Below are 62,624 nucleotides of genomic sequence, written 5' to 3' on the forward strand. Positions count from 1 at the left end.
TGGCCCGAGGTGGAGGATACGATAGCACCTCTTGTTCTGTGTACAGAAGCTGACTGGACCGACAGTTCAATCTGACACAGGGATTGGCATGGCACGCACCTGAGGGCAGCAGACTAGCTTTGGGAACACCAGGCAGGTTGTGTGGCACACGTAGCTCTGTCCTACAGCAGTTCATTTTAACACTTTATGCTACAGGTTGTACGATGTTTTCTCAAGTCATTGTTATCCTACGCTGTCTAGGGAATCTGACCATCCCTTTCCTTATCCTCAAAATGTCTGATTAAAAAAGGAAATAAACCACCACTGATTTGTTGCTCAAAAGTACTAAATCAACTTTAGGTGTGTGATCTGAATTTTCAGGTAAGTGATTGAATCCCACCCACAAAGTAGCAACAGTTTGGAAGCACCCTCAGACAGCACAGTACCAATTCTAGAGCCATTCTGGACAACTGGAAAGTTAAACCATTACATATGTCAGTTTGCATTTCTTAGTGCAGAAAGTATTGATCTGATGTGTATATATCTTTCCTATTCTACTTAATTCAAGAGGGTTCTGGAAGCTTCTGGAAGCGTCTCTGTGTGAAAGAAACAAGCAGAAGGCTCATGATGTTTGGGTTATACCTTCAGGGAAGCTGAGTATAGCTGATTTAAACGGGTTCTCTTATCTCTGTCAAGGTCATGCTGACTATAAAAGTAATGCCAGAAGGAGTCAGGCTTTCTCTTTCTCTTTCTATCTCTTTTTCTTCTGGTGTGGTGTTCTGTACATAGTATGCTTAGTGTTAAGGTTTAGACTTATTACTGTATAAGTTATTGTAAGTTTAAGTTGAGTCTGACGCAACTGGATTTCTTCAGGACAGTACGAATCCTGAATGTATTGGATTTGTGACCATTTTGCTCATTTGCCTTCAGTAGCAGTAAAGCTCTGCTGGATGAAATTTTATTACCTCTGGTTTATTTTTGGGGAATCCTGCAATGTGTTTTAAGTTTTTACTCTGCTAACTATACATTGGAATCTGCTCTGGATCAACATTGAGTAGAATTCCATGACAGCATATGCATGTATAAGAATGTAGAGCAGGGGTCAGCAAACTTTTTCAGCAGGGGGCCGGTCCACTGTCCCTAAGAGCTTGTGGGGGGCTGGACCAAATTTTGGAAAAAAAACATATGAATGAATTCCTCTGCCCCACAAATAACCCAGAGATGCATTTTAAATAAAAGGACACATTCTACTCATGTAAAAACATGCTGATTCCTGGACCATCTGCGGGCTGGATTTAGAAGATGATTGGGCCAGATCCAGCCCCCGGGCCTTAGTTTGCCTACCCATGATGGTAGTATGACTCATGCAACACATTGGTGACTAATATACACACAATAATTACCAAAATGATTATACACTCTTTATCAATCTTCTGAGAAAAATACAAAACCTTATTCAAAGCCACAGAGACCCAACCTAAGATGAACTTATAATGTCTGATTTCAATGGATTTTCCAAGTGCTTAACTCAGTCTTTTGTTTTCTTTATCTTTTTAGGTAAGTTCGGTGTTGTTCACAATACCGAGAGATGCTAGTGAAGTTGTAGATGGATGGTAGTGAAGTTGTAGACAGAGTGCCGGCGTTTTGCACCTGTTTCGCCCTGGCAGTCCAAGCAATCAAGAGGCCGCTGTTCGCCCCCAATGGGGCCCTTTTACTGGGGTGTGCAGGTAGCACACTCCCAAGGTAGTTTTCCAGGCTTCTTCAGGGATCTAATCTCAAAGCCTTGATACGTATATTGATATTCAGTTTCATAGAGAATACTGTTTCTTGGCTTAAGCTTAAGAGACTGATTTGCTTAGCCTACCCATGATGGTAGGCTGCTGCTTCACAATTTCTGAATATAAGAACATGTAGCATTTTCATATAGGAAACCATATGCTGACCTTCAGAGCCACTTCCCAAGAGCCTTTTCTATTAGCAAGAGCTCCAGGGGGGGCATCAAGAAGAAATACATATTGCATCATGCCCCAATGGAGCAATAATCCAGGCATAGCTTCAAAGATTTTAGGGCTTTGCACATGATTAAGACACATTTACATATCCAAATCATTTTGACCATTTGGTGCTTTCCCTCTCCCCCACTGCAACAAATCACGAGCATTTGCAAATTACTTAAAAGACTGGATCCAAATGAAACCAAATACTGAGTGTGGGGTAGGATGTAGCCGAAATACTGTAGGCAAAACAGCTGCCCATTAAATCACAGTAGAAATTAGAATTTTATCCCATAATAATGCTCTCAGCAGCTAACATTGCTGAAACCCCATTAAAAAGAGCCCCTGTCATCCCGCCACCTGGACCTGTATAAATGCTAAACTTATTGTAGGCTCTGACCCCAAACGTATTTATGCAACAGCAACATGCAAATTCTTGTTTGGTTCTTCTTAACGGGCAGAGTTTCACACCAGTATCTTATGAACCTGCCTCTTCACTGTCCAAATCTAAAATGCAGAACTGGTTTAAGACAAAGGTAGGCAGCCATGTTGGTTCTGCCGTAGTCGAAACAAGATAAAAAAATTCCTTCCAGTAGCACCTTAAAGGTAAAGGGACCCCTGACCATTAGGTCCAGTCGTGGCTGACTTTGGGGTTGTGGCGCTCATCTCGCTTTACTGGCCGAGGGAGCCGGTGTACAGCTTCCGGGTCATGTGGCCAGCATGACTTAGCCGCTTCTGGCGAACCAGAACAGTGCACGGAAATGCCGTTTACCTTCCCACCGGAGCGGTACCTATTTATCTACTTGCACTTTGATGTGCTTTCAAACTGCTAGGTGGGCAGGAGCAGGGACCGAGCAACGGGAGCTCACCCCATTGCAGGGATTCAAACGGCCAACCTTCCGATCAGCAAGCCCTGGGTTCAGTGGTTTAACTTACAGCGCCACCCGTGTCCAGTAGCACCTAAGAGACCAACTAAGTTTGTTATTGGTATGAGCTTTCATGTGCATGCACACTTCTTCAGAATCTGCATTTAAGACAGTTGATGTGAACTTTTCTTTTTACCAGATCTAGAGTGTGGTGATGGCAAAAGGAGATGAATTGCCCCCTTGTGACCTTGTTAGGATTTTTGCATCTGTTTTTTTAAAAAAATAAATAGCAATGTGGGGGTGATCTGGACTGAATCCAAGGCGTGTGAAGAGTTGAATAAAGCTTTCCCCCTACCATGTGGTCCCAATAAAACTGTTTCTCTCTCCCAATCCTTTCTAAGTACCTTTCCAGACTATTTTCAAGAACATGCTTTGTTTTTGTGTGCGTGCGATTTACAGTGGCTCTAAACTAGCACATGTGGTGTAATATCCAGCCATCTAATGGATTTGGCGAATCCTTGCTGGAGGGGGACTAGGCTTGATTTAAGGCAGCCTACGCCAAAGAAGTGCCTTTCAGATGCTTTGGGAGACAACTTTCATCGCTCCTACATCTGTGCTGGAGCTGATGGGAGTTGTTTTAGAGTGTCCTGAAGCAAAAATACATGGATTTTGATTTATTATTTGTGTGGCAAGTGCACTGTGGTCTCCTCCTCCTGGGACAAACAGGGAGGGTTATCAAAATTCAGGACACTGAAGTGAGTTAAACATGGTTGACATAGGAGGTTGACATAGGGTTGAACCTGTTCAACCCTACAACATCCGATCTGAAGACCAATGCACCTTGCAGCGTACCTGCTGAGTAACACCATGGGAGTTGACCAGTGTAGAAGGGCCTAGGGTGGTACATGCAAAGCAGCTGGAATCTGGCTGGTAACTTGAGATAAGTGGTGCCATGTCCAGCCCACCACCTCGGGCCAGGAAATTTGCACCTTCTCAACACCCCTTATGAGGTTCCACCTTGTGTTTTGATCCCACCCAGTGCTGTTTCTGCCCAAATAGTTATACACATGTGCTACCCACTGGGAGAAAGGCAAAAAACCTCTCAGCCAGTTGTGGTTAACAACAACAACTACTACTACTACTACTAATAATAATAATCCCTTTCTGGCCTTGAAAACCATCAGCCACTCAAAGCCTCAGTTGTTGTTGTTTAGTCATGTCCGACTCTTCATGACCCCATGGACCAGAGCACTCCAGGCACTCCTGTCTTCCACTACCTCCTGCAGTTTGGTCTAATTCATGTTAGTAGCTTCAAGAACACTGTCCAACCATCTCGTCCTCTGTCATCCACTTCTCCTTGTGCCCTCAATCTTTCCCAACATCAGGGTCTTTTCCAGGGAGTCTTCTCTTCTCATGAGGTGGTCAAAGTATTGGAGCCTCAGCTTCAGGATCTGTCCTTCCAGTGAGCACGCAGGGCTGATTTCCTTCAGAATAGATAGGTTTGATCTTCTTGCAGTCCACAGGACTCTCAAGAGTCTCCTCCAGCACCATAATTCAAAAGCATCAAAAAACCTTGGTAGAAGACTCTAAAACAGAAGGGAAACCAGAGACCACAAGGTGAGGGACAGACCAATGGCAGATCTGGCCAGCCCATTTAATGCTGTTCTGCCCCCTCCTGAGATCTCACCAGACTTTACGAGATACAGAAGCACCAAAATATCTCTCTCGTTTCTGACCGTGGTGGCATCTGCACTGGACTACAATCCAAATCCTGTCTAGTCAATTGGCCAGGGCATTCTTTGTATCGTTTATTTATTTATATACCACTTAACTCCGAAATGGACTTTTAAGAGGATTGCAGAGCACAGAGCTAGTTACACAAGCATTAGACTATAACCATCCAGAATTGAAATACTCAATAAAACAATCCCATTTAAACATCAAGATATAAACACCCATCTGTTTATAACCTGGCCAGATCCCATACAAACACATTTCTCACTATGTATTTCTGCTTTTTTTTAAAAAAAAAGATTCGGGGAAAGCCTTGAATGTTAAAATAATCCCTTTCCAAATTCAATTATGCACATTAAATTGACAGGTACATCCCTTATCATTTTAATCTTGTCAGCATCATGACAATGAAATCAGCATTTTCAATTTCTCCCCGCCATTCATGAACCCTAAACACATTTGTGAAGTGTTGTGTGGTTAAAATACTCCCTCTGACCAGCAGTTTGCAAATCCCGTTTTCCTGTATTCCCTTCAGATTAGCATTCTGTCAAGGTTCACTGCCTCTGCCGTTCAACGACCATCGGCAGGAATAAAGTGGCATTATCTATTAAACAGACATATTTTGAGGTGAATTGCATCATGCTGAGTAGAGTTATAAAACACACAATATATTTTATGTCAGCAACTTTTAATATTGTGGCATTATGAAAGGCCATCAATCACAGATACTGAACTGTGCAGGGAGAAAACCCTGAAGGAGTGTAACAGCTAACTGTGATAAAGCTAACTGGGAACCGAATTGTTCCTCTCTTCATTGTTCCATGGATTTCTTTTAAAGTAAAAGTGACTCTCAACTTATGCTGAGGTTACATTCTGGGGATAGCAAAAATCGCATATAGTCAAAACATACTGGGTTCAATGGTGGGTGAGATTGCCCAAGTCTCTCTCTCTCTCTCCCCATTGCCCCAAATACCTGCTCTTTTCACTCCCAATTTATTTTATTTTATTTATTTTATTTTTTATTGCCAAGTGGTTAAAGCATAATAAGCTGTCCAGAGAACTTTGTGTTATGGGGCAGCATGGAAATAAAAGCAAAGAAATAAATGAAAAATAGAGTTTAAATACTTTATTGTGGCAGGTTAATAATAATAATAATAATAATAATAATAATAATAATAATAATAATAATAATAATTTATTATTTTTACCCCGCCCATCTGGCTGGGTCTCCCCAGCCACTCTGAGCGGCTCCCAACAGAATATTAAAATACAATAGTCTATTAAGCATTAAAAGCTTCCCTAAACAGGACTGCCTTAAGATGTCTTTTAAAAGTCTGGTAGTTGTTTTTCTCTTTGACATCTGCTGGAAGGGCGTTCCACAGGGTGGGTGCCACTACGGAGAAGGCCCTCTGCCTGGTTTCCTGTAACTTGGCTTCTCGCATTGAGGGAACCACCAAAAGGCCCTCAGCGCTGGACCTAAGTGTCCGGGCAGAACAATGGGGGTAGAGACGCTCCTTCAGGTCTACTGGGCCGAGGCCATTTAGGGATTTAATGGTCAGCACCAACACTTTGAATTGTGCTCGAAAACGTACTGGGAGCCAATGTAGGTCTTTCAAGGCCAGTGTTATGTGGTCTTGGCGGCTGAGAGGTTCACATTGGCAGGACAGAAGGGAGGTCATTTTGCAGGGAGGAACTGAGATCGTTTTGGGAACAAGGGGAGAGAAAGAAGAGTGAGAGATTAGAGGGCCTAAGTCTGCCTGGTTTGAGGGCATCTGGGACACCTTTTCATGCTTCGTATCCTCTCTCTCTCTCTCTCTCTCTCTCTCTCTCTCTCTCACACACACACACACACACACAAACACTCATTTTTTACCCAAATCACCCCAACATGCCCACCCTTTTTTTACATTACCCATGTCAGAACTTTGATATCAATTGGGACAGGGCACCAGAGGTTTCTGTAACCATGGAAAAGGAGGAATCTGACAAAAAGAAAGAAGAATATTCAATATGGCCACTAGGACACGCTCTAGATTTCAGCCTTAGATTTCTTGGGGGGTCAATATTTCCCATTAGTCTCTTGTACAAAGAACACGAAGAAACAAGCAGTGTATCTGGTCGTCTTGATTTTCCCAGCCCAGTGGATCAGATATTTATTTGCAGTGAACTATCCTGGCCACATGCCCCGGAAGCTGTACGTCGGCTCCCTCAGCCAGTAAGTGAGATGAGCGCCGCAACCCCAGGTTGGTCACGACTCGACCTAATAGTCAGGGGTCCCTTTACCTTTTATCCTATCAATGCCCATCAGGTATCAGCCCATACAAAGTTCAATTCAAGGAACCAAGTGACCATTTGTGTGGTTGGGATTAAACAGGATATAGGTTCCATTGCATACAGGTGTCAAGAATGGCACTGCTTTCCACAGCTTATTTATGACACCTGTAGTCTCTTGTGTTTTCTACTCATTTCTGCTTTCTCTTTGCTTTCAAATCTGCCAGCTAAGAGGTTATCTGCAGTCGTTTCCATTTGCTATTCAGTTTCGCTGTGTGTTTCCTTCTGTGGAAGCAGTGGGCAATGATATTTGCTCGTTTGACCTAACAAAACACTAAGCCACTTGGCAAACACAAAGGGGATTTTGTGTAACTAACAGCTTGTTATAATTTATGATGTACAATAATCTTCTAGCAGAAGGTATTAGTACTACCACCCCTTTAAACTGAGGGTCAGTTTAATTAAGTCAGAGTCGGAAAAGAAAGATGTTTTTAAAATTGTTCTCACAAGATACAAGAGCATGGGGAGAGGGCATGAGTTTTTAAAATTTGCTGTGCCATTGTGTACAGCTATCACATTAACAAATTTCACCAAGTCATCCCGTTGTTGTTGTTTTTGTTGTTGTTGTTTATTGTGTGGCGTGTTCCAGCATCCCCCCTCGGAAATAAAGACACGAGACACAAGAATTTTAGGTTAATGGGTCAAATTAGGCCACAACTTTATTGATTACAGGAATTGAGCGGTATTGGCTTAGGCATTGGTCCTATCGACTAACCAGCTTCAGCCCGCTTGCTTGAAGACCGGCAAGGGTTAACCACCAGACGGGGGAGTCCTGCTGATGCACATCAACTAGGAGCTCCCCCGGGGTCACCTATTGGGGGCGTGCCGTAGGCCCACACCTCCAGCATTTACAAGAGTAAATGGCTTAGGACAAGGCGACGCCCCCCGGAATCCTTTACCGGACTACCCTTCACTTTGGGGGGAAGATGATGGTGCTTCCTCCCCCCTCTTTCATCTGCATGACTGACAATACCCCTACCAATGCCGAGGAAGTTGTGACGGTTGCTACGAGGTAGGCAAAAAACCCAATGGCTGGTGCCAATTGGCCAAGTGGAAAAAAAATTCCTACCAGGCCCCTTGACGGCGACCAACCGAAGTCCATAGCAATGTCAGAGAGCCTAACCTAACTTAACGGGTGGGAGGAGTGGGAAAACCCGATCAGCTGGAGCGCGGAAAGAGGGCGGTCCTCAGCCGCGCTGGCCCTAAATAGGGCGGGCCACGCCTCCCGGACCAGCCGATTGAGCCAGCCCCCGCGTGTGTGGGGAGGGGCGTGAAGCCCGCAACCCCACCTCCTCTCCAGCTCGGTAGTAGCTTTCTTACATTTTCCTCCAAAGATCTCAAGATGGCATACGTGGCTCTCCTTTTCCTAATTTCATCCTCACAACAATCCTGCAAAATAGGCCAGCCTTGGAGGCAGTGACTGGCCCAAGTTAGCCTTGTTTGTTTGTTTGGTATGCCACCCTTCATCAAGCAATCTCAGGGCTGCTCACAATATAAAAATACAAGCTAAAAGCACAAATAAATAGTTAAAACAGAAACAAATAAGCAAAAAACTCCTCTCCCTCCCACAAACACATTTGAAAGGCTGTGCAGAATATTAATTAGCCAAAGACTTGGTTGAAAAGGCATGTTTTCGCCTGGTGCCTAAAATATATATAATGAAGGTGCCAGGCAAACCTCCCTAGGGGGAGCATTCCGCAAATGGGGAGCCACTGCAGAAAAGGCCCCGTTCTCGTGTTGCCACCCTCCAGATCTCACTTGGAGGAAGAATCTCAGATGATGAACGCAGAGTTTGGGTTGGTTTATGAGCTTCATGGCTGACCAGGGATTCATACTTGGATCTCTCATATCCTAGGTTTGCACTCTCTTAGAACAATAAACCATGATTAATGGATCTTGTTGCTTGGATTATTCTTTTTTTAATGTCAGGAATTGACTGTGATTTGGACAAACATTTCCCCATATTGCCTCAATTAAAGCCTGCCTTGCTCATCATTGTTAACAACATTTATCAGGAAAGAGATGGAGCTAATTTATCAGGAAAGATATGGGGTGGTGGAATCCTGCACATTTTCCTTGATCTCTCAGAAGCTTTAGATACTGTTGAGCACAGTATTCTTCTGAGGTGTCTCAGGGAAGATGGGGTTCTGCTCTTCATTCCAGGGCTGTTTCAGAAAGCAGTCACGGGAGGCTACCATTCCTCACCATGGGAGCTGTCCGGTGGTGTCCTACTTGGTCCCATCTTGTCCCTCATGTTATTTAGCCTCCATATGAAGCTTCTCGGAGCTGTCATCAGGAGATTTAGAATGAAGTGTCATCAATACGCAGATGACACCCAGCTCTGCCTCTCTGTTCCGTCGGAATCAGAAGAGGCAGTTGAGATATTAGACCAATGCTTAGAGGCAGCGATGGGCTGGAGATGGGCCAATAAGCTGAATCCTGAAAAGATAATGTTGCTATGTGTCCCAGGTTCTCATGTCCTGGGTAGACAGCCTGCTCTGGATAGGGTTGCACTCCACTGGAAGAAGCAGGTTCGCGTTTTGGGGATAAGCCTAGATTCAAAACTGTCACTGAGGTTCAGGTGGCTAGGAGTTCCGTTATGAAATTATTTTAAATATTATGAACACACGCATTCACAGAAACACCCACACCTCTAGACAACACAGTCAGCTGCTTTGTAAAAGATATATCTCTATTTATTCAACAAAATGGGTAGATCTAATTTAGCTACTATGGAACATACTGTAAATCTTCTGATGGCATGTACTGCTCTCAGTTCAGTTCCACATCTGGTCCATGTAAGGGGGGTTGGGAATCATTCTGAACCATTGCTTTGAAGAGAAATCAGGAATGTCCCTGCAGCATTTACAAGAGTTCAGCCTGACAGCTCTGATTGCTTGGACCTTACTCTACCTTCTGCTTTGATTCAAGAGGCACAGAATCTGTTCTACTCTGCCACAGCCTGACTTGCAAAAATCTTCTATGTGGGTGAGCTGGTAATTTAATCCCTATGTCATTCTAGTCTTTGGTGCTTCTGCTGATACTGTCAACCTGGACGCCAATTAGTGTCAGTTTTTGTTGCCTTTTTGCAGTGTGGCTGCTTGCCCTTTGGGAATTGCATTGAAATATAAGATGCTGGATGCTTATCAGGTAAACACACAGTCAGAGAGAAACACACACATTGATCCATAGTGCCAAACTGATGTTTTACTAGCAAAGATTAGTAGCATCTTATTACTGATCAGGTAAACAACTCAGGTATCAATGGGCTGAAATTAAATACAGTTGTCTGCTGAGGTTACATTCACACCATGCATTCAGATATCACTTTAAGGTAAAGGGAAAGGGACCCCTGACCATTAGGTCCAGTCACAGATGACTCTGGAGTTGTGGCGCTCATCTCGCTTTATTGGCCAAGGGAGCCGGCGTACAGCTTCCGGGTCATGTGACCAGCATGACTAAGCCGCTTCTGGCGAACCAGAGCAGTGCACGGAAACGCTGTTTACCTTCCCGCCAGAATGGTACCTATTTATCTACTTGCACTTTGACGTGCTTTCAAATTGCTAGGTTGGCAGGAGCAGGGACCGAGCAATGGGAGCTCACCCCGTCACGGGGATTCGAACCGCTGACCTTCTGACTGGCAAGCCCCAGGCTCTGTGGTTTAGACCAGAGCACCACCCATGTCCTTTTAAGCAGCCATAGCTTTCCCCAAATAATTATGTGGTTTGTTAAAGGTGCTGAGATATAGTAGATTCTTGTTCCTTCTCACAGAGCTACAATTCCCAGAGACTGGTTTAACAATCAAACCCTCCTCACAGGGAACTCTGCAAATTGTAGCTGTGTGGGGGGAATAGGTATCTTTAACAACTCTCAGCACCGTAAGTCCAAAATCCTTGCACATTTTTGCTTTGCCCTGACACATCTTGATACATAATCTATTCATAGTCACAGTGAGCAAATTTCTACACGCCTTGCGAAAACAAATGCCCACATATAAACTGAAGCATATTCCCAAAACATTTCATTTGAAATAGAAGTCATGGGGATTTGCGACCGGTTTTGCCCTGTATGTCTGTAATTACCGGTATATGACATTTTATGTATGAGTTAGAATATACTGCCATCTTTTTTAAAAAAATCTAATTCTTTTTTGATGATCTGAGCCAAAATAATTGATTGAAAAACTGGCCATGTAATTTTCCCTAGAAGGACCTCAGTAAGCTGTTCTTGGAAGTGCTTCCTGACCATTTGCATACTACATTAGTCTACTCTGTAGAAGCACCTCTGGAGGAATCTAGTGGATCCTTATTGAGAGATGTGGTGCTCCCTCCATTTTGATGACTGCAACACTCATTTCCTCAGTTGGCTAATTCATGGCATGCTGCTACTTCACAACTCCCATTAATTTTGGAAGAGCTGGGAGTGCAAGGGCCAGTGAGTTGTGAATACAGGAGAAATGATTTGGCAAGAGACATGTTTTATAGAGTCTACTAAAAACCACTGGACGATTTTGAAGAACTATCAGCATACTAGTTCAATATGTTTATGCCTCGTTTGGGTCCAATCTCTTTCCCTTTGAAGCCAGTGTGAGTTTGGACAGTGACTTCAAAGGGAAGCAAGCACAATCGTTAATCATTGTATTGTAATTCAAATATCCTGCAAATTGGTGTATCATCCCAGACATGACATCTGTGTTGCTGCCATTAGTGTAGTATTTCAAGGCAATAGGGGAGGGGATAATGATATTTAACTGGCTTGTCAAAACCATTTTTTAAAAAGGCAGGCATATTAAAGAAAAAGAAAAAGAAAGTCAAATATGAGGCTAAAGGAAAGGTAACAGTATTTGCTAAACCAAAAAACCTCACTGAATCGCTATATGAAAACCCATGTACATGAAAGAACAGTACCTACTAAGAACGTAAGTCCTAATCCTTAGGTTTGTCATTTGCTCCATCTTCAAAGCATATGTAAAATATCCTATTCAAATAATGTAAATTTCAAGTACCGGTAAATAGATTTTAACTTCCTTCCTAAGCCTCTTTCAGCCTAACTCTTGTCACCTAAAGCTGGCTGGAATCATCAAGCATTCTGAAAAGACTTACAAAAAAAAAATGAAGAATAAAATGCAGAAATAGAATGTATGACAGAATATCCAATAATACAAACATACTAAAAGTGTCCTTTCATGCCTCTTAAAAAAAACCACAGCCACCCTTACCCAACACAATAATGAGCAACAAAAAGTATCCACTAAAAGCTCAACTATTAGTGCTGTCAAAATGCCTAGAAGGATAAATGACTCTAGTCTATGGTGTCTATTCTCATTTGTTAACTGCTGCTTACGATACTCGTGGGAAAGAAATGTTGTGGCAAACAGAGCAATCCTAAGCATTGGAAGCCAGCAGAACTTCTGCCAGCTTAAGCCTGCCAGATACAAAGCAAGAGTTTGACTTACACCTCCCTTCCTTCTGGTGCTAGTTCCTCTGGGTTGCTAAGTCATGTCTCTGAGCTGAGAAGTTAGGATCCAGCCTAAGTCTAAGCCCCCGCTTGCCCCCACCCAGTCTGGTCCCTGCCACTACTTTGTAATGCCCATTTTCTAGAGCTTGTGCTAGCTTACGATCCTCTGGTCTTGGCTCAGTTATCTGTGTGCTGGCTGACCCAAAATAAGGGTGTTCTGCCAGTGTATCTTTGACTGAGCCAGGATATGAGATATATTCCGGCTGGACTGGGAATTGGCTGCCTGAGCCAGAGATTCGCTGGATCGTAACACACTCATCATGATGGGTCTTGGGTTTAGATTGCTCCCTTAGCTAGATATCCAAAAGCCTTGTTTGTACGTGATAAAATAAGTGAGAACAAAGCTGGGTGGATACATACCGGAAGCTAAGAACATGTCCAGCTATTAGCATATACAGTACTCATGGTTGTGTGGATAGAGTCTGCTTTGCTGATCTCCTTGGAGTCAGGCCATAAGAATTGTGTCTCTGTGGGTATATATATTAAATAGGAGTGAATGTGTACAATGTGTGTGTGTTGTATAATATGCATTCTATAATATGGACTGTATTATATAATATGGACATATCCTCTGTGTCTAAAACTCTGGGCCATGGATAGCATTACAGTTCCCCTTCTGCCCATGTTTTTTTGAGGGTGGACGACACTGTCTAACAATATTTCAACCGTCTTCCCCTGCTTTGAAATCATTGTGCTGAATCCGAATGAAAGTGTTTGCAAGCATTTGCTGGGATCAATGTCGAAAGCACACCTTCATGTCTTTCTGTCATCTCGATGCAACTTACCTGATCTTTGGTTGACCTCTTTTGTACAGCATATCCCTCCTGGTTTTTGGAGATCTTATGTATACTCAAGGACATTCATAATATGACACCCATAGAGCTTTTTTTAATGTTCGAGTTAAGCAACGCTGGCCTGCACGATGCATGTAGGAGGTTGGCATTTCATTCCTTCCCCGAGTGTCTCAAATTAGACTGTAAATTCTTCCATACAAGCAACTACAGCTCATGTCTGTATTTCTTCTGTCGATATACCATCTATGACAGATGCTTGCTGTTCTTTTGAGCAATTATGCTGTGCACAATTTCCTCAAATGTAGCGCAAGCAGTATGTTCAGCACAGCTGTGCATACCAGCTTTGGCAGAATACACCCTTCCAAAGCTCAGAAATTCGACAGCTTACAGAAGTGGCGACCATTCGTATGTTTGCCTCTTATTAGAGCCTTGCGTGGAAAGAAAAACATCTCAGAAGCCACTGTGTCTTCTGGTGTCCCAAAACATTACACCTTGTGGTGCCCTGGTATCTCGTTCCTGACCCTCTCCTCACAATGTGCTTTAGGGCAAAGAGCGAGCTGCTATATGTTATGGATTATTTGCACCCAAGGAAGTGCGGCACCACCCTGACTCTTGCCCAAGGCAACAAGGAGAGCAAGCCAGAACAGGGAACTCTTGTTCCAGCCAGCAGAAACATCATTGCACAGTTTTGATAAGAGAAGCAGCAGCAACAGCAGCTCTCTTGTTGCTCAAACACAGATGGAGGGTGGAGCTCTGAGGGGGATCTTGAGGCACTACAGACCAATCCCTGCTGGGGTGCAATCTGAACGACAGCCACTGCCTGGTGGGGCAAAATGGAGCTACAGGGCTACTCTTGAATCACACTAGCCAGGGCAGAAGGCAGGGGTCAGGCCCAATGCCGCTTCACTGGCTCCCAGTATGTTTCCGAGCACAATTCACAGTGTTGGTGCTGACCTTTAAAGCCCTAAACGGCCTCAGCCCAATATACCTGAAGGAGCACCTCCACCCCCATTGCTCAGCCTGGACACTGAGGTCCAGCGGCGAGGGCCTTCTGGCGGTTGCCTCACTGCAAGAAGTGAGGATGCAGGGAACCAGGCAGAGGGCCCTCTCGGAAGTGGCACCTGCCCTGTGGAATACCCTCCCATCAGATGTCAAGGAAATATCTGAAGGCAGCCATGTTTAGGGAAATTTTTAATGTTTGATGTTTTATTGTGTTTTTAATATTCTGTTGGGAGCCACCCAAAGTGTCTGGGAAGACCCGGCCAGATGGGTGGCGTATAAGTAATAAAGAATTATTATTATTATTATTATTATTATTATTATTATTATTATTATTATTATATGCCCGTGAGGCTGGGCCAGGACATAGCAGGTCACAGGCTGGCTCAGTCCCTCACCCCAGTGTTAGGGACTGGACAGAGAATAATGGTGGAGACCACCTCACCGTCCTGTCCCTTCCAGGGAGGACGAAGAGGAAGACAGCCCACCTTTTTGTAAACCATGTTGTAGGTTTTGTGAGCATGAAAATATTGGTGGGATATAAATTTGATAAATCATCATCATAACAACCACCTGTCTCACAAATGGTTATGAGGACAGAATATGTTGTACCGACCTCCTTGAAGGCAGGGAGTAACTGTAATATCTGAATGTGTCTATGTATTTATCTATCTCTGCAGACAGATAAATTGATAGCTGGATAGATAGATAGATAGATAGATAGATAGATAGATAGATAGATGATAGATACACAGCTAGACAGAGAAATAATAATTTCAAGCAAAACATTGCCGTTTTTTGCAATCAAAATAATTCAGAGCTCAAATTAATTTTCTGTTTATGTTGCCTTTATAAAACTCTGTGTGTGCAATTACTGCTCAGCATAGCAAAAAGCCAACCCCAAAAGAAAAAATAACTAAAATTCCCTCAACCTTTATTAAACGGACTCGGATCCCAAAATGGCAAAAGATAGACAGTTTTTTTTATAGCTAGAGATTGGCTTATGCAATACAAATTTAATCAGCTCACTAGAAGTGCACAAGAGTTTCCTTTATTTGATTTAAATAATGAGAAAGCACTCTTTTTCAAAGTCAAGTCATAAAGTACACTTTGGAAAAAGGAAAGAGGAAGTTTATTCCTCAAACTAGCAGACCTAAAGCTGCTAAAATGCTAATTAATTTCATGTTCTATTAAAGTAATTATTCTGACTCTGTTGACATCTGTACTTATCCATTGGTTTAGAACAACTCATTAAACTGACAAAATCAAGGCAAGATGCAGATTTTTGAAGATTTTTTTTTTTAATTATAAACAAGCCTCAAATCAATTTTGGAACCCTTCTCAAAGGTTTATTTTCTGCATATTGATTACAAGTGACCACTCCTGCTTGCTCAGCTTGCCAACCCCACCTACCCCTCTTGCCAACAGTGGAGATCTAGGAGTCTCGAATTTCAGCAGCACCCTGTATGATGCCAAAATTGGGTGACCCCACTCATCTCCCACCTTCCATTCTACATGATAGTTGTGGCGTCCCTCGTGGCGCCCTAAGACTCATTGCCCAGTGCAACTAATCCAGTCACTCTCTGCTAAATCCACCTCTGTTGCCAACCCCCCCCCCAGCTTCCCAAATCTCCATCTTTAGCCCCCTGACCCCAGTTCCTTAGTACTTCTAAGTTGGCCGCCTCATCTCCTGAATTCCATAAATATTTATATCAGTTCAGGAAGACAGACTGAAATGTTAAGGTGCTCATTAGCACTATCTATAGAGATCCATCATGATAGTGAATAGGCACACACCTGTAGATAATTGTGCTGGCAAAGCTCTCAGTTGTGTATTATGAAGGTAAAAGGCATATTTGTATATGAAAGAACCTTGGTTCAATCTGCAGCCTCTCTAAGGCAGGTCTGGGAAAGATTCCTATTAGGGAAAGATTCCTATTAATGGATTTTGGAATTAATAAACAATAATAATAATTTATTATTATAGACCTCTCCCATCTGGCTGGGTTTCCCCAGCCACTCTGGGCAGCTTCCAACAAAATATCAAAAATACAATAATACATCAAACATTAAAAACGTCCCTAAACAGGGCTGCCTCCAGATGTCTTCTTAAAGTCAGATAGTTGTTTATTTCCTTGACATCTGATGGGAGGGCGTTCCACAGGGCGGGAGCCACTACCGAGAAGGCCCTCTGCCTGGTTCCCTGTAACTTCACTTTTCTCAGTGAGGGAGCCACCAGAAGGCCCTTGGAGCTGGACCTCAGTGTTCGGGCTGAACGATGGGAGGGTCGAGACGCTCCTTCAGGTCTACTGGGCAGGTAAAATGAATTGTTTCTTGTGTTTATGCATCCTCTGTTTCACATCAGCAGCAGCTTCTTAGTTCAGTAGCCAACTTCTAAGTTCTTCATTTCTCTTTCAAACGATGGTCCCTCTGAAAGTAAACAGCAGGAAAGTAGCTCATCATGACCTGAATAAGATGCTTTTACAGGAGAATCACTGAAAAGGCTTGGCTTTTTACCCAGTGCACTTTAACAAAGGACTGATCTAATGGGTGGCATATCAACCATCTTTTGCCATCCTGGATGCAACAGAGGCTCAAAATAATACTTCTTTATGAGTGACAGAAAAATTAGACATTCCACATCGGGGGGTGGGGGAGAGAACCCTTTTAAATCTTCTTTCTTTCTCCCACCCACTGACTTAGGCATCAGAGAATAACATGCAGTCTGATTTATACACACAAAAGGGCAGTTTCAAGTTGTCACTGAGCTTCATCTCCAGCATATACACGGTACATTAAAAGTAAGAGAAAATGGCTTTCAAATAATGCAGTTATGTTTAAAAATAGTGACACATATATTTTACCTCCTGGAAAACAATGCATGCAAAATCTCATTTTAAAATATGGACTATACATTTCTGAAACTGATGAGAAGCCTTGACAAATTCAAAGTTTACAGTTTGTGCTTCTGCGTCTGGAAATAAAAATATTTCCACAATAAGGTACAAAATACACCTATGTCTTGCAAAACAGTCTCACTTTCAGAGCAGTTACCAGTATCTTATTACCATTTCAGTTGCGCAATATCCACAATCTAACAGTACTTTAATCCTATTTTAGCCCTTACTTGCCATACAGTATATAGTCTTCCAATATTTGAAATCATGCGTACCGAAGCCATTTCCTGTAATGTCCCCAAAATCCAGTGGCTGGCATGACCACGCCAACCTGCAAGTTTGTAAATCAAATGGTAGTTCCACCGCATTGAGATTATCAATATCATATTCAGTGCAACATTTGGAAAGATATATATACCTGAGAATGAGTTTCTGCAGAAGTGCATCCAGTCCTTCTCTTGTTTTTTGTTTTTTTTAATTATTATTATTATTATTATTAAATTTATACCCCGCCCATATGGCTGAGTGGCCCCAGCCACTCTGGGCGGCTTCCAACACACACAAAATTAATAATAAAACATCAAACATTAATAGTGACAATCAGAGCCTATATAAAATGTCACAATAACTTTAAAATGAACTTATACCAAATAAAGCAATATGCAATAATGCATTCGAATCCAATAATAAACACTAAAATTAAACATCAGCAAGTAATAATTAGACAGTTTACACTTATTACAATAGAGAATTATTCATCTATAATCAATTTAAACAATAGCAGCAAATCACAATACAAGCATGGAAGTGACACCAAGGGTCATCTAGTCCAACCCCCTGCAGTCCATGGCAGATGGCCACCCAACCTCTGCTTCAAAACCTCCAAGAAAGGAGAGACCACCATCTTCCATTACTGAGCACCTCTTACCATCAGAAAGTTCTTCCTGATGTTTAGTCAGAATCTCATTTCTTGTAACTTGAATCCATTGGTTCAGATCCTCCCCTCCAGAGCAGGAGAAAACAAGCTTGCTCCATCTTCCCTGTGACAGCCCTTTAGATACTTGAAGAAAGCTATCATTTCTCTGCAGTTTTCTCCTCTTTTTCCAGGCTAAACACACCAAGCTTCCTCTTTCTTGGTATTTTATGTGGCCACTTCACTATCCTCACTACATGGACCCGGTTATTCATGCTTGTTCTAACATATAGACAGCAGCTGGAATTGAGACAAGAGTTTAAAAGATGGCTTTGGGGGGAATTTCTGCAGCACTGCCTCCTTCAAAGCAGTGGTGACACTCCATTATATGACAAACATTTGCCACCTCCTGAATCCACCCATTATGGGCGCAGGCCAAGAGGCCATGGAGCTGCAAGCATTTTGCCCACACCCCCGGCATCAACAACTGAAACTGATGCCACAAAATCAGGCAGGATGGTATACTGGGCATTTCAACAGACACTGTATCAACAGCTGCAATCGAGTCTGCATGGTTGAAAGCTTTTTGTTCTCAAAGTGCCCTGGAAAATCAACACAACAGACCCCGTAGGGCTGCAATGCTAGGGTAAGCAGAGTAGATGAAAGCCACTCTCATATGCCGCTCAGGTGTTCTTATGTGGGTTTAGTCACCCTCATGACAAAACTTGTACTAATTGTGTTCTAGCTGCCTCCACACCATCTTAGTTGCCTGGATTTCCAAATTAAACCAGAGGACTAGTCAAACTCCAGAGGGCTGGGATGTGGTTGCGCCGATGGCCTGCCATGCCTCGGCAGTTCATAGCGAGACTAGGACTTCAGCAGAATTGCTGGCGTTGGCCACTGGAAAATCCCCAGGAACATTCAGGAATCCTTTGGATCCCACAAGTCTCCAGGGGAAGGCCATCTCATAAGTCCCCTCCCACCCAGCCTACAGCTTTCATCTGATCAAATAGCCAAGTGATATTTCTCAAGAGTCTGCATCCTAAGACCTTGCCTTTGCTCCCCCCCCCCACTAAATGAAATGTGCAAATCCATAAAGGCTAGGTTCCAGCTATCACAATTAACTTAAAGGGGGGGGAGGAGAGAGATAACACTGCCATTAAAAGAAAAAAAATTACCCAGAAATAAATTAATTTGAGAGGCGGGGCTGCATTATGCGGTGCAGCGCTATAAATAGTTTGAGACCTTCTATATAGACCAGTGGTTCTCAACCTGTGGGTCCCCAGATGTTGTTGGACTACAATTCCCATCATCCTTGAGCTCTGGCCTTGCTAGGTAGGGGTGATGGGAGTTGTAGTTCAACAACATCTGGGGACCCACAGGTTGAGAAAGGCTGATATGGACCTTTGGGTATAGGGTGATATAGAAATAGAATAAATAATAATAAAGTTCTAATATTTACATGCTTCATTTTTTTTTCAAATTTGATGAACTCGTTCCTTGTTTGCTGATGTTTCATATCATACACTATCCTTTCTGCAGGCATTAGTCTGATGTACAGTTAGTGCTGCACTGAATATTCATGCTGTTGCGACTTTCAGTGGGAAAGTCCATTATATTTACAACATTGCTAGGGTATGTGTGTCTACTGCAGGTCACATGGGCAGGACAAGTGTTTGGGTCTTTCTCACCCAACTGAGCAAGTTTTTTGGGGGCGGGAACTCTACAATTTGATTGTGCCTGCATGATCGTTTAATTCACACACACATTCTTCATAAAGCCTCATAATGTACCAGAGAGAGGAGGCAAGTGAGTGGCACACAGTTTCAAGAGTTTAGGAAGAACAGTTGTATAATTGGTGCAGAAAGATCCTTGTGCTCTATTTACATATTTGTTAAGCCAGTAGTATTCAACTGCTGGCGAAAAGAAACCCAACAGAGACAAATTTAGAAGGTGTTGGCAACCCAGTCAAACATTATCAAACCTTTCAATGAATCAGCAGTGCATAATCTTCTGAACTGCTATTATAACAGCATTCATTCTGTATGTATGTTTTTCAATCAGCTGGCTACTTTCTTATTCCTGAAGAACTTACTGACTAAAATGAATTTAATTTAAGAGACAAGTATTGGTAACAATCAAATTTCTGGCAAGCATTAATAGCAATCAAATCGATGTGAAATCTGTAAGCTCAGTCTCCTTTTGACATTCCTCCATTTAGCGGGCAATGCAGCATTTAAATCATAATGTGAAATCTATTCCCTATAATAGAATGGCAGAATGAAAACAGAAAAGGTCTGGATAATCATTATCTGTTGTGTGTTCATTCATTAATCATTGACAAAAAAGAATCTAGTTTACTGGAAGGTTGCACATTGCTTATTTGGAAAGGAGTCCTCTTCATTTTCTGTTAATCTTTCATGAAGATCTTGCAAGTTCAGATGTATTATTGATCATCTTGATGAATGTAAATCTGCCTGTTACTCTACAAATAGCTGCACAACTTCCCATCATTTCACCAAAGATTCACAGGTGCCCCATGAAGGTCTCACTGTAATGAATATAAAGGTCAAGGCAAAGGGACCCCTGACCACTAAGCCGCTTCTGGCAAACCAGAGCAGCACATGGAAACGCTGCTTACCTTCCCGCCGGAGCGGTACCTATTTATCTACTTGCACTTTGACATGCTTTCGAACTGCTAGGTTGGCAGGAGCAGGGACCGAGCAATGGGAGCTCACCCTGTCATGGGGATTTGAACCGCCGACCTTCTGATCAGCAAGTCCTAGGCTCAGTGGTTTAACCCACAGCGCCACCCGCGTCCCTTGTAATGAATATAAGATGCAGCTATTACAATTATAATTGTCTAGATGCCATCGTAGTCTAGAACACCCACCTCTGTGGTCAATATGGTTTATGTAGACCAATTATTTTAAAGGGTACACAAATTTGATTGTGTAAAGAAGATGCTTCGGGCTCTGTTGCCTCTGTGTTAATAAGTATGGGGGCCTTGAATTCATAGAAAATCACAGGATTAGAGCTGGTTGAGTGCCTTGTATCATTCATAGATGAAACCATGAGGAGGATTCTGTGGTGTCTGAAAATGGTTTTCCCTTTTGAGCCAGGATGAGAGCAGAGTGCCTTGTTTAATTTGCCCTCACTAACAGAATTGTGTACATGGTACAGTGGTGCCCCGCAAGACGAATGCCTCGCAAGACAAAAAACCCGCTAGACGAAAGGGTTTTCCGTTTTTCGATGCGCTTCGCAAGACGAATTTCCCTATGGGCTTGCTTTGCAAGACGAAAACGTCTTGCGAGTCTTGCGATTTTTTTCGCCCCCCCCTTTTTCTAAGCCGCTAAGCCGCTAATAGCCTTTTAGCCGCTAAGCCTTTAATAGCCGCTAAACCGCTAAACCGCTAATAGCGCTAATCCGCTAAGCCGCTAATAGGGTTGCTTCGCAAGACGAAAAAACCGCTAGACGAAGAGACTCGCGGAACGGATTATTTTTGTCTTGCGAGGCACCACTGTATTATCAGAATTGATTGGATGGACATAAAGGCTGTTGGGACAATAGCAACATAATGGTGCCAAGCAAGCAGAATAGTGTTCTGAATCAGGGATGGTGAAAACCCCACAAAGAAAAGAACATCCTTGCTGGGAGTATTACGACCCCCTCCTCACATCAAAAATGTTTTGACACACATGCACACATTTCTAAAGAAGATTACATTGACAAAAGTTGAAGTTGCAATGAGCTCTACAGCAGAAAGGCGGATGACTTTAACACTCAGTAGTTCCCAATATGTATATAACATGGAAATATTGCTTCCTTTTCTTGGCATCATCAAAAACAAAAATATACATCTAAAAAACAAAACAAACTAGTGCCTAGTGTTTCCTGTATCTCAGACTTTTCAATTAGCAATTTCTTAAAGCCAGAGAGACTAAGTTGTCACAGTTCAGGATTTATTCCGCTTCTCTGCCAAAGGAAGAAAATTCAATAAAATGTATTATTTATACAGTCCTGTTATACCTTTCAGAGGGCCAGCACTTTACATAATCAAATAGGATTATCATCTTATCCTAATACTTGAAGTTTCCTTTAACAATGCCCTAGAGTCTGGTTATAGAAAGGGCTGGCGTACGCGATGATGACAGAGACACTGAAGATTTCTGCTGATAAAATAGGGTTAACTTTTTGTCATTTTCGGTAGAAAATGAAAAATGACTAACATTAATAGCTGGTCTACATGTCAGGCACACTAAATGATAGGGAACAATGCTTGGAAGGTACTACTCACCTTTGGACTGTGAATGCATCCTATATTTTTGAATACTTACCCCCAAACACACATTGTAAACTTTTCTAACACTGAAAGCTAGCCTTGACTTATCCCTGACATATGCATTTTCTGTATCTAGGTTGTGTATCTATGTGAATAAATAATTTGATTATGTGATCCCTTAATCCAGGCATGGCCAAACTTGGCCCTCCAGATGTTTTGGGACTACAACTCCCATCACCCCTAGCTAACAGGACCAGTGGTCAGGGATTATGGAAACTGTAGTCTCAAAACATCTGGAGGGCCAAGTTTGGCCATGTCTGCCTTAATCTGATCATGAAATGGTACAGTCCAGGAAGGCTTGTTTTACATGCTATTTCTGAATATGGTCTGATCTTTTAGAGAGCTTGATTGCCTTTTAAATTAAGTCTGCTTTGTGTTTGTCCCGCTGCTGCAATCATTGTTGGAGGTCTGCTTCAAAATCATCCTATCCAAAGAGCATGAGGTGAAATGAATCTCTGTTCTTGGTAATAAATTTAGAGCATCAACTTTGGATGAACTTTGTCCAAATTATGCTTCCTCTTGACCTAACGTTTACATGACATTGGTAAGGCACAGGCAATGCAGGACTCTGTACTTCATAAGATTGAACATGTGTTTCTCCTGAAGCAATTTCTCTAGGAAGCATACATGAAATACACATGGTCAGCAACATCTTGGAAATCTTGGTCTACTACTGTGGCAGCAAAAGGAGACTGACTACATAAAGGCACAAAAATCCTCAGCTCCAAAACCAAGAACCATGGATAGTACACATTGTAAAAGGTAAAGGGACCCCTGACCATTAGGTCCTGTCGTGGCCGACTCTGGGGTTGCGGCGCTCATCTCGCTTTATTGGCCGAGGGAGCCGGCGTACAGCTTCCGGGTCATGTGGCCAGCATGACTAAGCCGCTTCTGGCGAACCAGAGCAGCGCATGGAAACGCCGTTTACCTTCCCGCCAGAGCAGTACCTATATATCTACTTGCACTTTGACGTGCTTTCAAACTGCTAGGTTGGCAGGAGCTGGGACCGAGCAACGGGAGCTCACCTAGTCACAGGAATTCAAACCGCCAACCTTCTGATCGGCAAGTCCTAGGCTCTGTGGTTTAACTCACAGTGCCACCCGCGTCCCTTAGTACACATTGAGTTTCATATTAACTTCCCAAATGAATACTGTACCAGATTTATGGAGACAAGTTAGAAAGCTTAGGTGAACAAGCATTCCATGCTTTCCTACAGGAGGTGCTTGAAAAGCAGCAGAATATTTTTTTAAAAAAAAAAACATTTTCATGCCACCTGTTGGTAAATGGCAGATTTCTCTGGCAGTGTTAACAACATGGTTTCATTAAGATTCTAGAAATGGTATGTTATTAAGCAGAACAGGATGAGGCATGCTTACAAGAGGTCATTTGTCAGAGGGTTGATCTTACAGATGCTTTTATCACTCCAGGAATATTTTTCTTCATTTATCCTCACAAGCAAATGATGTCTAACCAAGAGAAGAAAATGCGCTCTTGGCAGGCTAGAAAAGAATAGGCGTATCAGTGGCTATAAGCTATGGTAGCTAAAAGTGTTATCTTCATGCTTAGACAGATGCAGGTGGCAAATAATATTTTATGGGTATCACCATCATAAGAAAGAGCACTGAACACTTCAGCTGGGCAAAGATTTTTCTGTGACTGTGTGAACCATTGAGCAGATGGCAGAGGTTCTTCAAGGTGAGCTCCATGAATATTCATCATTCAGATTACTGGCCGCAGCATCAAATGATGTCCTGCATATCTGTGAATAACAAATTTGCAGGTTGAACATCACAATTCAGCGTTTGTATGCACCTAATAACATGCAATGGACACAAATCACGTATGCATCTGCGAGAGGATGAATATTATTGACACAATGGTTCTCCACCGGATTCACCTGTTGGTCCTCCATTCAGGATGATCTGGAAGGATTCTAGACCAGTTCAAACATCAGTTTGATTGCAAACCAAATGGGTTGAAATAGGCAAGGAACTATCTCTCAGTCTACCTACTTATCATATGGAGATAATCGTACTAATCCACCCTATAGGATGGCATGAAGATTACAGATATAGTGCATGTGAAGCATTTGATCATGCAGGGGAAAGTGCTATATAAGTACTGTGTCCAGTTCTGGGTGCCATAATTTAAGAAAGGTATTGACAAGCTGGAACGTGCGCAGAATAGATGATATAGTGCCTGGAAACCAAGGATTGTGAGGAACGGTTGAGAGAGTTGAATATGTTTAGCCTGTGAAAATGGAGACAGAGAGGAGAAATGATAGCCATCTTCAAATATCTAAAGGGCTGCAAGAATCATAGACTTGTAGAGTTGGAAGGGGCCACGACAGTCATCTAGTCCAACTGACTGCAATTCAGGAATCTTTCCCCCAATGTGGGTTTCGAACCCACAACCCTGAGATTAACAGCCTCATGCTCTGCCAATTGAGCTATCACACGGAAGATGACGCATGCTTGCTTTCTCCTGCTTTGGAGGGCAGGACCCATACCAATGGATTCAAGTTGCAAGAAATGATATTCTGACTGAACATCAGGAAGAACTTTCTGAGAGTAAGAGCTGTTTGACAGTGAATGTTGGCAATTTCCACTCCTGCTTCTGTATGAATTCCCTGTTAGAAAGACATATCTCTCTACATCTTGCTGATATTCAACCAGTCATCCCACTTTGCTCAGATCGAGTTCAGAGCTCCAGTAATTTGTTTCTGGGTAAGAACATTGGCTCAGTGGAGATAAGTGAGGACCACACAGACCTCCTGATCCACACGATGGCCCAGTATATTTGTGTCAAGAAGACAAGAGGAAGAAGATTGTCATGGCAATCCATGCATGAGTGCTGCATCCATAGGTGACCAGATTGTTCTCTGTGTTTTATTACTTCTTCCATTATCTAGCCACTCAGCCGCTACAGTATTTTATCACAACTGTATGTATACTTCCGGGGGGGGGGGGGATTCTCCTTGTCAAGCAGATGGACAGTTGCTGGCAGTGTGCTGAGTTTAGCAGTAAACTGCCTTTGTTTATCGTCCCCTATATTGCAGCTCCCTGTGTGTATTCACTTCCTAAAAGAACAAAGTTGCTTTTGACATCTTAGCCAAATCCGTTGGAGTGAGCTTTCACCTTTGATTATTTGGTAGATATCTACTGTAAACTTTAAAGAGGCTAAAGATCCATCCAAATACAAAGTGAGCGATTTAATTTCCAAGCAATGCAATTTGTCAGTTCAGGGAGGACTGGGGGAACGCTGAACCAGACCATTGCACAATGAAATCTATTTGTCTCCACTCTTGAATTCACTTAATGATTAAATGTCAATGGAGAAGATTGCCGTATACATACTTTTTTGCCTGTTACTATGAAATTATTTTAAAATAAGGGGAGTTGGGTGTTGAACAGACATAATTTCTTAGATTTCAGTTGTTTAAAAAGTGTCTGATTTAATTAGGGAAATAATAGCCAGTGTATTGTTTATGGGACTTTGAATGAATAAATATTATCCCTATCAGATTTGTGAATGGCACAAAACTGGGAGGGATAGCTAACACTGCAGGGGACAGAACTAAAATTCAAAATGACCTTGATGGAGTGGAAGACTGGGTGAAAAACGAGTGTGAGCAGGGATCCACTTGTACAGCAAAACCCCTTCACCGTTGCTATCGCCACTTGGTAGGTTGAGCTCTAACCCATGTTCAGTCCAATTCAAAATGAGTTTTCCTCCACTGGCGCTCTAGCCATCTCAGCGATTGTTTCATGGCCCTCAGCTCTGGGGGAAACCACAAGGCCATGTTCACTTCTTCTGTTCCCTTGTTCACTTTGCCTGTACCCAGATGGCTGTCACATAGAAGAAGGTGAAGACACATTCTCTGCTGCAACAGAGGAGACGACTTAATGTGTGTCAGTTATAGGAGGATAGATTTCAGCCAAACGTTAGGAGAAACATCTTGATGGTAAGAGAAGTTTGACAATGGAGCCAATTACCTAGAAGTTTGGTGAGCGCTCTCTCCCTGGAGTTCTTCAAGCAGAGGCTGGGTAGCATTCTGTTGGCTATTATGAAGGGAGGATCAGTCATAGTGCTGTAAACACACTGTAATCTTGAATACTAAGTCTATTTACCTTCAGAAAATATGAGAGAGAGAGAGAGAGAGAGAGAAGGTAATTTCAGAGATGATTCTGGAATTTGTGCTGCTATAACATGGAATGCTTGGGTTTGTATATACAGTGGTACCTCGGGTTAAGAATTTAATTTGTTCTGGAGGTCAGTTCTTAACCTGATACTGTTCTTAACCTGAAGCACCACTTTAGCTAATGGGGCCTGCCGTTGCCACCGCACAAATTCTGTTCTCATCCTGAAGCAAAGTTCTTAACCCGAGGTACTATTTATGTGTTAGCGGAGTCTGTAACCTGAAGCGTCTGTAACCCAAGGTACTACTGTACAAGTCAACAGTCTGGAACAATCTTGGTCAGTTTTAGGATTTGCTCATAAAACGTACATGTGTTCTGTACCTGGGTATCCAAGGTTGACAACAGAATATTAGCCAAAGACTCATGATTTGAATGTCAAATGTTTTCCCCTGCATCACAGTTGCTACTACAAAACTACTTCCCTGGGTGAACTCAGATCAGTAACATAAAAGAATCCATCATATGGATTCAAGGTCACTCAGATACTTTGAACAAGAACACCTCTGCCTCCATCAGGGACTCTTGTGCTGGTGGAACCCATGTGATCTGAATAGTCATGGGATTGGTACTTTTATCTATTTCTAATAGGGCACAAAGAAACAGTTTTGTCATGAAAACCATGCCTTTGAAGTCACATGTAAATTGGGCCTCAACTCTGTCCTACACATTATGGTCATTCTGCACAAGCAAGCTGTCCCATGGAGCCTATTCATAACCAAAATTGGGGGGGGGGGGGCCCGTAACCTAGCTAACGCAGTCCTTCTGCAATATGCAGCTTGTGAGGCTGTCTTAGTTTGACTTGGAATACTTAACATACATTAATAGCAAAAGTCCCATCACCTGCATGTGGCTGGTGTTTAGTAGTAGTAGTAGTAAGAGTAATAATAATAATAATAATAATAATAATAATAATAATAATAATAATAATAATTTATTTATTTATACCCTGCCATCTGGCTGGGTTTTCCCAGCCATTCTGGGTGGCTTCCAGCAAAATATTAAAATACAATAATTCATCAAATATTAAAAGCTTCCCTAAACAGGGCTGCCTTCAGATTAGCAACAACAAGCATCCTGCTATTTTATGACTGATGGGACAGAGCTGTTTGTCAGTGATCTTTCCCCTTGACTTACTTTCTGCTGATTCAATCCTGTCTGTCTCATACGCCATTTTATCACTCAATATCCACACTCATCCTTTAGTGCTGCAGATGGGTCAGAAGAATAGTCAAACTTCCGGATGGTGAAAAACTCGAATAGGAAAAATAATCAACAGGAGTGGAGCTTTCAGTCTCACCATCCTGAAAATGTGAGAAGTCTAACTTGCTTTTCTGTTAGTATTTAGTTCACATATCACACTGATTCAATTAACTGGAAGAGCATTTAAAAATAAGTAAATATCTGTATAGCAGAAACATATCCTCTGCATTCCAAGTAGAGATGAATGGATCTGTCAATTTAAGTTCTCTCCATTTCTCAAATATTTAATTCTGTTAAGCACAGAGATCAATATATCAGCTTTGACGTCATTTCTTACGATGTTATGAAGGGTTGAGCGTTGATATTATCATGATTGAGAATAAAGTACAACAGAAGCCATGTTAAATAACATGACGGAAGAAGGCACATTTGAGTAAAAAATATTGGGCTGTGTGGGATTTCTTTAACCCAAAAGTTATGAAGTCACTTTAAGTAAGAGGAGATTTATATTCTAATTCAAGTTCCCCTTAGCTAAAAAAAGGAATTACATCTGCAATACAATATGCTAAACTATTTTATGGCAGTGAAATTACTGACAGCTATTGCCCAAACTGCTATGATGCCACTCACTGAATATTCATGGACCTTTCAAATGTTGAGAGAATGAAGCCATCAACAGGATGCTTGAAAACAATGCAGCTCCCGTGAAGAAAATGAAAGGTCAGTTTTATTAGAATGAAAATGTCACCACACAGGTCCTACAGAAAAACAAGTTTTGTGGGGAGGCAGATCAATGAGGGCTTGGAAAGACAGAAGGAAAGGGGACCTAGAAATGGGAAACACGAAGCCCAGAAGCAGAATGGATGGGGAAAGGGGACAGAGAAGACAGAACGTAAAGGCAAAGAAGTAGTGAAGGAGTGAGTGAAAAAGACAGAGGAATGTAGGGCGATTACAATGCCTTTATGGATTCATGAAGATCACCCAGGACCTAAGCAAAGGGGTAAATGTATGCTATTAGGAGCAAGCAAGGTGATGGGTGTAGAGCTAAGAGGTCTGGAATTTGGCCCACAGCAAGGGAAGTATTTTCTAAAAAATATTTTTTTATTAAAGATTTCTTAGTTTACAAAAATACATGCATTGTCTCTTTTTTTCAAGCTGTTTTCTACCGATCAGTTTCATTTGTTGTGAGAAATTAGTTAGGTTAGGAAGAAAAGGGCAAAAGAGGGAGAGAGGGGAATGGTGAGTGGGATGGGGTCGGGTGGCAATGCTTCTATTCTTCCACTTAGTGTATGTGTGGGGTTTTGCGTCAGCATCACATGTGTGGGTTCTCTTTACTATTTGCTTGTTGTATTTCTTTGGTGGTGAGAGAGGCTGGGGTGGCCTAGGGTGTGGTTGGTTGTCTCTGATTGGCTGTAGTGAAATTTATTTTTGTGTATAAGTGGGGTGGGTGGGTGTTTTTGGATCAGGTTAGCTAGATTGGTTTGTATGCTGTCGGTGGGTTCTTGTTGTTGTCTTGTTGGGCTGTGTATGTGATAAAGGCCATACTGGGCTGAAGGCATCTTCTTCTATTTGTCACCATGTCAGTTTCAGTTTGTTGGTTAGTTTTTCTAATAAGGTTGTTTCCCATACTATTTGAGAGTAGGTGGGTTATGAGCTCTTTGCGATGTGAGTGGGCATTCTTATCTTGGAAGATGTTTAGTAGGACCAGTTCTGGGGTGGCTTCTAATACCTGCTTAGTTATTTTGCATATTTCTTGTATGTGTGCTGGTCCCGGGGGGGGGGGTGTTACCCTGAGGCGTGGTCAGAGTCCGGTCCTGGGCCGAGGGTCTGGAGACTGTCCACCAAGGGCAAAGCGGGGTCCAAAGCAAGAAGCCGGGCGTGGTCGGGAACTCCGGAAAAACAGGTCTGGGTGCTGGCAGAAACAGGTTTCCAATGTCGTTGCTCCCGCAACCTGGGACTGGGCTAACTGGCCTTTATCTCCTCTGGGGCCTAGGGCAGTCCCAGCCCACAGGTGACTTGCCTCTCCTGGCCTTAAGGCGAGCACTCCTCCTGAGAGAACCTAGTTCCCTCCGCCTCTCTGCCCTGAGCCTCTGCAGCTCAGGAGAGGCTGGAGGGTTACTGGACCCAGAGGCAGCCTCACCTTCTCCTGACAGAGCTGGGAGAGGAGCACCTGCAGGCAATGGGTCCTCAATCACCTCCAGAGCCAGAGTGGATTCATCTGGTGTCTGCTCCTGAGGATCTGGCACAGGTGCAGGCCCTTCAGATTCAAGGCCCTGCCCCGGCTCAGCTGGCCCTGGAGGTGGGGACTCCTATGCAGGCTGGGATTCCTCCGGTTCAGCCTCTGAATCAGATTCCCAGGCCATCACAGTATGATTGATGTCCAGAGGAGTTGGATTTTAGGACATTCCCACCACATGTGGAGGTATGTGCCTATGGAGGTATGTGCCTGTGGAGGTGCATCCTCTCACTCTGAAACTCACTTACAGGTGGTACCTAACACCACGGAAACTCACGCTAATACATAGCAAGGGAAGTTGAAGAAAGCAAGATACAGAACAATGGGCTGAAAAGCATTTTGAGAAATGATGGGTGGAGGAAACAGGGATGGTAAGCTTTTACTACAGTCTTATGGGGAAATCACAGCCAATTATTATTATTATTTTAATCCTTCTATGTAATTTTGAAAGGGTCAGGATCCTGATGCAGATCTAGACTTGGAAATTCGTAGTGGGCAGCAAGACCACGAGGCGGTGAGAGGAGGTTTAATGTACCCTCTGCTTTTGTGATTACAGTCCATGAATGATTGCCAGTCTTCCACAATGGTTAACAAAAGAATCAGAATGCCTTCCTCTGCATTGCATTTATGTGTTATTAGCCAAAATAAATACAATTCAAAAACACCATGAATAAAATTAGAAATGTTTTGGCACAAATGTGTTTTCCATCATTCTCATTTAAGTATAGGCAATGTTTGAAGGTTGTTGTTTTTGTTGTTTTTGAAAGGCAACATAGAAATAAAAAAGGAATAAATTAAACAAGACATTTTGATATTCTTTTACGGTTTGCTTTTTTTAAGTAAATCTATTTACATTTGACATTGTTTAACTTAGATTAACCCAAAATGTGAAAAGAAAAAATGACATACCGTTTCAGAAGAACTGTGAAGCTACATCATCAATAACTACGTTAAAGCATACTTTCTATATTACACTTGTACTTTATATTATATTGTACAATACTGCATATCCATATATATTCATAAGTGTACACTAAGAGCACAAATATTTAAGATACTTCATGCCACTGGTTTTTAAGGCTGAAAGGTACACTGTTTGAAATTTTATTATACTGCTAGTCAATCTAGACATCTCCTGTCAATAGTATTAGGACATCACCATAATTCCATTTTTTAAAATCACTTGTGTACAGTAACCCTGAAATTTGTTGTTAGTTGCTTCAGTTCACATGTGTACAAGACATGCAATTCATACGCAAAAAAACACACACACATTTTGATGCATATGCAGACATCCATCCAATTGTCTTTTTCAGCAGTGTTTTACCACAAAAATGAAATGCATTCTGCCCTCACCCCTATAGAAAGGCTTTTTGTCCCTTGTTTTGAGCTGACTTGGTGTTTTTTTAAGGGAAAACAGCTCATCTTAAACCTTTTTTGATGTGGTTACTGTTTGGTATCCTATTCCTGCTTGGTTTCATCTGCTCTTCATTTTTTATCTTTGTGATTAATAGAGGAGGACTGGAAGACCCACTTTTTGTATAAGAGTACTCCTAAAATGGAATTCTGATGGGCAGGATGAATCTCATCCACATTATAGACTGTGCAACTGTCAGGAGTCTAGGTTACCGGCTTGATAACACAGTAAGCGTAGGTAATTAAAAAGGATTTATTGCAAAAACAAACAGATAGCTCCGGACAGCTCTAGCCAAACCGCCGTCATTATCACTCAAGATGAGCCTTCTGAAGACTGCTTCTGGTTCCTACTGAAGATATTGAATTTCCGCACCTTATGTCTCTTGTTTTGCGTCCTATCTGGCAGCCCTCCCATTCGCCAACTTTTCGGACTTATTGGATCAGCTCCAACCTCTTCCTGTTCCATCAGACTGTCTCTGTGTCTGTTCACACCTGTTTGAGCTTCCTGAGAGCTTTGGCTGTGTTCCATCCCGCTCTCAATTGTTTCCTTGGCAACCAGCATTCCAATGTCCCGGGGTGTTGGGTCTTGTCATTTAGACAGCCCAGGACCTCCATACACATTGCTAAGGCTTGCACCCTGGGGAGGTCACTTTGGTGTTCCTAAGGCAGCCGTTTGACTTCACCCCTGGCAGGGGCAGAGGAAGGGGGGCACGGTGGGTGTGGGTCACCTGGGTGTCACCACTGAGGCGGGTGACAAAATGCTGGGCAAAACTCACTGTGAGGCCTGCAGCGCACCCAAGCCATGAGTCTCTCCTGGGAGAGACTGTCGGAACTCCGTACGACCGAGCTACTCCTCAGACATTCTTCGGAATCTCCTCCGATAGTGATTAACGACCTAAGCCTTTGATGAGGCTCCAGGCACGTTCCCATTCAGCAGAGTATACAAACAGCAGCAGAAGGACGAGAAATATGAGCTACATCACTACGTTTTGTTTCTAACTACACAGGACAGAAAAGAATATACATCTGCTCCCTGTGAAGGCAGAGAACCAACTGGACAAAGAAACAGGAAACCAGTAACATCAGCATCCGTCTCCCGTGAGACTTCCAACAGTCTGGAATGTAAACAGAGTCTTGTGACTCCAAAAACTGCACAGTGGCATAAACAGAAACCTAACAGAGACGTGGTAGTTTGGGCATGCACAGACTTTGTGCTGCCAAAACGGCCTGCCCGCTGCCTCACCCCCAGCTGTAGGGCGGCTGAGTGGGAGGAGGCAGGCAGACTCTGGAGGCCCTGTGGTGTGCCCCGCTCCTGGCCATGCCACCCCAGGTGCCCGAGCAGCTTCCTCCACCACTGACCCCCGGGCAACATACTCCATTGTGACACACGGGTGCCAACAACAAAATCAGTTTGCTATTTGCTAAGAATGCTGTAAAACTAATTTTCTGAAATTGGTCCTTTCCCCACAAAAGAGGTTTCTGTTTTTTAATATTGCAGTTGTTGAATAAGGGACGGTTATTTTGAAAGGAATGTAATTGAGATGAATAAGATCTTGCAATGCAGAAACAAAGTACAGTGGCACCTCGGGTTACAGATGCTTCAGGTTACAGACGCTTCAGGTTACAGACTCCACTAACCCAGAAATAGTACCTCGGGTTAAGAACTTTGCTTCAGGATGAGGACAGAAATCGCACAGCGATGGCACGGTGGCAGCAGGAGGCCCCACTAGCTAAAGTGGTACCTCAGGTTAAGAACAGTTTCAGGTTAAGAATGGACCTCCAGAACGAATTAAGTTCTTAACCCGAGGTACCACTGTAAATCATCAAACCATCAATTCTAGCAAACGGGAAGCCACCTAAATTACATAATTTGGCATCTGAATGATTGGGATTAGTAATTGTATTATAATTTGGCATTATTATAATGAGGCTACCATTGGATTATTGCAATTGAAAACTAACAAAAACTATTGTCTAAAATAAAGAAAGAGGTTTCTATTTTTATGCTGCTTTTCCATTACACATCACTCCTGTTTTCTGCAGCTTTCCCTGCTTCCTGCTTCCACATCTGAAAAGGACCTCATGAGAAAAATTGCCTGTTGGTGTCTTCCTCTAAGCTTTGACTGAAGCACATGACATTGGGGAAGCTAGCCTGAGACTAGTGCACTCACCAGTTCTGTTTCTCTTACCTTAACAACAGCAAAACAAAATTTATTAAAAAAATCCACATTCATTTCTTTAAAAGTAAAAATATTTCACTTTTTTAAAAATGATGATGATGAAAGCCTGTCGGACACACAGTGTCCCCATCTTAGCTTGCAAGAAAACCCAGCTGAGGTCATCATGGGGTCTCCAGGAAACATGGGCACCCAAGGAGACTGAAGTGGACAGACCACTGGAGATAAGTTTGTAGAATGAAAGGATATCTACAAGCACTCCTTAGCCCCGTTGAAAGTAGGGAAAGGTGCGTCAAACTCCCTGCACCCCACCTATAAGAATTTCTCTGAGATTTTCTCTCCCTTTTGAAATTTCTCCAATGTGATTGCTTTTCTCACTGGAGAATGGTTGGGGGGAAAGGAATACACCACAGGGAAAATTTGTGGCACAGCACTGCACTAAACTTTGCACCTGGGGGCAGACTGGCAGGTGAAACTATTAGATTACGGAGAGATGGCAAGATTGACCAGGAAAATCAGAAATCAGGAAGATCGGAAGTTCAATAGAGATTGGGGCAAATATAGATTGTACTTACAAGATCGCTGTAAACACCTCAACTCTTTGGCAGGCTTTAAATGACTCCTGCAATGTTACAAAGACGTTGGAAACAATGGAGAACTGAAATTTGGATGAATTATAATATGCAGTTGATACAGATTTTTAAGGAATCCATGGAGGCGAGGAGGGAAGTCCTAGGAATCTTGTTTTATTTGCAATGTTTCTAAGAATGTTAATTTGTGTGATTGATCTTGTAAAACCAAATAAAACTATCTTAAAAAAACAAAAAAGCTTTGCTCCTGGTTCAGGGTCCCCATTCTTGCCAAACTCGATCCTTAACAGATTGATCTGGATTCTTGCACATGCCATGATGCAGTGATACCAATTTGCTAAAAGAATAAAAATGCTGCCTTCATTCTTCTAAGTGCTATGTGTCGGTGTCTCACCCTAGCCCCTCCCCAACCTTCTGTTGCCAAGGAATTAATTTCAATTTTCTACTGTAAACCTCTTTTGTAAATAATTTATCCTTGTAGTTTCTTGGAGGCCCTACCAATTCGCTGACCTCTTGTGCCTTGTAGTTCTGGATGTAATTAGTTTTGACAAGCTTTCAGACTAGAGATTAAATAGAGCATGCACGCTAGGAAACTGGGTAGTAGCATTTCTTAGGAAATAGTTCCAGACTTAAGATCTCAATTTCAATTATTAACTGTGTGAAATCTCTCTGTGTCTCCCTCCCTCCCTCTCCCCTCCCCCGTCTCTCAGAGAAACAGTACAACCACATTTATGGTAGACATAAACTATAAATATAGACCCATCTTACAAGTGGCTCGGCAGCTGTCATTCATAAACCAGAGTATTTCAACAACAAGCTGATTTAGACCCACTGAAATAAAGAAAAGTTCACCAGCTCCTTTAATTAACAAGCACAGTACTCCAATTGATTTGAAGACTAGACTCTTATGATCAAAGCGCAGATCCTTTGTGATGTAGAGAAGATTGGGATGTTAACATCATAAGAATGTATTAAGTCATTTCCGCATCATCTTAACCACACTATGACATCACTAGCTGTTTCCAGGTGTAAGTACAGGACTGGGGTTGGGAGAGACTGGTAGCTTCCTGTATATATGAAATACAGGATACAATTTAAAATGGCTGTTTGTGAATTCATAAATGTAAGTAATTGGAACAAAGCTCAAAACTCTCTTTTTTGTTTAATTCTTCTACAGGCTACACACAAGTCCAAAAGGGATAGAACTTTGTGACTATTTTTGACAGTGTCGAGTGGCCCCTCATCTTTGGGCATTTTGGAGCAGATAGGGACATAGCAACATAGCTGTACAAGCTGAATCTGCTACGTCTTCAATATAATTTCCTAATTATGACTTTTTTATTCCTTCGTAGAAAGATCCACATATCCTCTATGAAGCAGCGGGTAGAAGAAACAATGGCAGTGGCAGCTTTTTAAAAAGAGAGAGAACATTCACAAACGTGAAGACTTTGTGTGGGAAAATATGTCTTTCCAAATTCAAAAGAATGAGTATTTGGAACATTGATCGTTCTGCCTCTCTATAGCTTTTCAAATAGTCCCACAGATTTCAAATGCGTTTAATGAATCAGGAATAGAGCTAAATGAAAGAGCCTTTTTTGATTGAGAGATTAAAGAGAAATTGCAATTCGTTTTACAAAACAGTGAGAACATCAAGGAGTATTCACAACAACTGCCAGTGCCTCTTGGGATCAAATAATTTGGAAGCATGAAGTGCCCAAAGAACAAGAGAGGAAGCAATTTGCAGGAAGGAGTTTGCTACTTTGCAAGAAATTTATTAGAATACCAGTTCTCAAGGGGAAAGACTTCTAAGAATTCAGGGCAATTAGACTGTGTTTTCAAAAAATGTTTTGGACAGGGAATATAATAAAATAATCCAGTATTTGCCACTCATCACACGGTCAACACTGGCATTAAGTAAAGTTATTACAACTGTAAGATATTCAAGAAAGAAGGATAGTCATCAACATGCGTTTAATATTCCTCTTCTGATTTGTGTAGTTAGCATTGTCTAATCCTCACTGTGTAACACTGAAATTGCCATTTATGTGGTTTTTTTTAAAGGTACTTGATTCTGTACTTGAGATTCAGTGGTTGAGAAGCTTCACGGTTTCATGAAAATCCTTTGACACCATGAAAAAATGTGGTACTGTACATTCCACTGGTGGAGATAAAATGGAGTGGAGTCGTGGATAGGCTATGCGTGGAACATAGCAGGATCATGTTTATTGTGTATCTATATTCCTCCAGACCCCACAGCCCCCCCCCCCCGTTGATGGTGGAACTTGACGTCAACTGCAGAACTGGGAGAAGAAATGTGGATCCCATTGGCTGCTGGTGGTGTGTGATTGAAAAATGAAAATGAACACTAGAGAGTTGTTGTTGTTGTTGGTGGTGGTGGTGGTGGTGTGCGTGTGTGTGTGTGTGTGTGTGTGTGTGTGTGTGTGTGTGTGAGAGAGAGAGAGAGAGAGAGAGAGAGAGAGAGAGAGAGAATACAAAACAGGATAGTATTGGATTGCCTTTGGCATTCAGGTTTAAATCCTGATACCATTCTTTTTTAATTATTTATTGAATTTTGAAAAGTTTTCAAGATTTTTACAGTAAGAGAATCCCCCTTCCTTCACTTCCCATAAGACCTTCCTTCACTTCCCATAAGATGTCAAGGAGATAAAGAACTTCACAACTTTTAGAAGACATCTGAAGACAATCCTGTATCAAGAAGTTTTTAATGTTTGATGTTATACAGTGGTGCCCCACAAGACGAATGCCTCGCAAGACGAAAAACCCGCTAGACGAAAGGGTTTTCTGTTTTTTAGCTGCTTCGCAAGACGATTTTCCCTATGGGCTTGCTTTGCAAGACGAAAACGTCTTGCGAGTGTTCCGATTTTTTTTCCGCTCCCCCCCTTTTTCTAAGCCGCTAAGCCGCTAATAGCCTTTTAGCCGCTAATCCGCTAAGCCTTTAATAGCCGCTAAGCCTTTAATAGCCGCTAAACCGCTAATAGCGCTAATCCGCTAAGCCGCTAATAGGGTTGCTTCACAAGACGAAAAAACCACTAGACAAAGAGACTCGCGGAACGGATTAATTTTGTCTTGCGAGGCACCACTGTATTATGTTTTATTATGTGTTGGAAGCTGCCTAGAGTGGCTGGGGCAACCCAGCCAGATGGGCGGGGTATAAATAATAAAATTATTGTTGTTGTTACTGTTAGACTTGGTGGCACAGGAATCTAGCCAAAAGTTCCCCTTTTTTTGCTTATACCACTATTTACTTTCTTCTGCCTGGTCACTGATGTGTGTTAAAATATGCATATCCAACGTTGCATACTAAACAACTAACACAGAATCATAGAATTGTAGAGTTAGAAGGAACCACAAGGGACATCGAATCCAACCCCCTGCAGTGCAAGAATTGTTTGCCCAACATGGGGTTCAAACCCATGACCCTAAGATTAACAATCTCACGCATACCATGTTGCGGGAGGCAATATCACGAGGCTGTTATGTATGTGTATAATGTGTGTTATACGTAGAGCTGCCACTGAAGACAGTTCAGAAACTTCAGCTAGTGCAGAATTCAGCAGCCAGGTTGCTCACCGGAGAAAGACGGTTTGAGCATATTACACCGATCCTGGTCCAACTGTGCTGGCTTCCAATTAGTTTCCATGCCCAACTCAAAGTGCTGGTTTTGACCTATAAAGCCTTAAATGGCTCAGGACCACAATACCTCAACGACCGCCTCTTTCCATATGAACCTACCCGGATGCTGAGATCATCTTCTGAGGTCCTCCTTCGTGTGCCTTCTCCTCGAGAGCTCCGGAGGGAGGCACACAACAACAGGCCTTCTCTGCAGTGGCTACCTGTCTGTGGAATGCTCTCCCCAGGGAAGTTCGCCTGGCACCTTCATTATTCACCTTTAGGCGCCGGGCAAAAACCTTCCTTTTTAACCAGGCCTTTGGTTGACCTGATTGACATTTTATACCCTTTTAAAATGTGGCTCTTTGGGGGAGGGTGTTACTGGGTTATTGCTTCTATTTTGATTTTATACATTGTGATCTTTTCTGTGACTTGCCCTGAGACCTCCAGGTATAGGGTGGTATATAAATTCAATAAATAATAATAATAATACAGTGGTACCTCGGGTTAAGTACTTAATTCGTTCCAGAGGTCCGTTCTTAAGCTGAAACTGTTCTTAACCTGAAGCACCACTTTAGCTAATGGGGCCTCCTGCTGCTGCCACGCCGCAGGAGCACGATTTCTGTTCTCATCCTGAAGCAAAGTTCTTAACCTGAGGTACTATTTCTGGGTTAGCAGAGTCTGTAACGTGAAGCATATGTAACCCGAGGTACCACTGTACTCTCTCAAGAGTGACTAAGACCAGAGACATTGTCAGGTTTGAGAAGGTCCTGGATGAGATATATATCTGTGGACAGGATACAGCTGCCCTCCGTGGGTGCTGCCACTGCCAGATTGGAAGGTCCATAAGAAGGTGGGCCAAATAAATAAAACTAGATAGGCAGAGGTACCAAACAGGGAACTACCAATAGCTATGGGTAGCAGAAGACCTTCCTTTACAGCTATTCAACCTGTTCCTTCCCTGCACAGAAGCCACAGGAAATTAGTCCCATCTCTGGCTCAGGGAAATCAGCAAACCAGGGCATATCAGGAACTAGGAGACCAGATGCAAAAGAAGTTATGGCTGCTGTGCCAATAATACTTGTCTCTGGAAGAAGGTATTTTGACAAAGTGTAGGTTGTCAGGCATGGATGAGGGCAGCTAGAAGCATAAGGGATCTTTTCCTACTTTGCATCTGGAAATATAGAAAATGTTTCTGGCCTGCAGTTCTGTAGCAAGAAAAAGAAAAGCTCTTTCCAGTTCCCACAGGACTCACATTCTTTCTGCGGAGAGCATACATAGTTGAAACCCAGGTTTAAAAGAGATTTCAAGTCAACTTTTTCAGCAGTTTTCCTACCCAGGGTGTCCAGGGATGGTCTCAGCTAACACAAAACAAAGACTCTGCAAAGCAGAAGGGGAAGTCTTGTCACTGCCAGTTATGTTTCCTGTCAATTTTGTGCTACTGTTGATTACTGAAAAATGGCACTGAGCACTGAGTGGCAGGAGTAAGAAACTGAGGAGAAACAAAGAAGTCCACCACAGGGGTGCTTCTCCTCCTCAAATCCCAGTTCTGGCTCTATTATTTTCTTGTGAAAATGCTGCAGGTTATAGCTCTCTTTTCCCTTTTATCTTTCCTTTCCTTTTTTATATAAAAAAAGCATTATAATCAAGGAAAGGGTTTAGAAAACATCAGGGACCAATGTCTCTGAGTGGAGGTCTAGAGTCTTTCTCTTAAGGAGTCTTCTCATATTATTCTAAACACTGATTTTTTCTCTCCTTCCTGCACTACAGGAATAATATGAGGCATCTGCAACCATTATGTGAGAAGACCATGCTCTCCAGGCAAATATCGCACAAGTTTGGGGGGATGGTTGATGCTAGTAAACCCAAAGAACCTCTGCTTGGGTTCTTACCACATATTAATAATGTGGTTTTTCACATTATGTCAGTAGTGGGTTGCCAGACACAAAAGTTGTTGAGCTTTTTTCCAACGGATGAAGCCTGGATATGTATGGGAAATCCCAGATGTATGGCAGCCCAATTGTGCCTCAGAATTGGCCCTACCATCAGGCAGAGTAGGCCCTACCATTAGAACAAATAATCAATTGTTTCATGCCTCATTATTATTATTTTATTATTTTTATTCCCAGAGAGAAAGCATTGTGGGATATTCTTCCATAGGTGCCAAAATACTTCAGTAAGTTTTGTGTACAATGCACTTTAACTTGGTGGACGATGCTGGTGGAGCAGAGAGAAACAGAATAACAGGGGGAAAAAACACAAAAACAGCCTGCTGGATCAGGCCCAACAAGATGCCTAAGGGAAGCCCCAAAGCTTCTCCGCAGCACTTTCACCACTTGTCATTTGCAGCAACTAGAATCCCGATGAATACTGCCTACAACAGCGAAGGTAAAACACAGAAAGTTTGGCTCCACCGACTCCAGGCTTTGGCCCCGTGCACAACGGGCCTTGTTCCCACCTGATACTAGCATGTGACCCCATGGCCTGCCCCCAAGGGAATGTCCTCTACAGAAGAATGGTTGTCCATCCCTCTGCTCCTCCCACTAGACACTCCTTTCAGGACATGCCGTGGTGAGCACTGCTGCACATCAGGTGATGGAGCAAGACAAGAGCCATGAATGCCTTGCCTTCTACTTTAGGTGGAGATATAGGGTCAAGGTACACAACACGTGGAAGAAATCAGTGTGTTGTAGCCAGGAGAGGACATAGAAGTTGGACGGCTGTCGGGGCAGGATGGGTTACACTAGGAAATTTTCATGGGAGAAAGGGCTAGTGTAATGATCTTAGGCAGGCAAGCAAGCTCCGATAAGAATTAATGAAGTCTCTGGCAGTTTTATGGTACGTTTATTTACAATTAACACCCAGAGAGTGGCTCCGAGCTTGCCGCTCTTTGCTACGAGTTGGTCACTCTGAGTCCCCGTCCCTTTTGCAGCACGAAGGGTGCCAAAGTCCCGTCCTTCCTCTCTTGTACTTCTGTTGCATTTTAACCCTTTCAGCTCTTCTGGTTCAGGGAGAAGGTGGGTGAACCCCCCCCCACTCTTAAACAAAGAGCCCTCTAAACGCTGCCTTCCTCCTGGTTGCATAGCAACTCCCTCAATACCATCTATCTCCTCCCCTCCTTCTGCCTGCCGGCTTTCCTAGTCTGCTACTCTATCCGAGTCTGGAAACTCTTGATGACGGGGGCCGAACTACTCTGCTCTGTCTGTGACTGCATTCCCTTGTCTCCAGAGTTGAACTCTGGCTCTCTCTGTACTGGCATTCCTTCATCTCCAGAGTCAGACTTATCCCAGGCGTTTGATTCAGCCACGTCCCCGACAGCTAGCCTTTGACAAAATTGGAGCTGCCTGTGTCTGATTTCAATTAAAAACAGAAAAGTTTTGATCACTGATGTCCCATATCTTTTATAGTATGGCCCTCAAATGGCAATGCCCAACATCAGGGTTGCAGACTTTAAATGTGATGGGCTTCCATCCCTAAACTATTTTGTTTATTTTCCCACTGTAATGGTTCTAGGGGTTGCTCGTGCGTAAGCCGGTGCAAACACCTGGCTGGGTTGCCTGAGTGAACCTTTTCTGTCCGGACAGCCACTCTACCGTGGCTGTCTCAATCGCTGGCAGAATCCGTCAGTGGGCGTTTCTTAAACTTCTTCCAGCAAAGAAGCTCTTTGACGCCTAGTCTCCTCCTACTCTCTCTGCGCAAAAGCCTTCTGCGCAAGGAGGGCGTAGGCAGCGGAGGACCTCTACTCTCCCCGCTGGTCCCCAGCAAGGAGTCATGGGACCGCCTCGCCGCTTCCCCCATCTGCCCCCCTTCTCCACTGGTGCTACGCTGATTCTCTTCCCCAGAAGATGGGCTGCCTCTCCCACTCCCGGGATGCTCTCTGGAATCCCTCTGGATTTTGCTCTCTCCCTCCGGCACTGATGGCAGTTCCCTGACACCCACATACATGCCAAACATCTTTTTCATGGTTAAAAGGATGTGCCTGTCCAGTAAGAGCTTTTCAGTACTCACTTTGGGGATCATGGATGGGGAGGGAGAAGATCTTGAACTTCATTATAATGCTTTGTAACTGGAGACTCAAGAAGCCTGAACTGAAGCAATGGTTTGTTCTTACTCACACTTCAGTGCAGAGAAAAGGAAACAGAGAGAATGCAAATGTCTTGCACCAAATTAAAAAGGCGCTATATATAAAATTAAATGTAGCTCATCTTCTCAGCTGAGCCTGAGATGGTTAACCTCTCTTCTCCAACTGAAGCAAATCTCTTTTTAATGTGCACCTCCCACACAGAAAAGCAAGTAATTAGAACCTACTATTGTGCAAAGCATGAAAATGTCTCACAAATCAAAGTGTCAAAACAAACATTATATTGGAAGTAATGAGGATGCTTGTATAATGAGTAACTTTCTATTATACCACTATTGTTTCTTGCCACTTTTTTTACTTAGAATGGGGGCTTAATTTGAACTGGGGTTGGAATCAGTGTCCTGCACCAGGAGTCATTTGGAGGCAGTGGCCTTCAACATGTGTCCAAGAAGATGATTATACAAGAAAACTTGTATAAGTGTTGACAGATGGAGCAGAACCAGATGGAGTGGAACCAGCCAAAAGGAGGGAATAGAAGGGCAGTCCTTGCCAGAGACAAGCATAAGGTGTTCGCAGAGGCAGGAGAGAGAGGAGATTCCAGATAAACATCCGGAAGAACTTTCTAAGAGCAAGAGCTGTTAGATGTAGGACTCTCCTTCCTTGGAGGTATTTAAGCAGAGGTTGGATGGCCATCTGTCATGGATGATTCAGTTGTGATTCCTGCATTGCAGGGAGCTGGTCTGAATGACCCTCGGGCAGGGCCAGATTTAGGTTTGATGAGGCCCTAAGCTACATGTAATGTGAAGGTAATGGGGCCCTTTATATGTCCAGCTGTTCTTTGTCAACAACAAATTGCCACTGTTTTTTGTGTTGAATATATGCTGTAAGGTAATTCATGAACCTAATAGGTATCTAAAGCCATTTGCACATAACAAAACATGTATTTTTTCCATAAAATACGTATTTTATGTAGGCACCCTATATATAGAAATGAGCAAACCGGTGATATTTTAGGGAGCAGGCTAGCAGGCAGGGCCCATGCCTTACATCATAGGAGCCTAGACAATACAAAACACTGTTGCAATTTTTCTACAGTGGTGCCCCGCAAGACGAATGCCTCGCAAGACGGAAAACCCGCTGGACGAAAGGGTTTTCCGTTTTTGAGCTGCTTCGCAAGACAAATTTCCCTATGGGCTTGCTTCGCAAGACAACAATGTCTTGCGAGTGTTCCGATTTTTTTTCGCTTCCCCCCTTTTTCTAAGCCGCTAAGCCGCTAATAGCCTTTTAGCCTTTTAGCCTTTTAGCCGCTAAGCCTTTAATAGCCGCTAATCCGCTAAACCGCTAATAGCGCTAATCTGCTAAGCCGCTAATAGGGTTGCTTCGCAAGACGAAAAAACCGCTAGACGAAGAGACTCATGGAACAGATTATTTGCAAGTACAGCTGCTAGAATAGTGATTGCTGCTAGGTGGAAGTCACAAACTATACCCACAAAGGAGGAATGGATTTGTAAACTAAATGAATATTTAATTTTGGCAAAATTAACTGCTATAATAAGAAATCAGTCGAATCAAAAATTAAAAAAGGAGTGGAAATGTTTTGATGAATATATGGCAAAATATTGCTCAAAAAAAGATATGCTAATATGCCTAGATTAAAATGTGAAGTACTGGATGGAAGAAAAATTAGTAAGGAAAGATAATAAGAATATATAGATGATTTGAGAAGGTTGTAGAATGCAAAGATTATTGTAAATTGTATAATGTGGAGGAAATCGAGTGGGGGCGGAGGGAAGTGGGAGGAAGGAGAAAAGAATAATATGATGGATTGAGGAAATAGAAATGTACGGTAAATGTATGGGGGGATGTGGAGGAAATGGTGTTGGCTTTGGTATATCTGTATACCAAAGAGGGCCTTCTGGCAGTTCCCTCACTGCGAGAAGCCAAGTTACAGGGAACCAGGCAGAGGGCCTTCTCGGTAGTGGCGCCTTCCCTGTGGAACACCCTCCCACCAGATGTCAAAGAGAACAACAACACAACTACCAGGCTTTTAGAAGACATCTGAAGGCAGCCCTGTTTCGGGAAGCTTTTAATGTTTGATGTATTATAGTATTTTATTTTATTTTATAAAATGTTTATTGGGTTTTCCACTTTTATAAACACAACACCCACACAAAAATAACACAGGACAAAAAACATGTATAAATTCAGCAAATCCTCGTTCCATAGCCTTGTTCCGAGACTTCCCCCCACCCCCCCTCTAGCATCCCAATTCCCAAAGTTATATCAGCAGGTTGGTATTTCTCCTCTTAACCATCTTATTCGTCTTATTACCTCTTTTATAGTAAAAAAGTTATTTTCCTAAGTTGGACTTAAGTTGTCTCCCATCGATTTTTCATTTTATCTTAATTAAAAGTCATATTAACCAAACCTAAAAGTCTTAAGAGTTTTTTAAGAGTCTCCTCTTCCCTCCCTCCCATCCCCGGTTTTTGTCCCTTCCCCAATACAAATCCCGAATCGAAATTCTCAGCCTGGGTTCCTGACATCCGAGGCTTTCAAGTCTCTTTCAGTCCCTCTCCGCCGGTCTTGTTGGTGGTCCTTTATGTCAGTCGTCAAATCTGGAAGAAGTTATTTCACCATCAAAGTATATTCTCTTCCCACCAGGAGATTTGACAGCAACTGCTGGATAATTTCCACAAAGCCTGTATCTTCAAAATCAAAATCCAAACAGAGGCCCCAATCAAATTTCTTTATTTTAAGTTCCTGGATTCCATAATGTCCCAGGGCCTCTTCCTTCTTCTTCTGCGTCTTTCGCAGACTTGTGGTAGATATCCCAAAGTCTCCTTGCTTGTATTTCACAGGTGTCAGCTTTTGGTTGTTACTTCCCGAGGTTACTTTCTCTTTTTCTTGTTTAGTCTCTTCGGCCTCTGTAGATATTGTTTCCCATTCAGCTGTAGATTCTTTCACATTCAGGTCCTCAATACAAACAGCAGAGTTGCCTGTTCCCAAGGTCATAGTCGTAAGTTGTTTGTTCATGACCAAGCTCTGCTCTTGTAGGGTTCCCACCAATTGAAACATCCTTTCAATTTCAGCTAGTAACTTTCCATCCACAGCCATTGTAGCCATTGTAGTTTCACAGAGTTCCCCCTAGGGGGAATCTGGTTACTTATTAGTCTTTTCTCCAACAGTCCTTTAACTTGTTGTTATTACTTTGTTTCCAGCAATTTTAGTTCAGTTATAACATCCAGAGGGATCTTAAATAGCAATTTTTCCACTTTAAACTGCCCGTTTGACAGCTTTGACAGCTGTCAAACTCCACAGCTCTTACACAGGCACCAAAACAGGACACTCCCGGGCCCGGGGGGGGGGGGTTGTTTAAAACAAAAAGAAAGTTTCCAAAACTCCACTCTCCGGCACAAAATTTCCTTTAGCTAAATCTTGGAAGTTAGTGTTCTTTTTAACTCACCCCACCAAGGGTAGGCTCTCCAGCTTAGCTCTTATGTCCTTGCTTAGATCTTCTGCAAGGGGGGGGGGTGCGGACTTCCTTTTAGCACACCCCCCGGTCGTCTCCAATTCAAGGTAAAATTTTTAAAAGTCCCAATCCGTTTTACTCACGGGGAGTTCTTTCAGTCCAGATTTACAAGGAAGGAAGTCAGCGCTCTCTGGTCATGGCTCGCGGCTTCTCTCCACCGAGGTAGCGATCGACTCACAGTGCCACGCCACCCCCGTATCCCCTCCGCAGCCTTTAAAAAGGCTCTTCGCGAATCAGGGGGGGCGCTTAAGGCACCCGCCGAGTCTTCAGTCCGCAGGCTTCCGCGCCTGCGGTTTTTAAGGGTCCCCGCGTCGCCGGCGCGGCTAAGACCCATCCTCAGTGGAGCCGATTCCCTCCGCAGCTCGGAGGGAATCCGCCATTTCCAAATCGCGTCAACCCAGAAGTCCCTGTATTATAGTATTTTAATATTCTTTTGGAAGCCGCCCAGAGTGGCTGGGGAAGCCCAGCCAGATGGGTGGGGTATAAATAATAAATTGTTGTTGTTGTTGTTGTTGTTGTTGTTGTTGTTGTTGTAAAGTAATATGTGAAAACCAATAAAAAAGAAAAGTAAAAAAAAAACCACTGTTGCTGTATGTAGGTTTTATTTTATTTGTTTTTTATCTTATATTTTGGAAATGTACATCCAAAATATTTTCCTTTATTTTGGGGGGGGGGGCTCCCAAGAGAGTGGGGCCCTAACCTATAGCTTGTTTAGTTTATACGTAAATCTGGCACTGCCCTCAGGGTCCCTCATTCTACAATTCTACGATTCTATGACTGCTCAGTCAACAGTCTGCATTCACGTGGCTGCTGACTGGTTAGCAGCTTGTGGTGAAGCCCACTGATACCAACAGGCTACTCTGCCGCCAATGGTGGCTATTAAACACAGGCCTTCTCAGTTATTATCCTGCAGGCATGCCTTGTCAGCCATTCCTGCCCTTGTTGTTGTTGTTTAGTTGTATAATCGTGTCCGACTCTTTGTGACCCCATGGACCAGAGCACACCAGGCACTCCTGTCTTCCACTGCCTCCCGCAGTTTGGTCAAACTCATGCTGGTAGCTTCGAGAACACTGTCCAACCATCTCGTCCTCTGTTGTCCCCTTCTCCTTGTGCCCTCAGTCTTTCCCAACATCAGGGTCTTTTCCAGGGAGTCTTCTCTTCTCATGAGGTGACCAAAGTATTGGAGCCTCAGCTTCACAATCTGTCCTCCCAGTGAGCACTCAGGGCTGATTTCCTTCACAATGGATCGGTTTGACCTTCTTGCAGTCCATGGGACTCTCAAGAGTCTCCTCCAGCAGCATAATTCAAAAGCATCAATTCTTCGGCGATTAGCCTTCTTTATGGTCCAGCTCTCACTTCCATACATCACTACTGGGAAAACCATAGCTTTAACTATATGGCCCTTTGTTGGCAAGGTGATGTCTACATGTGCACAAGTATGAATCCTAACAACTGGGGTAACTGAAAAGGGATCCTGCAGAAACAAGAAACTAGTGAGGCATGTCAGTTTTGTTTTCTGTGATATTTTTCAGGTCGTCCCTAGAAAAGCAGCACTGCTCGTCGATCCTCAATGGTCCATTGTGCAATGAAAGAAAAAATAGAAAACATATCAGAGAGCTTTGCAAGTCATAGGATGCATAATTCTACTTGTGTGAGAGATTTTTTTTCATTATTTCAGTTAGTTGTCACATCCAATCAACATTTTAATACATATCTCCTTGAAGTATGTAAGCATCCTCATAATTCTCTCTGGAAACAAATTCTTTTGATTACTTTGCTCTTTTTTATGCACATGAAAGCGTCATCCAAAAGACGGATAAAGAAAATCCTACACTTGACATTCACTTATGTTTATTCCCCACTGAATCTCAGGCTCAACCTATGTGAATTACCACAACCTAAATTCATTACATAAAAGTATGTTGATTTTTTAAAATTTATTTTTTGGTGTGTAAACATTGTTCTTGGTTCTAAGCATCTGTCAAAATAAAATAAAATCACTTTAAGACTGGGGTGAGCTTTCTTTAAAGAAACATTATGCACTTTCGTAAAGTTGCCAGCTTTAATGAATGTACTAACACTGGAGTATGGCTAGAACTATAAGCAGGATCTAGCCAACTTGCGGTCACTGGAAAGGGTTTACCGGCCATTTTCAAAAACAGAGGAGCCCCCCTCCTGGATCACATCAGGGACCCATCTGGTTCAGCGCCCTGTTCCTACAGTCACCATAGGACAGGAAAGCAACAACATTCTCCTCACTTAGGATTCCTAGCAAGTGCTGTTCAGGGCCTTTGACAGTGGAGGCAGAGCATAGCCATTGAGTTTAGCAGCCATTGAAAGCCTTATCCTCTATGAATTTGGCTAATCCTATTTTAAAACTATCCAAGCTGGTGGCCATCTTGTGGGAGCTCTAATAATAATAATAATAATAATAATAATAATAATAATAATAATAATAATAATATATTAATAATTTAATACCCCGTCCATCTGGCTGGGTTTCCCCAACCACTCTGGGTGGCTCCCAACAGAACATTAAAAACACAATACAGTGGTACTTTGGGTTAAGAACTTAATTTGTTCTGGAAGTCCATTCTTAACCTGAAACTGTCCTTAACGTGAGGTACAACTTTAGCTAATGAGGCCTCCCGCTGCCGGTGTGCCGCCACCGGGTGATTTCTGTTCTCATCCTGAAGCAAAGTTCTTAACCTGAGGTACTATTTCTGGGTTAGCAGAGTCTGTAACCTGAAGCATCTGTAACCCAAGGTACCACTGCAAAACATCAAACATTTAAAACTTCCCTAAACAGGGCTGCCTTCAGACAGTTGTTTATTTCCTTAACATCTGATGGGAGTGCGTTCCACAGGGTGGGCGCCACTACCGAGAAGGCCCTCTGCCTGGTTCCCTGTAACCTCACTTCTCGCAGTGAGGGAACTGCCAGAAGGCCCTCGGCGCTGGATCTCAGTGTCCGGGCTGAACGATGGGGGTGGAGACGCTCCTTCAGGTATACTCAGCCGAGGCCGTTTAGGTCTTTAAAGGTCAGGACCGACACTTTAAATTGTGCTTGGAAATGTACAGGGAGCCAATGTAGGTCTTTCAGCTACAAGAGGCACTCATTTAATTCAGAGGGAGGCCAGAGTTTGTGGTAGCAGAAGCACTTGAGTAATGCAGATGGTGTCCAGAGAAAAGAAATACTGGTAATGATTTACAATGAAAAAACAAAACAGTATACAACTTGAGCAGAAAGAAACAGGGTTTTTTGTTTTGCCTTTTTTACAGAACTTTCTGAGAGCGAAGTTAAGAGTCCATACCCTCCAACATCTTGAGTTTCTGCCAGTGCCTTGAGTGACATGGCTCATGTGAGATTATGGGCTTTTTTAGGGGGGAAGCACTTTTTCGAGGTGAGATCTTGGTGTGAAACCATGTGGGATCGTGCCATGCTCTCATGCAAGAAAACAGGATGTCCTGTTTTTTCAAGATACTTGCGGGGTAATAGAATCAACTACCGTATTTTTCGCTCCATAGGGCGCACCAGACTATAGGGCGCACCTAGTTTTTAGGGGGGGGGATAAAGGAAAAAAAAATCCATCCCGCTGGCTATCTTGGCTTCCTCTTTAGCCACACACAACCTCTCCAGGCGGGAGAGGCAGCGCGCGGCTTTGACAGAAGCCAAGACAGCAAGTGGGATGGATCCCGCTCACTGTCTTGGTTTCATTTTTAGCCGCTGGGCTGGGGCGGGGGAAGCCTGAGCTTCCCCCAACTCCAGCCCCCAGAACAGGTCCAGGAGCAGCGGCAAGGTTGTGTGCAGCCTTGCCGTGCTCCCGGAGCTTGCGGGCTGGGGGAGCGCTCTGAAGGTTTGCGGATAGCTCCCTGAAGCCTGGAGAGATCAACGGGAGTTGGCACTGTGCTCCCCAGGCTTCAGGCTGCAGGCTGCTATCCGCAAGCCTTCGGAGCGCGGCGGGAACTCCCACCGCGCTCCCGCCAACACTCCCGCCACGCTCCGAAGGCTTGCGGATAGCTTCCTGAAGCCTGGAGAGTGAGAGGGGTTGGTACGCACCGACCCCTCTCGCTCTCCAGGCTTCAGCGAAACCTGCATTCACTCCATAGGATGCACACACATTTCCCCTTCATTTTTGGAGGGGGAAAAGTGCGTCCTATAGAGCGAAAAATACGGTAAATATCCACAAGAAAACCTTTACCCAGCTGTGGCCCATCCAAGTGGGGCTACCATACCCTCCAACATTTCTCTAATGAAAATAAGAACGTCTCAAGGAAAAGCAGGACATTCCAGGATCAAGTCATAAACTGGAATGGGTTCTGTAAATCTGGGACTGTCCCTGGAAAATATGGACACATGGAGGGTTACTTGTGAACAATAGTGTCAAGCTGCTTCTTTCTCATAGTCATTCTGTGTTATTTTCCCCCTTAGGGAAACAGGATTCCTGATTAATACTCCAATTTCTACTAAGAAATCTGCCTCGCCAGAGTGGTGCATGCTCTGGTTATCTCCCGCTTGGACTACTGCAATGCGCTCTACGTGGGGCTACCTTTGAAGGTGACCCGGAAACTACAACTAATCCAGAATGCAGCAGCCAGACTGGTGACTGGGAGCGGCCGCCGAGACCATATAACACCGGTCTTGAAAGACCTACATTGGCTCCCAGTACATTTCCGAGCACAGTTCAAAGTGTTGGTGCTGACCTTTAAAGCCCTAAACGGCCTCGGTCCAGTATACCTGAAGGAGCGTCTCCACCTCCATCGTTCTACCCGGACACTGAGGTCCAGCACCGAGGGCCTTCTGGCAGTTCCCTCACTGCGAGAAGCCAAGTTACAGGGAACCAGGCAGAGGGCCTTCTCGGTAGTGGTGCCCTCCCTGTGGAACGCCCTCCCACCAGATCTCAAAGAGAAAAACAACTACCAGACTTTTAGAAGACATCTGAAGGCAGCCCTGTTTAGGGAAGCTTTTAATGTTTGATGTATCACAGTATTTTAATATTCTTTTGGAAGCCGCCCAGAGTGGCTGGGGAAACCCAGCCAGATGGGCGGGGTATAAATAATAAATTATTATTATTATTATTATTATTATTATTATTATTATTATTATTATTATTATAAGAAGGAAGTCAGTGGAATTAGCTGCAGCTAAAGTCAATCTATAGGTTTTTCCCTGACTGGTGTTTTGGTTCTAACTTCTTTATTGTTTTGTATTCTAATAAAAAAGAAATGGATAAAAGAACAAAAGAAAACACTCCCAAACCAAATACAAAACACGCTTCCTAGCTATGCTCCCTGGCAACAGTAATCATTTAAATTTAGTAATTATGGCTACCTAAAGCCAATCTCTGCTGCAGAAAATATATTAGTCTGTGCTGATAATAGATTGTAAGGTCATATTGAATCAGCCTGCTGTAATTTTGGTGCTGAGTTACAGTCCATGTAAGAAGAGTGAATTATTGTAGCTCTACAAAACCGGGGAGCGTGGTGTTTTAATGAGACTTACAGTCTCTAAGAGTTCCATTCATCCTTTTCTTCCATGAACGTTGCCAGTTTTAAATATTACTTCAAGTCTCTCCAGAATGAAGTATAGTATTTTTGAACATGCGAAGTGCTTATCCTTTTGATGAGTGGTACATGCAGATGCAGACCTTTATATCCAAGAACCAGGAACGGGGAATGAGAGAAACATATTACAATCCATAGTTTAGTATTATGTGTGAACCTTGCCCAGTTGCTTAACTCTGGTTTGTTTACTTCCAACAAACCATGATCTGAAACCATGGTTTGTTTTTGGCTTATGAACCTTGGTTTGCTTTACCTATGGCTATGGCTTGACATTACATGTGAACCCAGCAACCATCCTTACCTATGTTTTGGCTGACAGATGTTCAGGAAACTACAGAGGCCCGAAGCAAGAGCAGCTGGGAAGCAAACCAAGCTTTGGAGAAAGAAGCCATGGTTTGTTTGTCTGCGTGGCAATGTGTGGTTTGTTATATGTGAATCAGCTCTATATGTGAAGAATTTTTGCTTAGTATATTTGGACCTAACCTTGTTTCTGTTTAGTTTTTAGGACAATTCAACAGTGATACTAAAATATCATATTACAGCAATCTTCCAATTCCCTATTCAGGGATCCTTTCCTATGAGTGCATTACTATGTACAGTGGTGCCCCGCAAGACGAATGCCTCGCAAGATGGAAAACTCGCTAGACGAAAGAGTTTTCCGTTTTGGAGGTGCTTCGCAAAACGAATTTCCTATGGGCTTGCTTCGCAAGACGACAATGCCTTGCGAGTTCCTGCGGGGTTTTTTTCCTCCCCCCCCCTTTTTCTAAGCCGCTAAGCCGCTTATCAGCTGATCTGATCAGCAGATAAGCTGCTAAAAGCTGCTAAAAGCCGCTAATAGCGCTAATAGCGCTAATCCGCTAATCCGTCAATGGGCTTGCTTCGCAAGACGAAAAAACCGCTAGACGAAGAGAATCACAGAACGGATTCTTTTCGTCTTGCGAGGCACCACTGTAGTCTTAATATAGTTCATGACAGACTGAAGAAATTTTGTTCATCATCCTTTAGAAATATCAATATGGACATGTGAGAAGAAATTCACATGATAGCTTCTACACTGATGACGTATGAAAGGTCAGACAGTGAGGGAATTTCCATCATAAAGGACTGTGTAAGGTAAAGTCAGTTTCAAATGTGTTGAGAACAATATCATAGTGCCCTAGGCTGTTGTAAGACTAATTTATAATGTGATTTCAAAGAGAAAGATCATTTTCAAGTATAATGATCAAACACATTTGGGTAATCAAATTAAGTAAATCCCCAGTAAAATGCCATTCCTCAAAGGGCAGAAAAAAAAGGCAAATAGTGTTTTGAGTAGCATTTGTAAAAACAAACAAACAAACAAACAAGAAAGAACTAATCCATTTATTATATACAGTGGTACCTCGGGTTAAATACTTAATTCGTTCTGGAGGTCTGTACTTAACCTGAAACTGTTCTTAAGCTGAAGCACCACTTTAGCTAACGGGGCCTCCCACTGCTGCCGCGCTGCTGGAGCACAATTTCTGTTCTCATCCTAAAGCACTATTTCTGGGTTAGCAGAGTCTATAACCTGAAGCGTATGTAACCTGAAGCGTATGTAACCCGAGGTACCACTGTACATACATATATATGTATATCCAGTATCTCCTTCCAGGATATATCATATTTTCAATTTAGTTTGATAAATTCCTTATCAATTAAGTGGTCAGAGTATTTTACAAAGCATAAAATAGCCCAGCTCAAAATAGTGCAACAAACATAAAATATGACTGAAATACCCAATGAAGAGATAATTATTATATGCAGCTGGTGCTGGAAATTGGGGTGAACAGGTCTCATTAAACGCCATAGTGAGCTCATAAAATTATTGCAATCATTCCTTAATGAAAAATATTTTACATTTATAGTTCTTCCTATAATTTTGAAGGCCTGAGCTCATTTGGGCCTACATAGATCATGAATTCCATTATACAGGAGCTACAACTGAGAATCCATTTTGTTATCCCTAATGGTAAACAAAAGAATGTAACCTTTTCTGATAGAGGTGTGAATGAATTAAAAAATAAAAACAAAAACAAATTAATCCTATTTACTTAATTTGTTTCCGCAAAGAACAATTGCCTGGGGGGGGGGAGGAATGAATAGAATCCTATTTGTTTTATTTGTCTGTTTTCATTAGGGTTCTATTGTCATTCATTGAATGCAAATCATGGAACACACATCACAGCAGAAAGGTCACAAGGAGACGAGAGAGTGTGCAGATACACTGTCAGATGCAATCCATGCTCACTGCCACTAATGTACCTGCACACCACTACCCTGTCCCAACCCTGTCCCCCAAAAAACTGTGGCAACACTGGTATAAGGAGCGCAAGTTCACCTCACCCCACAGGCTATGGCTGTTTATATTCATATATCTTCTTCTTTGGCGATCACTTGTAGCCGAGGAAGATTGTCTTCCATGAACATGGTCTTTGTGTGTTCAGACCTTTAAACCTCCCCCTTAAATAAATTCAAACGAGACTCAAATTTTGGTTTGGTTTTTGGCAGAATTTAGGGCACAACTTTATTGATTACAGCAAGTGAGTGGTTGCATAGGCTCTGGTTCAACTAGCTCCCTGCACCGTTGCAGGCAGCGCTGACCCAGGGCACCGGCATAGGTCAGCCTAGGGTGAACAACTGGATAAGCGGAAAGCCAGGAACAGGCTATCTCCACCACCCAAATGCCCCTCTGGACTCAGGCACAGGCACAACCCCCTCACAGGGGTTGACCAAACCATTGAGTCCCTGGATTCCTTTAACGGAATACCCTTCACATAGGGATGGCGAGTATGTTCTCCCATCCCTATCACCTGAACCAGAGCCTATCCACAACCTTACAAGTTGTGACGATTTGCTACGCAGCAGGCGAAACCCAAATGGCAACAGCCAATCAGCCAAGTGGGGGAAATTCCTGCTGTGCCCCTGTCCCAATAACACACGACAGCATAGCAAGGTCAAGTGCACAAGCCCTAAAAATAGGGAGAGGTGGGCGGGTGTTCCAATGCACAAGCCAAAAGAAGAAGCTCTGGGTCACGTGCGTAGGTATATATAGGTCCCTCGATCCATTTATCCTGCATCCCATTAGCCTGATTAAACCCTGCATCAAGGGACCTACCAACTGAGTGTTGTGGCTAACCAATCATACCCACCCACAACACAGGGTTTGGTTGCCAGGTCTCACCGCAACACCGCCCTCTTCAAGGGAGGACCTGATTAACAGTGAGTCCATAAGTGACTGTGGAGGCCAATTCTGGATCCACACATACTTCTACTGTGGGGACATAGGTTTCTGGGTGGGAATTGATCACAGTGAGGGTTTGCCAAATGTGCCTTCCTCTTAGCACGTTTCTCCCCTTTGTCCTGAGTTTGAGGGTCTTCAAAGTCCATGACACCTTTGGTAAAGGCTGTTCTTCAATTGGAGCACTCTCAGGCCAGTGTTTCCCAATTGTTGGTGGTTTTTTTAAAAAAAGATTTGCCTTGAGAGAGTCTTTATACCTCTTGTGGAAAGCATTACATCTTTCCATTTTTAAGTTTGGAATAGAGTAGTTGCGTTGGAAGATGATAATTAGGCATCCAAACATTACCAGTCCAACGAAGTTAATGTTGAATAATCATTGCTTCAACACTGGTGATTGCCTGTCTTCCCAAGGGTTGTGTAAATTTTTTCGGAGACACCGTTGGTGGAATCTTCCATATACAATGTGCCTGTTGGTGATAAACAGAGCAAACAGCCACATCCCACTGTCATAAAATAAGCATAGAGAAAATCTGGCTGGAATTTGTATTTATTTATCCACGGTAATCTCAAAGAGGGGGAGAGAGAAGAGTTTTGCATCTTACACACACTCCTGTAGAAGTCTTTAATTTTTATTTTAACAGCTCTTTGAATCAGTGATATATGAACTCATTAGTGTACAGCAAAAACTTCAGTCTTAATTATTAGTTCAGTTCTTTAAGTGTTTCTTTTTCATTAGTAGCTGCTTACATATAAGCATGGTTGCAGCAATTTAAATACATAAAGGTCCACAGATATAGAAAGATTAACTCGAAAGAAGAGCTCCCAAGGGAGTACTATAATCATGGCATTAACTCGAGGCTGCTTTTTCATTTGTGCTATTAGAGTCGAAGATTAATACCATTTGCAGATCTCTAAGCCATTATCACAAAAACATCTAACCCAAATCTTAATAGTTGTTTGATGAACCTAACATTAATTTGGACTAATTTTAGGGCTCCTTTCATCTCTATCAAGAGTCTTCCCCCTTTCACATTAACAGCGAACCAAGTATTGCGAAGCTGATGTAATTATGATCAATTATATAAATGCAGTAGAAAAATCGCAACAACAGACTACTTGACTAGAAGACTGCAGTAAATTGAATGACAGCCATGTTGCCCTGATTATATTAATTTATGAGGCTTCTGACATCAATCCTACCATTTTGTTCTCCTTTCTTTGCACTGGCTGTGTCCAGGTTGGATACTGAGAACTGATAGTAGGGTTGCCATATTTCAAGAAGTAAAATTCCTGGCACAAAAATCTTTGTTTTTAAGGAAATCAAACTGCAGCTATCTAGTTATCTCCTGCTTGCACTACTGCAATACGCTATATCTTTGAAGGTGCCCCGGAACTGACACCTAATCCAGAATGCGGCAGCTAGACTGGTGACTGGTGACTGGGAGTGGCTGCCGAGACCATATAACACCAGTCCTGAAAGACCTACAGTACATTGGCTCCCAGTACATTTCTGAGCACAGTTCAAAGTGTTGGTGCTGGCCTTTAAAGCCTTAAACGGCCTTGGCCCAGTATACCTGAAGGAGCGTCTCCACCCCCATCATTCAGCCCGGACATTGAGATCCAGCTCCAAGGGCCTTCTGGTGGTTCCCTCACTGCGAGAAGTGAGGTTGCAGGGAACCAGGCAGAGGGCCCGGTGGCGGAGCTTCATGCTCTGGCACTGGGGGGTAGAGAGCAGGCGGGGGCGTGGCACGCATCCTGGGGGCATGATGCGCCACCTGCGGGGACATGACAACCAGAGTGGGCAGGGGGTCAGCAGCGAAGGCACCCCACCGGAATCGCACTGCCAGGGGCGGTGTGCTCCCCCCCCCCCGCACCCCTCTTCCTCCGCCAGTGAGAGGGCCTTCTCAGTAATGGCGCCCGCCCTGTGGAACACCCTCCTATCAGATGTCAAGGAAATAAACAGCTATCTGACTTTTAGAAGACATCTGAAGGCAACCCTGTTTAGGGAAGTTTTTAATGTTTGATGTTTTATCATGTTTTTAATATTCTGTTGGGAGCCACCCAGAGTGGCTGGGGAAATCCAGCCAGATGGGGTATAAATAAATTATTATTATTATTGTTATTATTATTATTATTAGGATCAAGTCCATAGTTTCCAGGTGTCCTTTCACAGAGTACTTCCAAGGAATGGTCTCGGTACTTTTTACAACAAATCTGCAAGGTAGTTCAGTATAGTATACAGTGGTACCTCTGGTTAAGAACTTAATTTGTTCCGGAGGTTCATTCTTAACCTGAAACTCTTCTTAACCTGAGGTACCACTTTAGCTAATGGGGCCTCCTGCTGCCGTGCAATTTCTGTTCTCATCCTGAGGTAAAGTTCTTAACCTGAGGTACGACTTCCGTGTTAGCGGAGTCTGTAACCTGAAGTGTTTGTAACCTGAAGCGTTTGTAACCCAAGGTACCACTGTATTAGCATCACCATATTGCAGATGAGAAATAGTGGCTTGAGTAAGGCCACCAAATGAGTTCATGGCTGTACTGAGCTTTGAACCAATGGCTCTTCCATTCAGACTTTTCACTATGACATACTACAACAAAGGAGAACATTTGTTAAGGAAACTATCAGAATAAGAGAATTCTTTCACTGCAGCAATATTAAACAAATAGACAAACTTTGCTGAGTATAAGTGATCAAAGAAAAGCCTGGTGAAGTACTTCTAATGGTTCCTACATGCCTGTCTGGAATGTGTGTGTAAATTGTCCCATGATCAAAAGAATTCCCAGCCCTTCAGACATCACTGTCTCCTGATCCCGATACAGAAATTCTAACAAGCATTTTACTATTTAAACTAGAGACGCTTGGGTTCGTCACACAGTTGGCAGGTGGAGAGGGAGCGGAAATCTGAAGTGAGTCACACAACCTTTAAGGATTAGAGCCACAGGAGTGGCTAACATGATTTTCGGAAGAAATCTTTCATTATCTTGCAGCAATTCAATCCTGACCCAGATATTAGCTCCTCTCAAGAGGGGAAGAGGCTGACTCACTGCCACTTAGCGTGAATCACCTCTCAGCAGACACCAAAGGAATCAATATTCACTTAAGCACCATTCTGAAATACAGCACAGTGCACACAGAAAATATACACACATTTAGATGATGTTACACAGAGCTAAGGAGTTTTTATTATGTGATGTCATTACAAGTTTTTTTTCAAATAAGATGTTGTAATCTATATCTATCTATCATCTATCATCTATCATCTATCTATCTATCTATCTATCTATCTATCTATCATCTATCTATTATCTACAGTACAGTGGTACCTCGGGTTAAGTACTTAATTCGTTCCGGAGGTCCGTTCTTAACCTGAAACTGTTCTTAACCTGAAGCACCACTTTAGATAATGGGGCTTCCTGCTGCCACCGCGCTGCCAGAGCACGATTTCTGTTCTTATCCTGAAGCAAAGTTCTTAACCTGAAGTACTATTTCTGGGTTAGCGGAGTCTGTAACCTGAAGCGTATATAAACTGAAGCGTATATAAACTGAAGCGTATGTAACCCGAGGTACCACTGTATCTATCTATCATCTATCTATCTATCTATCTATCTATCTATCTATCTATCTATCTATCATCTGTCTATCTATCTATCTATCTATCATCATCATCTATGATCTATTCATCTATCTATCATCTATCTATCATCTATCATCTATCTACAGTGGTGCCCCGCAAGACGAATGCCTCGCAAGACGGAAAACTCGCTAGACGAAAGAGTTTTCCGTTTTGGAGGTACTTCGCAAGACGATTTTCCTATGGGCTTGCTTTGCAAGACAACAATGCCTTGCGAGTTCCTGCGGGGGTTTTTTCTCCCCCCCCTTTTTCTAAGCCGCTAAGACGCTTATCAGCTGATCCGATCAGCAGATAAACCACTAATAGCGCTAATCCTCTAATCCGTCAATGGGCTTGCTTCGCAAGACAAAAAAACCGCTAGACGAAGAGAATCACAGAACGGATTCTTTTCATCTTGCGAGGCACCACTGTATCTATCTATCTACCATCATCATCTATCTATCTATCTATCTATCTATCTATCTATCTATCTATCCAAATGCAGATATAACATGCACACGTGTGTGGGTAAACTAGATTTTGATGTGCCAACGTGCCTCCAAGTGTCAACGTATCAATTTGGGAAGACTGGCCTGGAACGCTGATGGAAAGCTTGCCTTTCCTCTTTTTTTCCTTTTCCTGGGACATGGAAAGGCAAACTGTTCCATTTTGTCCTTTAAGTTCCTGCCACACCGTTCATTGCTCATTTATATTCAAGCCATGCAGAGAGCAACACAGGGATCACCTGAGAGGAAAAGCTTCAGCTTGTCACATCAAAAGAGAAAACATTGCAGTAAACTCAAGTCCTATGTGTAAGAATAAGTTCCCTGGGTGCAGGATACAAAGGTGTGGCAAATCTATTAACGGAGAGGAGGGGATGCAAGGAAGCGCTGAAGTTTTTTTCTCTTTTTTTGCTAGATTTTTGGCTATCAGTAAAAACTCTGAAAATGAGCTTAGGCAATATATGTCTACTGGTGGAGGTCCTGATCACTGGTGGTGATATATTAATGCATTCTAAATACCTTACAATTTTGTTTGTATGGAGTATGGTCTCTTCCCATCCCTACAGGTCTAGTGGGTCTGGATCTCAATCATTTGCTCACTTATTTTCACTATTTCCCTAGCATTCAACAACAAAAATCATGTAAACAAGTGAGCACAATCCAGCCAACAATGAAAGCTTTAAAGACCCATTGATGACAATTTAATTGATACTACCCTTCTCGATTGCAAATGAAACATGCAGTTATCATGGGACTTATGTTCTGATGACAATTCCTTTTGCGAAATCACTTTGTGACCAAAATGCTTCCTTGCATATTATTTTGCCCATGAATTTCCAAAATGTGTATATATCAACCATGGTACTATTTTCTTCATCTTTCATGGAATTACCTCATTTTAATATATCTGCACTTTCCCCTGATAGATGGCACACTGTCCATTTAAAATAAAAGCTTGTCTCCAACATCATTAGTGCTGGGGACGAGTATTGAGGGAAAACAAAAGAAATGCCTGCTTCTATCTCGTTACGTTTGGCATGCAACATGAAAATAGGATTAGACTATGAAATTAAGATGTATCGATCCCTTCAAAGTTTAACTCTACTAGAGTTCACATAAAAAGATCAAGGCTTCCTCTTCCACCTAATTATGAGCAAAATTGTCATGAATCAGAAAACAGAACAAATACTGGAAGTTTAAACATCAGCCAAGTCTATTATGTAGCTTCCACCGGAGCATTCAGTTGTCAAATGCAATTACCAAGAGGAGGCTCCAGGGATTATAAATTGAACTATGATATAAATACAGCTCAGAGTCAGGGAAAGTTTGGCAGTATCCCACTCAGGGAAGAAATGGAACATATTCAGACTAGCAGCCCCATCTTGTTCATGTTTACTTATGCAGTTCATTGGGTTAAATAGGTCTTGTCCCCAGGTAAGTGAACAGAGAATTGCAGCCTAGCAGGACAAACTGATGCATGCCTACTCAGATGTTGTTGTTGCTGTTAATTCATTAATTAAATTTATATATCACCCTCCATCTGTAGATCTCAAGGTTGTTCACAACATAAAAATACAAGATTAAAAAAAACACCCCATAATAAAGTCAAGAACATAAACAAACCAATAACTGTACACACCTAACTTTCTTTCCCTGTTAGTATTTTATGTCACCAGGCTTATGCAGGCAATTAAATTAAAAAAATTGTTTCAGTTAGCTGGTGATCTGTGATTTTGGTTTTCAATGTGTGTATATTTGTTGTACATCTCTGATAGTTTCCATGAAATTGCAGTTTATAAGGATGGGAGATGTCAAGGACTGGCCGGACAAAGCGGAGTGGTAGGAGTCACCAGCCGGGGAACCCACAAGGAAAACCCCAGATGAGGAAGGATCAGAGCTGGGGATTGGTGGTGGGACACAGAGGAGCAGTCAGAGGGAGAAGGTTGGGGGGGGAGGTGTGGGACGCTGAAGGGGCAACAGGGTTTAGTGAGCATTTTAAACTGTATTCTAACATATTTTAATAAACTGTTTGGTTGTTGTTTTTTAATGTTTTTACTGTATTTATATTTGGTGTTAGCCGCCCTGAGCCCAGTCTTGGCCAGGGAGGGAGGGGTATAAATAAAAAATTATTATTATTATTATTATTATTATTATTATTATTATTATTGGCCAACTTCTACTTTTAGCTATGACGCTATGACAACTCTCATTTTACACACCCATGAAAAAGAGGGCCTATGGCAACCCATCAGCATATGTCTTCAAGAAGGCTAGACGATCATGTACTAAACAGAAGCCAATGTGTGGTTGGATCTGCATTCCACTTGGGGCATCACAAATCCTTCCGGCCTGTCTTTCAGCAAATGCAGTTTAAGTGTATAACGTCATGGGTATATATATCAGAACCGATGTGACAGTCTCACTCAATTTTGAAAGAAATTATGGCTTGAGGCGCTCCCTCCAGCCCTCTAACAACACTGGTTGTGTGTTAATTGAGCATGAGATGGTGTCATTTGAACTTTGATGACCCCCTTCCTAATATTGTTCAATTGTAACTTTTAAACCCTGTTGCAAAGGCCGCACAGTGGGACCTAAACATGCTGAAGGCCTTCTGACCTCCTCCTTTCCAGAAACAGCCTTAAACAGCATACAGTGGTGCCTCGCAAGACAAAATTAATCCGTTCCGCGAGTCTCTTCGTCTAGCAGTTTTTTCGTCTTGCAAAGCAACCCTATTAGCGGCTTAGCGGCTTAGCGCTATTAGCGGTTTAGCGGCTATTAAAGGCTTAGCGGCTATTAAAGGCTTAGCGGATTAGCGGCTAAAAGGCTATTAGCGGATTAGCGGCTTAGAAAAAGGGGGGAGCGGGGAAAAATCGGAACACTTGCAAGACGTTTTCGTCTTGCAAAGCAAGCCCATAGGGAAAATCGTCTTGCGAAGCAGCTCAAAAACGGAAAACCCTTTCGTCTAGCGGGTTTTCCGTCTTGCGAGGCATTCGTCTTGCGGGGCACCACTGTATTATGATAAACCATAAAGTCTGGCATACTTCAAAAGTGACCACCAACGAAACACAGGGCTATATCTTTGTATCTACCCAAGATGTTGCATGTTTGCAAGAGAGCTTATGGGATGATCACCAGAGCATTAAAGAGATGGGAAGATCCCTGTTCACATTAAATACAATACTTATGAGCTATTTGGAATAAAAGCAATCTGTTCTGCTGGAAAGCTTCTCTGATTGTATCATCTGGTCCAAATATCTGATTTGCATGAGAGATACTGTATGAGACAATTGTTCCAATGACTAGATGAACATGCTGCAAATTAAGGCCGTTGTTTTTCTATTAGGTTGCTGGTTTAACAGAGACCACCATGGAGGGAAAGCTTTGTTGCAAAAAGAATGAGTACAAATTGGAAAAGTCACAATAGTAAACAGCTGTTTGCTCTAGGGGTGCTCTTGGGTTAGGGGAAACACAGTGTAAAAAAAATAATCCTACAAGTGCTATGAAAAATTTGGCTTACAGTGCTTCAGTTTAGAAACTTCTGCTAAACTTTAAGGGTGGTGTGTTTTTTTGTGTTTTCTTTTTTCTTTTTTGAAGAACAGCCTGAAACCTCTTAGTTTCCTGTCTGCCAGCTTATGCCTGGCCAACCTAAGAGAATGATCCTTGCAAACATACCACCAGCAGCCATCTGTTTTCAATGGTTGTGCTAACTGTTTTACATAGGACATGCCAATTTCTGTTCCAGCAAAATCTTACAAACATGGCATCATGGTGGAATCGGAGGTAAATTACAATGGTTATTGCAAGCACACGATACATTATGCCATTTGTGCATCCAAGGAAGTTTCCTCCTGCTGGCTCATACAGCTGAAAAACAACGTTCGATGGAGCTGTCCTGAATTTCTTGCTCCTAAAAATCTCCTTGGCACTGTACAGAGATCAAACCATGTCCCCAGAGGTACAATCTAAGACAGACAGAAAAAAGAATAATAGAATCATAGAATTGTTGAATTGGAAGGAACCCCAAGGGTTGGAGATGATAGATAGATAGATAGATGATAGATAGATAGATAGATAGATAGATAGATAGATAGATAGATAGATATAGATAGATAGATAGATATAGATAGATAGATAGATAGATGATAGATAGATAGATATTTTTTTACAATTTAAAATGTTTACAATTTTTTACAATTTAGAAGTACTCATTTTTACATCCTTAAGATATCAATGCCTTCCCTTCTTCTCTTTCCATGGTTCATTTT

At 42.7% G+C, this 62,624-nt stretch overlaps 1 long non-coding RNA gene across 2 annotated transcripts; it reads left to right on the plus strand.

The window, feature by feature from the left end:
- The first annotated feature begins 34,907 nt into the window (after positions 1–34,907).
- On the plus strand, positions 34,908–36,878 carry LOC310688328. 2 transcript variants are annotated; one of them, XR_014516849.1, is made up of 3 exons: positions 35,100–35,307; positions 35,537–36,521; positions 36,816–36,878. It is a non-coding gene; the product is annotated as an uncharacterized lncRNA (long non-coding RNA). The 2 variants fall into 2 exon arrangements; XR_014516848.1 differs by lacking the exon at positions 36,816–36,878 and having other exon boundaries at positions 34,908–35,307; positions 35,537–36,086.
- The last annotated feature ends 25,746 nt before the right edge of the window (positions 36,879–62,624 follow it).

Source organism: Podarcis liolepis, assembly GCF_965112155.1.
Source record: "Podarcis liolepis genome assembly, chromosome: 11".
In the NCBI taxonomy this organism is placed as follows: domain Eukaryota; kingdom Metazoa; phylum Chordata; class Lepidosauria; order Squamata; family Lacertidae; genus Podarcis; species Podarcis liolepis.